Source organism: Salvia splendens, chromosome 12, assembly GCF_004379255.2.
Source record: "Salvia splendens isolate huo1 chromosome 12, SspV2, whole genome shotgun sequence".
In the NCBI taxonomy this organism is placed as follows: Eukaryota; Viridiplantae; Streptophyta; class Magnoliopsida; order Lamiales; family Lamiaceae; genus Salvia; species Salvia splendens.
The window spans coordinates 22,635,312-22,701,327 of NC_056043.1; the positions used below are offsets into that span (position 1 = coordinate 22,635,312).

General features: G+C 40.1%; 4 protein-coding genes across 10 annotated transcripts; 2 read left to right on the plus strand and 2 right to left on the minus strand.

The window, feature by feature from the left end:
* Positions 1 to 29,340: 29,340 nt before the first annotated feature.
* Positions 29,341 to 36,594, plus strand: LOC121758161 (DNA repair protein UVH3). 3 transcript variants are annotated; one of them, XM_042153595.1, is made up of 15 exons: positions 29,341 to 29,479; positions 29,551 to 29,801; positions 29,911 to 30,083; positions 30,156 to 30,276; positions 30,364 to 30,441; positions 30,536 to 30,589; positions 30,838 to 31,022; positions 31,141 to 32,911; positions 33,415 to 33,609; positions 33,879 to 33,964; positions 34,444 to 34,648; positions 34,727 to 34,863; positions 34,949 to 35,033; positions 35,236 to 35,724; positions 35,800 to 36,594. In XM_042153595.1, exons 1-15 carry the CDS (start codon positions 29,392 to 29,394, stop codon positions 36,379 to 36,381), a joined length of 4,500 nt encoding a protein of 1,499 aa, XP_042009529.1. In that variant the 5' UTR covers positions 29,341 to 29,391; the 3' UTR covers positions 36,382 to 36,594. The 3 variants fall into 3 exon arrangements, with proteins under 3 accessions (XP_042009529.1, XP_042009530.1, XP_042009531.1); XM_042153596.1 differs by having other exon boundaries at positions 29,377 to 29,479; positions 29,574 to 29,801; XM_042153597.1 differs by lacking the exons at positions 29,341 to 29,479; positions 29,551 to 29,801 and having other exon boundaries at positions 29,942 to 30,083; positions 30,179 to 30,276.
* An 8,476-nt stretch (positions 36,595 to 45,070) lies between these two features.
* Positions 45,071 to 46,759, plus strand: LOC121758178 (ubinuclein-2-like). 4 transcript variants are annotated; one of them, XR_006041365.1, is made up of 5 exons: positions 45,071 to 45,284; positions 45,529 to 45,714; positions 45,868 to 45,937; positions 46,017 to 46,106; positions 46,308 to 46,759. XR_006041365.1 is itself a non-coding variant. In XM_042153608.1 (3 exons), the coding sequence occupies exons 1-3, from the start codon at positions 45,544 to 45,546 to the stop codon at positions 46,320 to 46,322; spliced, it is 276 nt and encodes a 91-aa protein (XP_042009542.1). In that variant the 5' UTR covers positions 45,071 to 45,543; the 3' UTR covers positions 46,323 to 46,759. The 4 variants fall into 4 exon arrangements, 1 of the variants encoding a protein (XP_042009542.1); XR_006041364.1 differs by having other exon boundaries at positions 45,071 to 45,714; XR_006041366.1 differs by having other exon boundaries at positions 45,071 to 45,714; positions 46,411 to 46,759.
* Positions 46,760 to 47,727: 968 nt separating this feature from the next.
* On the minus strand, positions 47,728 to 53,517 carry LOC121759516 (SWI/SNF complex subunit SWI3C-like). 2 transcript variants are annotated; one of them, XM_042155127.1, is made up of 8 exons: positions 53,277 to 53,517; positions 52,161 to 52,736; positions 50,759 to 51,294; positions 50,057 to 50,351; positions 49,856 to 49,929; positions 49,176 to 49,281; positions 48,942 to 49,105; positions 47,728 to 48,629 (listed from the first exon to the last, which is right to left on the minus strand). In XM_042155127.1, the coding sequence occupies exons 1-8, from the start codon at positions 53,293 to 53,295 to the stop codon at positions 48,120 to 48,122; spliced, it is 2,280 nt and encodes a 759-aa protein (XP_042011061.1). In that variant the 5' UTR covers positions 53,296 to 53,517; the 3' UTR covers positions 47,728 to 48,119. The 2 variants fall into 2 exon arrangements, with proteins under 2 accessions (XP_042011061.1, XP_042011060.1); XM_042155126.1 differs by having other exon boundaries at positions 50,009 to 50,351.
* A 4,412-nt stretch (positions 53,518 to 57,929) lies between these two features.
* On the minus strand, positions 57,930 to 60,655 carry LOC121757725. The gene is made up of 4 exons (XM_042153224.1): positions 59,891 to 60,655; positions 59,604 to 59,741; positions 59,127 to 59,507; positions 57,930 to 59,018 (listed from the first exon to the last, which is right to left on the minus strand). Exons 1-4 carry the CDS (start codon positions 60,653 to 60,655, stop codon positions 57,930 to 57,932), a joined length of 2,373 nt encoding a protein of 790 aa, XP_042009158.1.
* Positions 60,656 to 66,016: the final 5,361 nt, after the last annotated feature.

Consider the following 66,016-nt stretch of genomic DNA (forward strand, 5'->3'; position numbering starts at 1 on the left):
AGAGTCTGTATATGAATCTCTAGCTAACGGGCTGTGTATGAAGCAGAGGCTGTACTCGTATAGGTTCTTGGAAGAAAGAGGAATCGGGGAGCAGCTAGAGGAGTTTAACAAAGCTGTGGATGATCTTGAGAACATTGATGTACATATCAATGATGAAGACAAGGCCATTATGCTATTAAACGCTCTGCTGAAAAATTATGATCACCTAAGAGATGCAATGGTGTAGGGAAGGGAAAAGACCATCACTCTCACTGAGGTTCAATAAGCTCTACGGCCAAAAGAGCTACAAAAGGGATCTGCAAAACCTCAAGAAGCAGTCCCTGAAAGTCTTCATGTCAAGAAATTTAAGAAGGGGAAATTCAAGAAAAAAGGCTGATGAGGGAAAGACTTCCAAATCAGATCAGAGGGGGACCAGGTCGTGTCATTGGTGTAAAAAGTTTGGGCATATCAAGAAAGACTGCTATGCATGGAAGAGGAATCAGGCTGAAGGTAATTTTCATCCCACCTCTGATTGTGTTGAAGAATGTGATACACCAGAAATATTGAATATGATGGAGAGTGTTTGAAAGGTGTGTGGATTATGGATTATGGTTGTAGTTTTCATATGTGCCCCAGTAAATCTTGGTTTCATGACATGAAAGATGCCACTGATTCAGTTTTGTTAGGCAATAATCATGTATGCAATGTGAAGGGGATTGGTACTGTGAAGCTTAAAATACATTATGGATCTATTAAGTTGTTGAGTGAAGTCAGGTATAGTCCAGAGATTAAAAGAAATCTGATTTCACTAGGGTTATTGGAGGTAAAAGGCTTTACATTCATCTCTGCTAGGGGAAAATAGAGGTCAAGAAAGGACATCATACTGTGATGGTTGCTGAAAGGAAGAACAACATGTACTACCTGCTAGCAGAAGCAATCACTGGTGATTCTAACTCTGCTATGATTGATGATTTGAAGCTATGCCAAGATAGGCTTGGGCATCCCGCAGAAGGTAGTATCAAAGAACTTGTGAAGTCAGGCTTAATCCCAGGAGATGTTGCCTCAAAGCTTGATCCATGTGAATAATGTGTACTTGGAAAAGCTAAGACAACTCCATTCCCTACAGGTACTCACTTCTCTGATTCTCCTCTAGAATATGCACACTCAGACTTATGGGGCCAGCACCTGTAAACACTCTTGGTGGGGGAAGGTACTACATGACTATTATTGATGATTATAGTAGGAAGGTCTGGGTTTAAGGAAAAATCAGAAGCTTTTCAGATGTTCAAATATTGGTGTAAGGAAGTTGAGTCAGAAAAGGGTTCTAAACTAAGGTGCTTAAGAACTGATATTGGGCTAGAGTACTTGTCCAAGGTGTTTGATGTGTTCTGCAAGGAAAATGGGATAAGAAGGCATAGAACAGTCCCAGGCACTCCACAACAAAATGGAGTTGCAGAGCGCATGAATAGAACAATCATGGAAGGAGTAAGGTGTATGCTGTTTGCTTCTGGTTTAAGCAAGAAATTCTGGGGAGAGACAGTTTTTACAACAGCATATTTGATAAATAAATGCCCCTCTACAAGCTTGAAAGGTGATACTCCTGACTTTAGGTGGTATGAAGGTCATGGTGACTATTCTAAAGTCAGAACTTTTGGGTGCAAATGCTTTGCACATGTCAAGCAAGGTAAGCTAGAAGCTCGGACTCTTAAATCTGTTATGTTGAGATATCAGAAATGAGTCAAGGGATATAGGCTTTAGTGTGTTGAAGAGGGAAAGTAGAAAGTTGTTATCAGCAGGGATGTAACATTTGTTGAGCATCTTATGCCATACTTAGAAAAATCTGAATGGGGTAAGAAGGCAGATTTGACTCAGATTGAGGTGGAGCATCATGATCAGTTTCTTGAGCATGTGATAAGTGTTGAAGATCAGTCTAAAAAACCTATAGATATCATCTCTGACACAGATGAAGAAGGTTCATCAAACACCGATGATTTGAGGAATTATCAGCTAGCAAGAGATAGAACTCGAAGAGAGAATATAAGGCCTCCAACAAGATATGCAGAAGCTGATATTATTTCTTGTGCCATGTGTACAGCTGAAAAGTTGGACTGCTCTGAACCTGCTACATATAGTGAAGCAGTGGCTAGTAGTTAGAGCAAGAGATGGATCAAAGCAATGATTGATGAAATTGATTCGTTGATCAGGAACAAAACTTGGATTTTGGTGGAGAAAACTGAGTTATGAAGATGGTCAGTTGTAAGTGGCTGTTCAAAAAGAAGGTGGAGTCTACAGGAACTGTGAGATATAAAGCTTGTTTAGTTTCCAGAGGTTTCATTCAAGAAGAGGGTGTTGATTACAATGAAGTATTTGCTCCTGTAGTCAAACATGCTTCAATAAGGATTCCGCTAGCTGTTGTGAATCAGAGAAACTGGAAAATGCAGCAACTTGATGTAAAAACTGCATTTTTGCATGGAGATCTTGAGGAGTCTATTTACATATTCCAGCCTGAAGGATATGTGAAGAAGGGAGATGAGAATAAGGTCTGCCTACTCAAGAAGAGTGTCTATCGACTCAAGCAAAGCCCACGACAATGGAATAGAAAATTTGATGAGCATATGTCAAACAATGGCTTTGTCAGATCCAGATATGATGATTGTGTCTACATCAAAAGGAAAGATGGGGTTCCTGTAGCCTACTTGTTGATCTATGTGGATGACATCCTGATAGCTGGTCTCTCTAAGCATGAAGTACAATAGGTTGAATAAAAGCTTTGAAATGAAAGATCTAGGAAAAGCAAGGAGGATCCTAGGTATGGACATCATTAGAAACAGAAAGGAAAGGACTCTGTGGCTATCTCAGGCAGATTATGTGGGCAAGGTGTTAAAGAGGTATCACCTTCTTCCCTGTAAATGGTTTTATAATATCACCACACATTTCTGCATATAGACTTGCACAAATACGTGCTATTAAAATAAAATAAAGCATCCGGTATAATCCACCACGTGTCGCATGGAATAGCTCTTCTGAGGCAAACAAAATACAGAATCCTACTCACTTTGAGCGATTCCTCATTAAATGGTATCACAATGACGTAAATAAAATAAACTACCATATATTTTTTCACATATATATACCGGCTCACTAATATCATTGATATCGATATCACTTGCACATATACATGTAATCTAAAGATAATAAAAAATACAGTGAGTCCATCACGTGTGACATGGAATAGACTTTCCAATGTGAAAAAGATGTGAACATGCTTAGAATTCTAGCCATGATCGCTACAACTCACTTTTACAATCTTTTATAAAAGAAACGCCGCTGCCCACATGAGAACGTGTTTTAATTGTAACATTTCTTAGATACAAAAACTGTAGAAACCGCGACGATAAACCTACGAACTTAGGCATCTTAGAAACTTATAATCAGAGTGAGCAACTAATTTATTGTTATGCTCTAGGTAAGTACATATATTAAAGAGTGCACTTGCAACTTACTTCCCTAACCATACATGGATATATATACCTCCTAAGTAGTTTCCATTATAGCATTCCTTTTCGAACATTCTACCATTGTACTGATGCTCGGCATCATTCTATTACTCAACATGAGATTCATGATTTATTAACATATATTTACAAAATTATGTATAAATGTTTTAACAGCAAAGGAAACAAAATGAGAGCCACTCAACTATGTGACAGTAGCATGGATGTATAAAGAAAAACATTAATTAGATTTCAATTGATGGTTCTGATCAGGATACTTGACTCGTTTAAATTCCCCAAACTTTTGTAAAAGAGAAAGAATTTCAGACTATAGAAAATAAAATTTCGCAAAACTTCATCAGACTGATCTTTCGAAATTGCTTAAATAAAGTGTTCAACCCGCAAATATAGACATATGATTTTAGATAGACCATCCAGCCAGTAAGTATTCCAGGTCATCTAACAGTAAAGGCTGTTGGAATCGTGTTTGGTCAAATGACTTTGACTAATAATAAATGTTATAAGACATTTAATTTTGTGAAATTAAATGCAATAGCGTCGATCTACGTTCTGAATAGATGACCGTAGTATATTCATTTTCTCAAATCCAATTCCCGGTGAGTGAGAAATAATATATTAAAATTGGTCACAATAAAGCTAGAAATGACCTATGAGAAAAAATAAGGGATTAATTAACTAAGTGTTCATTATCCCACATCGGGGATGATAAACTTCTTTGATGAAGTATTTAATCAGATGAATTGTCATGTGTAATGATTATCGTGGAATAAGACGGGTGACAGAGCCCACACGCGCACATCGCCGCTGTCCGCCCGTGAGTCTCGATCCGCGCACCGGGTGGCTTGTGCCTTGTACCTTGTGCAATTGGTCTTTGGGCTGTTATTTGGAACTGGTCGTTGAGCGTGGTTCGAGCCCGGCTTGTTCTTTTTAGACCACCCCAAACTCCACGCTATCCCCGACGGGTCGTGGTCCACGTCATGGTCCCGCCGGACCACGACGCATGACGGGAGACAAAAGGTCCCCGCTGGACCCCGACGTACAACGAGAGTCAAAAGGTCCCCGCTGGACCCCGACGCATAAAGGGAGACAAAAGGTTCCCGATTGACCCCGACGGTCCATGGTGTATCCCGTCGTGTAGCATGTCCATGTGCGTCGTGTCTCTTCAGCTCCCAACGGCTAGTGCACCAGTCAGTAACCCCCGACGGTTACTGTCAATGGCCTTGATGACAGACATCATGTCTGTTGACTCCAGCAACCCCCTGCGGGTAGACTTGGCCTATAAATAGGCAGTCACTCCATGCATTGCATACAATGTTTTTGAACACACAACACAAGCATGTCATTTGCATAGCTCTCTCACTCTCTCTGCATTGTCTTCCTATCGAAGCTCGGCCCTTGCCATCATCTAGTTCGTCGGAGCTTGTTCCGTCTACGGTGCTGTAACGAACAAGACGAAGCCGTTTTATCCTTGGGGAAGACATGCCAAACCGAGAGCACTACCGGGGCGTATCTCGTCTTGCGGACAGAGGACTCCTCGACTCGGCTTACATCTTTACAGTTTATTGTTTCGAATTCTTCTTTGTAATTTCAATTCAATTTATTTTCCGTTTAATTTCCCTATTCTTCATTGGGTTGTACTACGCCCGGTTAATGTATCTTTGTATCGCAGTTAATCATTTTCAACCAACAATCGCAAGACGAGATATACTTGTCGTTGAAGAAGGAGATTAGACTTTAAAAATTGAATTTAAAAATTTCGAAACTAATACCTTAGCATGGAGATGGATCCCGTTGCTACGTTCGCCGTTGCCGCTTTCCCCGACTCCAACACCGACGTGCCCACTGTTCCCCGTCGGGTCCTCGCCATGACCATGACTCCCGTCGAGTTCACATCACTACTCTTAATTACCCAAGCGCCTTGAGCGTTCACTAACCCATTTGGGTCGACTGGTGCATCCACCTTGAGTGGCACCGATGGTTCCACATTAAGTGGTTCCATGGGATCCTTGATAGGATCGAGTGTTGGAACTTTCGAGGTCAACACGGGTGTTGGGGCCTTCGGGATCAACACGAAGAAAGACGGTTCCACTTTTTGTGGTTCCGCGAGATCCTCCAATGGATCGTGTGTTGAGTCCTTTGGGATCAACACGAGTGTTGGGGCCTTCGGGGCCAACACGCAAACTGACGGTTCCACTATTAGTGATTCCTTTAGATCCTCTAATGGATCAAGTGTTGAGGCCTTCGGGATCAACACGTGTGTTGAGGCTTTAGGGTCCAACATGAGAACTAGTGGTTCCACGTTAAGTGGCTCCATAGAATCCTCTAATAGATTGAGTGTTGGGACCGCCGGGTCCAACACGAGAGTTGATTCCTTTGGGATCAACACGACTGACTCCAATGTGGGGGAGAGACCTCGTGAATGTGAATGGTCGGGAAGTCCTACGGGACGTCTCTCGTCGTTCCCATGGATAGGGTCGTTGGGCGTGTCCCATTGGACTCAAGGGACGTCTCCCGTTCGTCGGGAGACATGGGAGACGTTTTGCCCCCGTCTGTGCCTTAGAAAATATCCGAAGACATTTGGCACACATTGGTCCCAAGGGACGTCTCCCGTTCGTTGGGAGATATGACGGACATTCGACTCCCGTCCGTGGCATGGGAAGTGTCGGGAGACATTTCTCACCCGTCCGTGCCTTCAAAACGTCGGGAGACATGGAGAGACATTTCGCTCCCGTTAGTGCCTTAGAATATGTCGGGAGACATATGGCACACATCTATGCCATGGGAAATGTCGGGAGCAAATTTTGCACCCACCGTTATCCTGTTCATCGGGAGACATGGGCTCCCATCCGTGCCTAGGAAATGTCAGTAGATGTTTTGCACCCTTACATCCCGTGTGAGATGTCGGGAGAAATTTTGCACACGTCCGTCTCTTAGGAGATGTCGAGAGCAAATTTTGCACTCGTCGGTCTCCCATTCGTTGGGAGACATGGGGAGACATTTGGCTCCCGTTCGTGCCTTAGCAAATATCGGGAGACAGTTGGCACACGCGATCCCTTAGAAAATATCGGGAGACATTTGACACCCGTCCAGATGTCAGGAGAAAGACGAAGCCACCAACCAAGAAGCTTGGTGGAGCCAAATTTATCAAACATGCCAAAGGCAACATAGCCGCCGTGGTAACTGAAGAAGTTAACCACGTTGAGAACAAAGGAGGTTGGTATATCGACACAGGCGTCACTGCCCACGTGTGAGCCGATAGAAGTAAGTTTTACACTTACAAGACCGTTGAGGGAGGAAGCTCAACATGGGGAACCAAGCCTTGCCCAAATGTGTCGACGTTGGAGATGTGGTCCTCAAGATGACGTCCGACGTGACAATCACTCTAAGAAAGTGCTACATGTCCCGGACATACGCAAGAACATAGTGTCTGGATCAATACTCCTAAATAGGGGTTTTTTAACTTGTATTTGAGTCCGATAAGTTGTTTGTGTATAAGTTTGGAAAATCCATGGGAAAATGTTATGTAACCAAGGGTCTTTTTTAAACTAAGTGTATCGGTTATTCGCCGTGTTTGAAAAGCCATTGGCTAATAATGAAAATGCTAATACTCCCTCCTATCTGTGGAATTATTGATTAGGACATGTGAATCCTAATGCTATCAAATGGTTAGTAAATTTGGATTTACTAAAGACAAATGAAGTCAATACCCAAACAAATGTGAGATTTGTCTTGAGGAGAAAATGACTGAGTTACAGTTTCATTCTGTTGAACGGAACATGAAACCCCTTGAATTAATTCACACTAATGTATGTGATTTAAAATTTGTGCAAACTAGAAGTTGTATAAAATACTTTATCATGTTCATAGATGATTGCACAAGATGTTGCTATCTTTATTTTTTAAGAAGTAAAGATGAAGCAATTGAAGTGTTCATAAATTATAAGAACGAAGTTGGGAATCAACTTGGATTGTAAATAAAAAATGATTCAAAGTGATAGAGGAGGCGAATACGTAGCCCCGTTTGAGGAATTAGGCAACACAAGTGGTATAATTCTTCAAACGGTTGCACCATATTCACCACATTATATTGGTGCTACATAACGCAAGAAACTGAACTCTTAAAGAGATGATAAATGAATTACTGATTAATTCAGAGATGCCCCAGAACATGTGGGGGAAGCTGTTTTGACAACCAACTACATCCTAAATAAAATCCCACACAAAGGTAAGGACGTTACTCCTTATGAGTTATGGAAGAGAAGGAAGCCATCCTACAAATACCTCAAAGTGTGGGGATGTTTGGCAAAAGTGATGGTTCCTCCGCCCTAAGAAGTTACAATCGGTCCTAAAACGGTTGACTGCATCTTTATTGGATATGCACTTAATAGTAGTGCATATCGATTTGTTGTCCACAAGTCTAAAATACCGACTGTGACCGTGGGAACAACAATCGAGTCAAGAAATGTTGTATTTCTTGAAAATATATTTCCTCGCAAAGACAAGGAAAATAGTGCACCCAATTCTGAGACGAGAATTGAGGATGAAGCCACTAGTTCTGAATCAGCGGATGAAGAGCCAGAATCGCACAGGCAAACAAGGCCCGATCCGAACGATACAATACTAAGACGTGGTAGTAGGGTCAGTACACCAAAGACAGTTGGTCCTGACTATATTGCTTTTATGTTGGATGAAGAACTAACATCGATAAAAGTAGCCTTTGCTGGCCTAGACGGGCTGCATTGAAGAGAAACTGTTCAAAGCGAAATTGATTCAATTTTGCTAAACCACACTTGGGTGTTGGTTGATCTACCTAAAGGTGCTAAAACTTTAGGATGCAAATAAGTCCTTAAAAGGAAGTTTAAGGCCGTTGGAACAGTTGATAGGTATAAATGGTGATTTAAGATGAAATCTATATGGAATAACCTAAAAGTTTTGTAGTACCTGGACAAGATAGAAAGGTTTAGAAACTGGTTAAGTCCCTCTATGGATTGAAACAAGCGTCGTTGCAATGTCACTTGAAATTTGATAATGTGATGTTATCAAGTGGATTTAAAATCAACAAATGGGACAAATATGTCTACATTAAGAACAATGATAATGGATACGTTATAGTGTGTCTCTACGTTGATGATATGTTAATCATGGGTAGTAACACCTAAGTGATTAACTATACAAAATCCTTGTTAAAGAGAAACTTTGACAGGAAGGATATGAGTCTAGCCGATGTGATTTTTGGAATGAAAAATTCTAATTCAAAGGAATCATCTTGACACAATCTCATTATATTGAGAAAGTACTAAAGAGATTCAACGCCTATGATGGCATCTTAAGACGCCAAAAGAGCTCAATGTTCACTTGAGCAAGAACAAGGGCGAGCCCACTGCATAAGAAGATTATGCACGGGGCATTGAGTGCATTATGCATTTGACTAATTGCACTAGACTTGACATTGCTTGCATTGTGAACAAGTTGAGTCGTTACACGAGCAATCCAAGCAAGGAGCATTGGAAAGCTCTTGTAAGAGTTTTGAGGTACTTGAAATATACTCAAAATCATGGGCTATAAATCTCGATATACCCCACGGTACTTGAAGGGTACTGCGATGTAAACTGGATATCCGATAATAAAGACTCACTTTCAACAAATGGATATGTCTTTACTATTGGGGGTGGTGCTGTCACGTGGAAATCCATGAAACAGACATGTATAGCCCGATCCACCATGGAATCTGAATTCATAGATTAAGATAAAGTTGTGGAAGAAGCCGAATGGCTTAAAAACATTCTTGAAGATATTCCATGTTGGTCAAAGCCCATGCCTCCAGTATTAATTCACTATGATAGCCAAACCGCTATTGGGAGGGCAAACAGTGGCTTGTACAATGGTAAGTCTCGACACATTCATCGACTACACAATACCATGAGACATTTGATTACAACAGAGGTGATTACATTTGACTATGTGAAGTCATTGGGTAATCTAGCGGATCCGCTAACCATATGGTTAAATCGTGATCAAATGAATAAATTGTTAGAGGGAATGGATTTAAAATCCACAAACTAAAGAATAGTCATAGTGGTAACCCAACCATGATGACTGGAGATCCCAAGAACATGGTTCAATGGGAAAACTAAACTATGAGAGTTCGTGTGAAACATTCATCTATATATATTCCCTAGAGAGCAATAGAGTGTTGAAAAACTTGCCTAGTGGTGAGGTTAAGTCTATGACTTTTAATGATCCCTAAAGGATCTCGTTGGGATGAAGTTCTCAAGGAGACCAAGTATGTCAAGATACTTAACGAGGAATCACCTATGTAAGTGTGAAGTGGGGCCGCTTCAAACAATACACTTATGAATCCAAAGTGGTGTCCAAGGCCTGAAATGGACACAAAACGTGAGAATGGATGAGGTTGATGTGTTTAAGTGTTAACATCATTGTCTCGGTGCACGTCGTGGAGGAATAGTTCAAAGCATCGCGCTACTAGTCCTCCTGTGTATCCGATGGTGTTGACTACGGATGGTTCAAAGCCAAAAACTACCTATCATTATGCTTACATACCTCTTGAGGGTTGAGCTTGTGTCTGCATACATATGCATTTAGCAATTTCCACTCATGTGGGGATTGTTGGAATCGTGTTTGGTCAAATGACTTTGACTAATAATAAATGTTATAAGACATTTAATTTTATGAAATTAAATGCAATAGCGTCGATCTACGTTCTGAGTAGATGACCGTAGTATATTCATTTTCTCAAATTCGATTCCCGGTGAGTGAGAAATAATATATTAAAGTTGGTCACAATAAAGCTAGAAATGACCTATGAGAAAAACTAAGGGATTAATTAACTAAGTGTTAACTATCCCCATTGGGGATGATAAACTTCTTTGATGAAGTATTTAATCAGATGAATTATCATGTGTAATAATTATCGTGGAATAAGACGTGTGACAGAGTCCGCGCGCGCGCCGCTGCTGCCCGCGAGCTGCGAGCCGCGCACCGTGCACCGTGCACCGTGACCCGTGCCTTGTGCCTTGTTCCTTGGTCTTTGGGCTGTTCTTTGGAGCTGGTCGTTGAGCGTGGTTCGAGCCCCGCTTGTTCTTTTTAGACCACCCCAAACTCCACGCTATCCCCGACGGGTCCTGGTCCACGTCATGGTCCCGCTGGACCCCGACGCATGACGGGAGACAAAATGTCCCCGCTGGACCCCAACGCACAACGGGAGTGAAAAGGTCACTGATGGACCCCGACGGTCCATGGTGTATCCCGTCGTGTAGTATGTACAGGTGTGTCGTGTCTCTTCAGCTCCCAACGGCTAGTGCACCAGTCAGTAACCCCCGACGGTTACAGTCAATGGCCTTGATGACAGATATCATGTCTGTTGACTCCAGCAACCCCCTGTGGGTGGAGTTGGCCTATAAATAGGCAGTCACTCCATGCATTGCATACAATGTTTTTGAACACACAACACAAGCATGTCATTTGCATAGCTCTCTCCTTCTCTCTGCATTGTCTTCCCGTCGAAGCTCTGCCCTCGCCATCATCTAGGTCGCCGGAAAGACGAAGCTGTTTTTATCTTTGGGGACGACACACCAAACCGAGAGCACTACCGGGGCGTATCTCGTCTTGCGGAAAGAGGACTTCTCGACTCGGCTTACATCTTTACGGTTTATTGTTTCGAATTCTTCTTTGTAATTTCAATTCAACTTATTTTCCGTTTAATTTCTCTATTCTTCATTGGGTTGTACTACGCCCGGTTAGTGTATCTTTTTATCACAGTTAATCATTTGCAACCAACAAAGGCAACCAACAGAAAAATGATACACAATTTCATGTGAAAGCCAAATAGCAAATAGACCAAAACAAAGTAATCTTAAAAGAAAAAAAATCTTGGTCTTAACGTGGAAATATACCTCAGTGTAGTAATATTCATCAAGTGGCCCAAAATGCTCATTAGATGGTCTATCTCTTCTTTCGGAATCCATCTATAGCAGGAGCCCTGCAGGAACAATAAAGCACATGGTTTTGACTTAAACTAAAAGACTGGCCAGTTAAAGCACATACATAAATGATAGTATTAGTTAGCTCTATAACAAAGATGAAATGCACAGACATAATTGATCGTAATAGTTAGCTCTATAACAAAGAGGAAATAATTTAGTTGCTTTTGAATACCGCTATTTTAGCAACTTTTGCAAGCTCAAGCTTTATTTCTGGAGGCAATCCCTTTTTGCGCAAGTGAGATTGATTAGCATGATTTTGAGGATGTGGAGAAGGTGGTCTAACAGTTTATGCACAAACACAAAACAATAAATATTGCATGAATCACACTAAAATAATAGAACTAAACTAGGATGCGATACTAATAGGGAGATACATTGTGCAAGTATCTTCTCCAACTCTCCAAAGGCATTCTCAAGATTTGTAATATTTAGAGATTCCTCTTGTAAAAAAGGTGGTAATACGTTTGATTTAGGTTGATAAAATCAAACTATGTGCACACCAACTCATTATCATCAATGAAATAATCATCGGTGTCGTAATTATCATCATCATCATCATCGCTGCTGCCCTGCAAGTTCGATATACACAAAAAAAATCCGCCTCAGTCAAAAATCAAATCTCGGATACGAATTCACAAATTTTTTCCAAATCTGAGTGTTAAATGAAAGCTTGGCCAACAATATACCTTCAAAATTGTTATTGAAGCTAATAACCGAGAGCCATGGGGTTTGTAGAGTAATTCATAGTTTGGGAGAAGATAATGTATTGTACTTCAGTATGTGTATGTCTCGGTTCTACCTCCTTATGTAGGAGTGAATTACAATGTATTTTAGGTAAGAGATCAACCTATTCTAGAACAATGTAATACACATTAATTCTATATCAATTACATATCTTTCTCTTCTAATTGTGTCCTTCAATTTTGGTATGTTTGACACTCCCCCTCAAGTTGAGCAATGGAATCTCCAATGCTTAACTTGGCCAATGTTTCCTTGAAGACTTTTGGCAGAACTGCTTTGGTGAGTATGTCCGCGAGTTGTTCTTCAGAACGGACAAACGGAAACTCGATAACACCGCCGTCTAGTTTTTCTTTGATGAAGTGTCGATCCACTTCCACGTGCTTTGTTCTATCGTGTTGCACTGGGTTTTCTGAGATGCTTATGTTGGCCTTGTTGTCACAAAACAACTGACTCTTTCGAGTAGGTGGGAACCCAATTTCTGTGAGCAACCTCCTTAGCCAGAGGATTTCCATGAGTCCACTCTTCATTCCACGGAACTCAGCTTCAGCACTAGACAATGCTACAACCTTTTGTTTCTTATGTCTCCATGTCACCAAGTTTCCCCCTATGAAGGTAAAGTAGCCTCCCGTATATTTTCTATCCACCGGGTTGCTTGCCCAGTCGGCATCGGTGTATCCATCAATCTCCAAGTCTTCTCTCTTTGCTAGGAAATCTCCATATCTTATAGTTCCTTTTAAATAACGCACGATTCTCAATGTAGCTTCCATGTGATTAGCTTGAGGTAGGTGCATGAACTGACTTACAATACCCACGGCGTAAGCAATGTCGGGTCTAGTGTGTGAGAGATAGATGAGTTTTCCGACAAGCCGTTGGTACCTTTCTCTGTCTACAAGCTCTGCGCCTTCCTCTATCTTCAAACCATGGTTAGGAACCATTGGAGTGTCTGCGGGCTTACATTCAAGGAGACCTGTTTCAGCCAGTAGATCTAGAACATACTTTTTCTGCCTTAGGAATATTCCGTGTTCGGATCGCAACACTTCTATCCCCAGGAAGTATTTCAGTTCTCCTAGATCTTTCATCGCGATTCTTTGAACAGATTCTCCTTCAACCTCTAGATCTCCTCTACATCATCTCCCGTGATAATCATATCATCAACGTAGATAAGCAGGCAAGTTACCTTGTTGTCTCTTCTTTTTGTGAAGAGTGTGTGATCGGACTGGCTTTGTTGAAATCCGTGCTTGAGCATGGCTTGGCAGAACCTGCCGAACCAGACCCGTGGAACTGCTTCAACCCATACAAGGTCTTCCGCAGCCGACATACTTCTCCATCTCCAAATTCTCCAGAAAAAACTGGTGGGACCTCCATGTATACTTCCTTGTTCTCTTCCAGTTCTCCGTGGAGGAAGGCGTTAGTCACATCGAACTGGTGTAGATTCTAGTCTTTGCATGCCGCAACAGATAGCAGTGTTCGCACAGTCTCCATTTTAGCCACTGGAGAGAATGTCTCTTCATAATCTACCCCATAGACTTGGGTGTAACCTTTCACCACGAGTCTCGCCTTATATCTCTCGATTGATCCATCTGCTCTTCTTTTTATGGTGAATATCCACCGACATACAACTGGTTTTTTCCTTTTGGCAATGTACATTTTTCCCATGTGCCATTCTTGACTAGGGCATCTATCTCTTTCTTCATGGCTTCTCTCCAGTGCTTATGTTTGTTTGCCTCCTGAAATGTCTTTTTTCTCATATAGAGCAGTTTCGAAGGCCCGAGACATTTCTGATAGGTGGCTTTGCGCAATATTGGATACTGCGTACTTTGCATTTCTACCCTTCCAGTCTGGTGAGTATCGTCGAGGAGGTACTCCTCTTGTTATCCTTGGGGGCAACTCGTATGGGTCTCCACTTCTTCCAGTAGTTCCACATTCCCCATTATTATCCCTATCAATGTTAGTATCATCCGATGGTACATTATCACATGGAACTGAATTAGTTACCTCAGGGATCGAAGATGGGTTTGACGGCTGGTTCGTTTCACCTTGCTCGACATTCTGTATTACCGGATTTTGACGGCCCGGCGGTGCCGCTAACTTCCTCAGGTGGACCAACGTCTGTGACAGGACTTGGCTGTGGCTCTCCCCCTGTCTGTGGTTCCCCTGTTGGCTCTCCCCCTAAGTTGTGGAGTTGGATATCTGGTAACCAATCTAGAAGGTCATTGTTTGGACTACTGTCTAAAGGTTGTGTCTCCCCCTGACCGCTAGATTGGGCATAGAAGTATTCCCCTTCCACAAAATCGCAATTCATGGTCGTGTGTATTTTACGACTTTTCGGGTCATAGCATCGGTATCATTTTTTATTTTTCCATAGCCAAGAAAGACACATTTAAGGGCGCAGGGATCAAACTTGGAACGTTCGTGTTTAGGGACATGGACGAAGACCGAGCAGCCGAAAACTTTGGGTTCTAGGGATAGAGATGATGGGATGTCGAAGTGTCCTGTGGGTAGGCGATTTAGGAGATAGACGGCTATGGCTATAGCTTCTGGATTCAATCAAGAGGGCTCGGGTAATTTCGAGGATGTACCGGTTTTTTCATTCGGCTACCCCATTTTGTTCCGGATTGTAAGCACACGAGATTTGGTGGACTAGGCCTTTTATCCTAAAAAACTCTTGCATTTTATTATTGACAAATTCCCCCAATTGTCGGATCTAAGGGTCTGGACAGTGTGTTTGTATTGGGTTTGAATAAGGTTGTAAAAATCTACGAACTTATCAAACACTTCATTTTTATGTTTCAAAAAATAGATCCAAGTCATGCGGGAATAGTCATCAATAAAAAGTACAAAATACCGAAAGCCTTGCCCCCAGTGATAGGAGCAGGACCCCAAACATCAGAGTGCACTAAAGCAAAAGGAGATTTCACTCTCGTATTGTTCAACTTAAAAGAATGTCTATGGTTTTTAGCCAACACACAAGTATAACAATGAAAAGAGTTCAATGATTTAACTAGGTTCGGAAAAAGAAGATGAAAATATCCCAAGGATGGATGCCCTAACCGACGATGCCAAAGCCAAGCCTGTCTGTCTGTCGGTCCTGGAGTCAGCATCATCGCAGTACTCTGTTGGGCTATCTCGTCCACATAGTACAGTCCGCCTCGCTCAGTGCCATGCCCAACTATCGTCCCCGTCTTGATATCCTATAACATGCAAAATCGAGGCTGCATTAATAACTTGCAGTTCAGTTCTTTAGTCACATGACTAATGGATAATAATTTATGAGATAACGACGGAACAAAAAGACAATTAGAGAGGCAGAGAGTCGGTCAAATATTTATGGTGCCTGCTCCCACAACTTTGGCTAGGTCCCCACTGGCGGTTTGGACATAGAACTTTTTGGGTGTGGCAATGGATACAAAGTCTGAGGCTTCGAATGAGATTGTATCGGTTGCCCCACAGTCGAAAATCCAGTGAGGGTTTTTTGGGCCAGAGGTGGATGTAGAGGAACATGCGGAGGCTAGGGCGTCGAAGGAGTTTTGACAGGGTATTGTTGGCTGATAGTCGATGGTCTCGGAAGGCGAGGGTGTAATCTGGAAAGTTTTTACTATTTGGGGGTCATTTTTGTAAAGGTTGAGAGTGTGGGGTGGGTTTTTGGAATTTCTTATTCGGTGGGGGTCGATTTGCAGAATTGCGGGAATTTGAGGGTTAATCTGAGAAGACTTTGTGGAGCAGGGGTTGATTTGGGATTTTGAAGAATTTTGAGGTGGAAATTGGGAATATATTCTGGGAGGGGGTTGTATTTCGGGTTTTTGGTAGTGTGTGGAGGGAATGTGGGAATTTGGATTTTGGGGCATATTTGAGGGTTTTCGGTGGAACCCTAGCCGCCTCCCCTTCGTTTGTGGGAACCCTAGCCGCAGTTTCGTTTCCTTTTTCACCTCTTTCGCCGGCGAGGTCTCCAATTGGAGACTTAGTACCTTCTGACCATGTTCTTGCTATGGAGACGGAGGCGGTTGGAGGCTTGTCCTCGGTTCTGTCGGTTCTGATTTCTCCGGTGTTCGTGGTGATGCCGTTGCCGCCGCTGCCACCCGTCAGGTTTTCGGCGTAGGAGGCGCGGTCGTGGACGATGGCCGCTGAGGCTCTTCTGCCTCCTCTGCCGCCGCCGATTCGGCCGGTGTTCTTGGCCTGCCTTTCCTTCTTCATCTGTTCCCACCATTCCGGGAACCCGTGGATGTGGAAGCATGTTTCTCTGGTGTGTTTCTTTCCTCTACAATGGCGGCATACTAACTTGCTCTTGTCATCCTCCTTCTGGTAATTAGGGTTTCTGGATGGGTGGGGGTGATGTTGTGGTGTGGGTGCTCGATTTCGATCATGAAGTGCGAGACCCACTCCGACTCCAGATTTCTTTATTGCTGGGTTGAGTAGTTGTTCATTTACCGACTCCCTTCTGACTAATCCGTATGCCTTCCTTGCGGTTGGAATAGGATCCATGTTTAAGATCTCTCTCTTGATCTTGCTATATCGGTGGTCATCTAGTGCCCACATGAACTGGTATAATCTGTGCCTTTGTGTGTGTTGATTATAGTTGTCTATGCTCGACGGAGTATCCATCGGGTTCAGGTCCCTGGTATCGATTGATATCCAGAGATCTTGGAGTTTCTGCCATAGTTGTTCCAGGGTCAGATCCCCTTGTTTGATACTGTATGCTTGTCTGTGCAGGTCTAAAATCTGGAATTGATCGGGGCCGCTTCCGTACGTTGTGGCCAGACTGTCCCATAAGTCGTAGGCCGTTTCGTATTGAGAAACCTCGTTTATGAGGCTGGCGTCGATATTGTTTATTATCCAATTGAAGCAACAGTCATCCCTCTGCTGCCAACGACTATGGCTCGGATCTGTCAGAGGGGGAGGGTCTGGAACTCCAGTGATGTGAGATGCCAGACCTTTCCCTCGTATCCCCCGACTCATCAGTTTTGCCCATAGTGGATAGTTATCCCCATTGAGCTTTTCGGCCAGGCGTACTTCGCCTAGTGATTCAGTGGATAAAGGCTGTAGGTTTTGGCTTTTCTGAGACAGACTCAGTCTCATGAACTCAGCGAATTGTTCGGCTGATAACGTAATCGGTGGGTCATTTTTTGAGGGTTTATCAGAATCTGACATGGTTGTTTGTTGTTTGTTGCAGGGTTTACAGGGTCGGGAAAGGTACTTGAGACAATGATGATATTGTTCTGAGTCTCAAGCCCGAATAGTCCCGCTCTGGTACCACATTGAAGCTAATAACCGAGAGCCATGGGGTTTGTAGAGTAATTCATAGTTTGGGAGAAGATAATGTATTGTATTTCAGTATGTGTATGTCTCGGTTCTACCTCCTTATGTAGGAGTGAATTACAATGTATTTTAGGTAAGAGATCAACCTATTCTAGGACAATGTAATACACATTAATTCTATATCAATCACATATCTTTCTCCTCTAATTGTGTCCTTCAATTTTGGTATGTTTGACTGTGGGTCATATTTAACTGACCCAGCAGTATATCAGAGCGGGTCGCCGACTGTGGGTCATATTTAACTGACCCAGCAGTATATCTGGGCTGAAACCGAAAAAAATGACTGACCCAACAATATAACTGGACTGAAAATTTGGGCCAGTGGTCCAACCGATCGAAAAAAAGATTGGGCCGATTGTCCAATCGATCATAAAAAAGTCCAACCCCTCCAAGATTCACCTTGAAGGGTGAGGGAGGGTGTTGGCAATTGAAACATAAAAATGAATATAATAATATCTCACATCGGTGTACACAAAGAGATTAATCCACTATATAAGTCTCATGGGCCTCTACTCCTATCACCAATTGGTTTTAGGATGGAACCCATAGATTTCTAACAATTGGGAGATCAATAGTAAAAATATAATATAGAAAGAAAAACAATGAATTATTTAAGATATGATCCAATCCAAAATAACTCTAACATAACTACACCAGCAAATTCAACAAAATTAACAAACATGCAACACTTTTTTTCCATAAAATCATTAATAACAACGATGCATGCTAGAATCATTATAAAAAGGAGCACATGGTTGCTCACAGGAGGAGTTGGCGGCTCAGCAAAGGCGCCGTCACAGGCTTCAAAAGACTTGCCCGGAGCCGAAGGACTGGGCCCATCGGTCTCACTTAATTTTGCCTTTTCCAAAAGCTTTTTCCACGAAAACCGAACTCGGCCGCCGCCGACCTCCACTGACGCTCCGTGTTTCGATTCAGGCCAATTTTCGGGCCGGCTAGATTCAACTCCTTTCACCATCACCGTGTGTTCTGTCAATGAATGAAGAGGAGTAGGATTGTAAAGAAATCGGGTTAAATTTTGAATTATTAAGCCTGCGTTTGAGTTGATGAGATAGTGAGCGGGAGAGAGGGAAAGATAATTTTCATTTTCTCATACTTGTAACGGTTACAACTAGGACTGATGCCATGATTTAATGAAGACCTTGTCTGAAGCCCAGCAATTCCCTGATTTTAAGATTTCACCCCAACTTCTTTTTACAAATTCATTTTCGAGCAATGTTTCATCTATTCTACAAAATAAAAAAAATGATTTAAACAATCAAAATAACAATATCAAAAAATTTTATATAAAAAATTATTTAACAATTTTTTCTATAAAATATACTCCATCTGTCTCTGAAAAGTATGAACATTTGGTTCGTCATGGATTTTAATGTATAATTGATAAAGTAAGAAAGAGATGAAGAGAAAAAAGTAATTAAAATATTGTTAGTAGATAATGAGTCTCACCTCTTTAGAGAGAAAAATTTCCTAAATTAAAAAGTTCATACTTTTCAGAGACGGACTAAAAAGGAAATTGTTCAAACTTTTCAGGGACGAAGTGAGTATAAGAGCATCAGCAATGGTGCGGCTGTCCCGGCGGACATCCAAAAAACACCCCCTGCCACGTCATACGAACATCCCACTGCGGATGTCACGTCATACGGACATCCCACTGCATAGTTGCGGACATCCCCAAGGACATCCCGACGAACTTCCCACAATAAAAAAAAATCACAAATTCACCAATTTAACAATTTACAGAATTAAATAATTTACGGAAATAAAATTTCGACACAAATACGGAGAAAATGACACCACTTTATTTTTTTAAAAAAACATACTTAATTAAAAAAAAATACATAATTATAAAAATAATTATACTGTTTAAAAAATTCCGCCTTCTCACTCCTCGGATTCCCCGCCGCCAGCCCCTCCGTCGTCACTCTCTGACATGTCTCCGAACCCCAAATCGCGCCGCATGCTATTGATAATATCCTTAAGCGACCGCTTGTAATGACGGTCGTCCGATTGGCGCCATTCAACTATCGCACGTAACAAGGTTTCATGTGCCGCGATGCGGGCGAAGGAGGGGTTCTCGGGATCGTTTTGGGTGGGTGCTGCCGATTGGGCCTCGGCAGATCCGCTGGCGCTTCCCCTTGCAGTCCGCGCTGCGGCCTTTTACCCAATCGGGCGACGACGGCGGTTCGACGATGTGGGTGTCGGGAACTCTGCCTCGACGGGGGGGAGTTCGTGGGAACCAACACTGCTACTGTACTCCCCGGAGGCACTGATCTTCGTCCGCTTCGGCCAGCCAGATTCAACACCCGCAGTGAACTTGGCCGAAGTCTGCACCACAAGATAGACCTCCCAATATTTGAATTCCCCGAACCCCTTTTCACTGTCGGGGAACTGTTGGTGCGCCAGAAGCTTTATATCCTCGGAAGACATGCCGCTGGTTGCCGAGCAGAGGTTGTTTGTGTAAATGTCGGCAAATCGGCTGAGCTGCCTCTACAGCCGCTCCCACTATTTCCTGCATTGCTCTCCGTTGTGAGGCTTCCCCCCTGGCGGTTTGAACTGGAGGTAGCTTGGGCTAATGCGCCACCACATCCTGTCGATGTGCTGGTTCACCCCGATGTATGGATCCTCCACTACACTGATCCACGCCTTCGCCAGCGCAATGCACTCCTCCATGCTCCAGACGGTCCTCTTGTTCCCGCTGGACCCCTCCCCCACCTCAGCGGCCCCCGCCCCACTATCGTACACCGCCGCAGGCGATGTAGTGCCCCGTCCCCTGCCCCTCCCCCTTCTCCCTGTCGGCGTCAGTGGGAGAATCCCGGATCGGAGACAGCCCCAACTCCTCGATGCTAGTGAACTGAGTCTTGAGATGAGTACTCGTCGGGTTGTTCGGCGACAGTTAATCCATATAGGGCCGGTAGATGTTGTCCACCGATGATTTGGGGACCCCCTGCCTACTCCCCCCCGCAGCGACCGGCGACCCCTGCATCATCATACCGGGCATCATCCCCGGTATTTTCGGGCATCATCCCCGGCATTTTCGTGCATCATCCCCGGCATTTGGGGCATTCCGAAACTCGCCCCGGGCATCTGGGACATTTGGCCCATCATCCCATACCACTGCAGGTACATGTTGTAGTACCCGGACATCACCCCCGCCGCCATTTGAGATTGGGGCATCATCCCCGGCATTTGGGGCAGCGCGGCGGACATCGGCGTACTCTCACCAACGGGAAAATAAGGCGACTGTGACTGGCTCGTGGCTGGGGTATCGCTATCGTGGTGCTCCATTGTTCTTCGAAAGAAGTGTTTTAGAGAGAGAGAGAGATACTCGTTAATACAAGTGGTGCGAATGAAATGAAGTTCAACGAGACGTATTTATAGAATTTTTTTAAAAAAAATTAATGCAACGGGCAGTAATCGGGAATTCTACCCGGACGTCCGTGGGAGTCAACGTAATGGCGGACGTCCGCACGGACGTAGAGACGGAATTCCGCGGAACGCCGCGCAACTCCGGTGTTCGCAGCGGACGTCTGTATCCGTGCCTCCCTTGTACAATGGCGGACGTCCCGCACGGACGTCCGGCAAGCCGGTAGGAATTCCGCCGGTACGTCTGCCATTGTTGATGCTCCAAGGATAAGTTGACTTAGAAAAAATCCAAGCGGGCAACCTAGAAATTATGGCTTGACAAATATGATGACGGTTGTCACAATAAATAAAAGTAGTTATAGAATATACGTTTGAATTTACAATTAAATAAAAAGGAATATACAAAGTAATGCTTGTATGACTATATTTATACAATCAATTTGGACATGGTCATTTCTTTTAGTTTCTCTAATAGTCCATTTAGTATTAATACCTATGCTTTAATAGATACTATTTATCCTAGCTTTACTTGTTATTTGGTATACATGTTTAATTACTCCCTCTGTTAAAAAACGGTCCTATATATTGTGGATGGTATTGCGAAACTGCTAAATTAAATGAGAAAAAAAGAAAAAATTGATTAAGAAAAAGAGATAGGGAGAAAATTAGATAAAATATGAGAAAAGTAGGTAAAATATGAGAAAGAAACTTTCTATTTTTGAAAATGAAATTATTTTTGTGAGACATCTTTTATGAGACGGAGGTAGTAGTATTTATCCTAGATTTACTTGCTATGTGGTATATAAGTTTAATTAGGGCATCTCCAGTGGCTTTCGCCCAGCAATAGCCCAGCCACAAACTCCTCATGCCACATCATCAACACTAAAAATCCTCCTGCCACATCATCAGGACAAGCAAATAGCCCAGCAATAACCCAGCAATAGCCTAGCCACATCACCCCTAATTATATAAAACAAATAATTGACAAATCACACAAAATACGAAATTAAATGTACGATACGAGAAAATTAAATAATATTATTTAAATTAAAAAAGTACAATAAAAAATACATTAATTTAAAAAAATTTACATTAAAAAAATACATTAATTTAAAAAAAATTACATTATTTAAAAAAAACACGACCTCCGCCTTACTCCTCGTCTCCGCCGCCCCCCTCACCACCGTCGCCGCCGCCGCCTCCGTATCCGCCAGAACCCACCGATGCCCCCCCGGTCTTCAAATCGTCACGCATGCTCACGAGCATTGCATGAAGAAAACTCTTCTCCTCAGGGTCCGTCGCCGTCCGTCATTCGGCTAACGTCTTGGCCATCTGAGCGCGCGTTTGTTGACGCGCGAAGAATTTGAGATCCTCTGTCAACTGGCCAAGGGGGGATGCTGACTGTACCTCCTGGGACCCCCCCCCCCCCTCCGCCTCCCGTTGCGCCCGCCTTTGACCAACCGGGCGAGTTCGGCGAGCGAACGATGGCGGGGACGGGAGCTCCTCTGCATCCTCGGGGAGGTCGTGGGAACTACCGCTGTAATCACTGGTATAGTTCAGTCGTTGCTTCTTCGGCCAGCCAGCGTCGACACCTGCCCGGAACTTCTCGGAGTCATTCAGCACCTCGTAGCAGTTCCAGTAGGTGACCTGGAAGTCATCCTCCTGCAGTCATCCTCCGTTTGGCCACTGCTCTGCATGCGTAGGGCGTTGGCGTACAAGCCCGAAAATCGGGAGACCCCAGCCCTGATTCGGTCCCACCCCTTCAGGCACTCCTCCCCGGTGCGCGGCCTCCTCTCCGGGCAAAATCTCATGTAGGCTGCAGCAATTTTGTCCCACATGTTGACGATCCTTTGATTGTTCGAAGTCAGAGGATCATCACAGACACTCACCCACGCCTTGGAAAGCGTGATGTTCTCCGCGTCCGTCCACTTCCTCCGCACCGAGGGGTTGTCCTCAACCAGCTGCGACGACTGGCCGACCCTCTTGTCCTTCCCCTTGCCCTTCTTCTTTGAGGGGCCCCGACCCCGCCCTACTTCCCCCGGTTTGAACGGGAGTTTCCGGAACACCGAGAAGATCAAACCCCAACTCCTCTAAGGAGAAAGTCACATATTGCGTGAACTGCGCCTACGTTGGGGTCGATGTGTGCGAAGAATCAGTCGAAAAATCAAAACTGGGGCGATAGACGTTTCCCCCCCCCCGGCGTCCCCTGCGTCGCCGGTACCCCTCCCGGCATCATCTGTGGGAAAATTCTTTTTTTGGTAATGCATGTTAATGGAATTCCATTTTAATGAAGAGCTTTAGTTGTATTCCGACTCAGGGAGTGACGCACAACCGTTATGCGTCGTTCTAGGAGAGACGCATAACCATCATGCGTCGTTGTTTAGTGACGCATAACCATCACGCGTCGTTGTTTAGTGACGCATAACCATTATGCGTTTGTTGTTTAGTGCCGCATAAGCATTATGCGTCGTTAAATATTGACCCATAAGCATTATGCGTCTTTCCTTAGCGACGCATAACACTTATGCGTCTTTGGGTAGTGATGCATAAAGCTTATGCGCCTTCCGACGGGTTTTAAAACAGGCAGAGAAGGCAGAACACTTCGCATCACAGACAGAAAGCCGCGACCCAAGTGACGATTCCCAGCAAATTCCGATGATTCAACAGCTTGTTGTGCTTCCACTCAACAATTGTGCCCAGATTCTGTGACTGGAGTTCAAACATGTAGCTTGGCAACTGCCTAAATGATTACTCTCATCCACCGTATACAAACTCTATAGCCTTTCTCTTGGCATACCATGCCTTCTTATAACTGATTAACACACCAAATCTGTCTTGAACATCAGTTATTATTGAGAAGACCTTGAAATCGGCACATTGTCGCACATGATGTCGAATCAACAGAACAATCATTGCTGATGAAAAGTTAGCATGATCTCTATTAGCACGATGGCCTACACAAGTATGTCGATCCTTCCACTTCCTAACTTCCCACATATCGTCATGCGACCTTTGTGTAACTGAAACCTCCCACTTACATTCCCTCGCCTTTTCAGCGTCGGTGGTGCTGATGATGCCTGCCCCTGTTACTGTCGTTCCTGCTGGAAATTTGCATACGGCATGCCACCTTCTTAATTTGCTCTCGACGACCTTAAATTGTTTTTCATTCCACAAACTCCACATAGTTATAGCAGTCTTCACATGTAGCTTGGAATCAAATTTTGTTCCCAACACAATCCGATGCGGCGCATTCTCATCCCAATACAAAAGGCTATGTTCATTACAACCAACATCATCAGATACTCCAGACGGACGACTTGGTAATTCACGAAAGAATCTAAACCCCCTAGGATTGTACTCCGGAAGTGGTTGTTCATCTTGCATAACAGGTTTACATGGTACTATCTCATCATCAGAAATACCATCAACATCATCAGCACTATCACCATCACTGAGATCGGGGTCTGGCTCTGTCTCAGATAGTGACCTTGGCTCACCAAGATCATCTGCAACATCTACCTCATCGTTCAATCCAATACCAACATCAGCAACATCTACAACATCTCTATGCTCATTCATACTACGATCAAAGCTCATATGCTCCACCCTCGCAGATGATCCAATACCACAATCAAAGCTCATTTGTTCAACCCTAGCAGATGATCCAATACCATAATCAACAACTGGTGGGATTTCTGAACTCCTCACAGTTGAATACTCAACAAATAATTCAATACACCCACTTGAATTTTGAGCATTGTTGAACATATACATCACACTTCATCATTGCAAATCACAGAACATGTATAACTCATACCGGAAGCAAAGACTATACATTGTATACCGGAAGCAAAGACTATACATTGTCTCCATAATAATTCAATTGTGTGTTGGTTCATATCTATTCTCAGCGCATCACATATCATTGCTACCAATTCATAATAGGAAACACATGAATTTAATATGATGGAACTCCTCGCACGAGGTGGTTCATAACCAATACCCATATGTGGTAGTTACTCTACCACCCCAATACAAACTCACAAATACTTGCATGATTTATGCATCAAAAACATTTAAAACAACAACAATTATGAACATTTTTCCTACAAGCCCTAATTATATAAATTTGGTAAAACTAACAAATGAAAGCAAAATAAACATGAATAATGATGAATGTAGCTAAATTGATGAACAAATTACCGGATCTTATGGAGATAACGTTGGAAATCGCCGGAAATTGCCGGAAACCCGAGAGAGGAAATGAAATTATATTATGTGCACTGCTTCTGCCTTCTGGGCGTTAAAAGCTGACTGAAAGACGCACAACCCTTATGCGTCTTTCGTTAATGACGCATAAGAATTATGCGTCTTTGAACTACGCATAACCCTTGTGCGTCATTAACAAAAGACGCATAAGGGTTGTGCGTTTCATTAATAACGACGCATAACTCTTATGCGTCACTCCTCCCTTCGGAATAAATCTAATCTTCTTCATTAAAATGGAATTCCATTAGTAGGCTATAACAAAAAAAAGAAAGAACTCCATCATCTGCATCCCGGAACCCCACCCCGACATCATCTGTATCCCGGGTGTCCACCCCGGCACGGAAAACCCCCAGGCATACTCCCCCCGGGTGCCATACCGGGCATCATCTGCTGCCACGGGTACATGTTGTAGTACCCGGGCATCGGACCCCTTCCACCTCCCACGGGTACTGGGGGAGTTTGAGACCCGCTCGTCACTGGAGTACCTTCGTTGTTGTTCTCCATTTCGCGTTATTGATCTTGTACAGAAATTAAGATAGAGAGAGTACTCATTAAAACAAGTGGTGTGAATGAAAATGACGTGCAAATCGCGTATATATAGTGTTTCGAAAATTAAAAAAAAATTAAATTCGTTCGCCGAACGCTCGCCGGTCCTGAGACTTCAATGGCGGTGAGCGGACCGGCGAGCGCTAGCCGATTTTTTTGCCGAAATGGCGCTCGCCGGTTCCAATGGTTCGGCGAGCGGACAGGCGAGCGCCGGAAATCGGCTAGCCAGCCCGCTCGCCGGCATTGGAGATGCTCTTACTCCCAATCCACAAAAATAATCTTATTATGGACTGCACGTGCTTTAATGAGAAATATGTAAAGTAAAAGAGAGACGAAGAAAATGAAGGTAAAGTAAGAGAAATAAGAAGAAAAAATGGATAAACTATGAGATAGAGGAGAAAAAATAGGTAAAATATGAGAGAATATATTTTTTTCAGAAATGAGAATATTTTTTTGACATCCCAAAATAGCAAAATGAGACTATTTTTTATGGGCGAAGGAGTATTTTATAGTATGTGTTATCTTTTGGGTCTCTAATATTATTTTATCTTTTGATGTGTTCCAAAACTTCTCTTCTATATATGATATAACTCCAAGAATTACAACCCATTATAATTCTTATGACGAAACATATTAAATAAAATCAGCTTTGATATAACATATTGCACTGTATATGTTTCATCGGTTGATGAGATAAGATGGTCCAAGTTTTTCCTACTAACAATAAAACCACAAGCATCGATCGTTCTTCATATTCCCAAAAAGACACAGAAAGTATAGATACAAATAATGGGAAAGTAGTACTCCCTCCCCTCCGTCCATCTGCAGTAGAGGCGTTTCATTTTCAGTACTTGTTTTGAAAAAATAATTATAAATAGTTAAAGTATAGAAAAAGTAACGTAAGAGATAGAATAATATAGAGAAGACTCTTATCTATATTATTCTATCTCTTATTTTACTCTCTCTACACTGTAACTATTTATTATCATTTTTTCAAAATAAGTGCTCAAAATGAAACACCTCTACTACATAGGGACGGAGGGAGTAGTAAATTGTATCTGCAGCATTGCCGGAGTAACTAGAGAGGAAGGGCTCCCAAGCAGTTTTTTTTAAATGTGTTAGTACTACTTATTAGTTTAATTTTGGATTGTTAGTGGCCATCACCAATTCACCACATTATCAATCAAAATCAGCACCATCCAAGCATGTATCATAAAGGATCATTCCTATACGGTACCACTTGTATTATAGCCTAAATCACACATTCCCCACTACAATTAATACTTTCATAGAGTCGGATAGAAGTACTAAGTATAGTTAATTTTTGAAATTAATTATACGGTATAAAACAATCCCAAGAGTAAGAAAATGATATAGAATTAAGGGTTGATTGTGTCTAAATACATGAGCTAAAAATTACTACTCCTGCTATACTATGTTTCAAAATGTCATCATGACTAGCTAGCTAAAGTGAATATGACGCTTAGTTGAAATCAAAGTTTTAAAAACTGGACCTATAAGCGAACCGTCGTCGTTACTGGTTCACTGGTCGAACCATTGGTTGAACCGGAATACTGTTTATATATATATATATATTTATTTATTTAATAGTAAATAATAAAATTTAATTAAATACTTTATCAATAAATATTATAGTATTATACATTTAATAGTATTATTATAGAAAACAAGCCTTGTACTAGTATATTAGAATATTTAATGACGTTAAGTTTAAATACAATAATATATTATAATACACAATATTAAAAACTAGTATTAAACTCTATGTATAATTATAAACTCCTATATTGTAAAATATTAGTGATTGTAAAAGTATAATTAAAAAACAAGAAATATATTATAATTAACAATTTCTTAAAAGAATATAAAATTAAAATGAATTATTAGTTTCGGTGGAAAAAGAATTTCGGATTTAATGTATAAGGATAATTAATGTTCATAATATTTCAAAATGACCATGTGGTAGAGTGGTAAATGAGTAGGTATTTAGAGATGAGGTCATGTGTACAAGTCCTAGCAACAATAAATTTTTAAAAAAATATTTTGAAAAAGTGAAAAATCGGTTTCCTGTTCACGGTCGGACCGGCCGGTTCCACCGGTTCACGGCAATTCAATGTGCTAGTGGTTTTTAGGGGTGAACCAGACCGGACTGCCTGCCGGTTCGCGGTTGAACCGGTCGAACTGGCCGGTCCGATTTTTAAAACACTGGTTGAAATTCTATTCTTTATGTTCGATATCTCGGTACTGACCTTTAGCTATACTATTGTTGCCTTGTTAACCTTCCTCTTGATCAATCCACCCACCACCCATAATCGAAAACGCATCCACTTTCTCAAAAACCCCAAATTTCCCATCTCCTAGCACCAGAGGCAAAGCGGCAGTAGCCACTGGACTCCGATTACCGGCGAGGCGCCACGACGATGACGGACTCACAGCTGGAACGCGACTAGCCATAGAACCACGATGGTGCTGAGCGTCGGAGAGATGAGAGAAGAAGAGAGAGAAAGTCATATTTTCGAATTCTCTTTTTAATATTTTATTTTGTTTTTATTAATTATGCATTAGTATACTAATTAGGTCAAAAATTCACTAATCGGGTGTTGACCGTAGTTTATGATGTGACTGTAAAAAAGGACCACTTCGATGACGATTTCGTTTGTTTAGGAGTCCGTTTTCAAAAAGTGAATGTTTTGGACCAATTTTGTATTTTTAGCCATATGTTTAGGAACAAAAAGAGACTTTAGTCTTTACAATTATTTCAAAAGCATTTATAGTACTTCCTCTGTCCCACTTTAGCAGTCCCAGTTGAGTTGTGCACAATTTGAAGAAATGTAAAGAAAAGTTAGTGTAAAAAGATAGTTGAACGTGAGTCTCATTTTTATATAATAGTTTTATAACAAATATGAGTGAGATAGAATTATTAGAATGTGGGTCTATTACTATTTATGGAAGATTCTAACTGGAAATCAAAATGTTGGATGGACTTAAGTGGAAAACTGTAATTGCTAAAGTGGGACAGATGTAGTATTATTTTTTTTAATATTGGCATGTAAAACCATAAACTTTTAGAAAAATTTTGTATTTCCTACAACTTTAAAATTAGCCTCTAGTACCACTAACTTTCTCCCATTATGGTTTTTTTCCCAGCTCGACCCGAATTAAAAAAAAATTCGACTGAACTCTATCCATACTGGCAGACGTCGAATCTACATGGGCTACCGAAAAATATTAAAGGAAATGATGTTGTTTATAACTCTAGTTTCAAATTAATCCTAATAAAAAAATATTAAAGGAAATGATGTTGTTTATAACTCTAGTTTCAAATTAATCCTAATACTGAAATTAAAAAAATAGAAGAGCTTCGAGTTATTGTAATAAAATGGGGACAGTGGGGGAGCAAATATTACACTCCGAACATAATGATTTAAGAAGAATTTCGACCAATTTTTATTTTTAATTTTAGTATTAGGGTTAATTTGAAATTAGAATTGGAAACGACATCGTTTCCTTTGAAAATTTTTAATTCTGGTCTGGCACAGAAAAAAACCTACATAAATAGTCCCGGAGAAATGAAAATCAACAATAACGGCAAAGAGTTGTTGTGAATAGTAACCAATTTAATGGGAGTTCACGGCCTCTGGGAACTCCTCGCCCCCGTCGGCCGCCGTGTCTCCGTCGAAACCCTCGCCGGCAAGAGGCTCGCGATCGGTAACTCCTAATCCAAGCTTTAATTTTATGATCGAAATAATTTATTACCCCCTCTCTCTCTCACACTCCAGATGCGAGCATATGGATGATACAGTTTCTGAAGGCAATGCGGGACGAAAAAGGGGAAATCGTCAGGAACGCCCACATATTGGGCTTCTTTCGTCGAATTTGCAAGCTTCTCTATCTTCGAACTAAGCCGGTTTTCGTGTTCGACGGTGGCACGCCTGCTCTCAAGCGCCGCACTGTCATCGCTCGCCGCCGCCAGCGTGAGAATGCCCAGGTTAAGATCAGGAAGACTGCGGAGAAGTTGTTACTCAATCATGTGAGTTCCTTGTGTTACTTTAGAATTCCCCCTTTATCTTAACTTAGGGCTATTTCCTTCAACTCATAATCAATCAGGAAAATCAATTATGTAAATATTTTGTTCATAGCTTAAGACAATGAGATTGCAAGAGTTGGCGGCAGATCTTAAAAAACAGAGACAGGAAAATGATATCAAAGGGAAAATGGCCGTCGAACTAGAATCTGTTAATGAGCCGGGAAACAAGTTGCAAGGTGATGATAACGTGGCTTCAAGTTTCCGTCAAGTAGAGTTAGACGAGATGTGAGTTATGCTAAATTCTCTGTTACTTATTGTTGTAATTATAGCATGACTTTTGTAAACCATTTGATTTAGGTTGGCAGCTTCTATTGCTGCAGAAGAGAATGAGGGTTTTGGCATTGGTGCATCAACCTCAGGTGCTCAAGATGATCAACTTCTTGACGACGACGATGATGGAGATGAGGAAATGATACTAGTAAGTGTGATTCATAAATTAACTAGCATGGCTTACTTTCTCAAAATGTTTTTTCATGGTGCTTCCTTTTGTCACATTTTCTTACAGCCCGAGATGCATGATAAAGTTGATCATGCTGTTTTGGCTTATTTGCCTCCGTCAATGCAACTTGATCTTCTTGTTCAGGTGGTTTCCATCTCCTTATTGTTGAGTTCTGTCTATAAATTCTAGTTTATGAATCTTGAGTGTTTTACCTTATTTGTCAATCTCCTGCTTACAGATGAGAGAGAGACTCATGGCTGAGAATAGGCAGAAGTATCAGAAGGTCAAAAAGGTATAAACAGCTCCCATAAAGCCCTCAAATATGCCCTTGCCTATACATCGTATATTCCTATTTGTATTGGCAGATTTTCTGGAGTTGTTTCTTTTATGAACATCCTAATTTTCCTGATGGCATATATATTTTGCATTATATTTATTGCTAATCTTTTTGTAGTATGTATGTTAAGATCTCACATTTACCACGTACGTGGAGCCTTAAGAGTTTTTTCTACTTTCCTTTCAAGTGTATTATGTGTGTAGGCCCCAGAAAGATTTTCGGAGTTACAAATAGAAGCTTATCTCAAAACAGTTGCATTCCGCCGTGAGATAGATTGGGTTCAGAAGTCTGCTGCAGGGAGGGGCATAGATGGTGTGCAGACATCGCGAATTGCATCTGAACCCAACAGGGAATTTATTTTTTCCTCATCATTCACCGGGGATAAAGAGTGCGTATTTTAGTCTCTTATTCTTTGCACCTCTGTACAACAGTTTAGTCAATTTTGTATTGTTTTTAAAACAAACACAGTAATGCTTTGTAAGTGATTTTTTTCTTGATTTTACCAGATCCCTAACATCTGTTGGACAAGAGAGAAATGGGGTTGATCGTCGGCCCCCACCAGTAGTGTCTTCTGCTCATGCTGTCAATATAGATCAGCGGATGAAAAAATCTGATGTGGCAGCTGAACCAACTGTGTCTGAATCTGAAAAGGCATATCATGATGATGTTGAGAGTTATTTGGATGTAAGAGACACTGGGATCAGTATGACACGAGATCTGCAGAGGAATGTAGATTTGAGGACCCTAATGAATCAGGAGATCACGGAAAAAAATGAAAAGGGTAATAATGGATCTCCCACTACTAGGAATTCTCCAGGTGTTCCAGATGATTCACATCACATAAACCTGCAGCTGGAAGCTACTGGTGTGAATAATGGTGACAAAATAGGGGAGCCTGAAGTGTTAACTGGTGCTTCTTTTGAGATTTCTTTTGAAGCTGCAATAGAGCCTGATGCGTATAGCATTATTGATGATAATTTATTTGCTCGTCTGGTGGCTGGTGACCCAATTACAGACTTTTCTGTTGATAATTCCATGATATCTCAACAACCTTTGCATACTACTTCAGATAATGATTGGGAGGACGGAGCCATTGAAGGCAAAAGTACAGAATATCAGAATGTAGAAGAGGGCATGAATGACGAGGAAGAAGTTGAGTGGGAGGAAGGAGAAGAAAGCCAGAAACTTTTTCCAAAGGGAGGTCTTGAAGGAGCATCTGCTCTTCAGGAGGTAAATAGAAAAAGAAAAGCAGACATAAAGGGTTATAGATCGATGTATGACTTCCAAGAAAATCATGCATCAGAAGGAAATAAAAGTACAGAGTGTCTGAAAGTAGGGGACATGAGTGATGAGGGAGAAATCGAATGTGAGGAACCGTCTGAAGACATTCAATCATTTTCTTGTCTAGGTGAAAGCAATATAAATCTTACAAAGGGTGCCTTGGAAGAAGAAGCAGCTTTGCAGGAAGCAATTAGAAGAAGTTCAGAGAATATATCAGTTTGCAGAGACGTGATGGATTTTCAGGAAATTTTCTCGTCAGAAAGGGCTGGGGTAATGACTGATGAGAGTACCGATTGCATATTTGCCGATCCAGGGGAAGAGGGGCCTGAAATTTTCACCTCAGCCGACAATTTACATCAACCATATGGCTCAATGAATGATCTTGATAAAATTAATATAGAAACTACAACTTCGTCATTCATAGTACCGAGTCCTGAAACAACCAATTTAGACTCAAAGTTTTGGAATCCTAGTGAAAAGGGATCTTTAGCTGGAGAGGTACTTTTGGGTACAGACACACTCCCAGTAGCAGATTCTAAAAAGCAGCCATTACACGCTTGTAGTGAAGATAATGATGGGTATGTTATCAAGAAGCCAGTGAATTTTTGTACTGAAAAGGTTGTGCATAATATGAGTAGCTCTGTGATCACTGGTTCATCACATGACATAATGCCTAATTCTGGTTCTGCTTATGTAAAGAACATGTCTCAGGCAAAGCTAGATGTTCATTTGATTAGTACTGGGAATCCTGGCAAACCTGCTGCTGATGATTCAGGAATTGGTGTAGATAATTTAGACAAGGATGAAATGGATGGCGACTTTTTAATGGAAACAGAAATTAAAAGTAATGATTATCAGGATCCGAGGATTCTTGAGGATCGCTTGGAGGGAGAAATTGCATTTCTAGGTAAAGAACGTGAAGAACTAGGAAGTGAGCAGCGGAGGCTGGAGAGGGATGCAGGATCAGTCAACAATGAGATGTTTACTGAATGTCAGGTCTGTTTGGTGGGCATGCCTATGTTTTCTCACACTCTTATAGCTTTTGAACATCCGCAATAACACAAAACTTGGGCTTCTCAGCATATTCAAAATTCTCTTTAAATTGATTAAAATATATGCTTGAAGATTCCGATCTTGCATACAATTAATTACCTGGTGCATAAGATTCAGGGGCACAATCTTTCCATCTTAAAAAAGTTGTGGTGCATTTGTCATAAGCCAGTTAGTTGGCTATGTGTCCAACTTCATTGTGAGCTTTGACATGTGGCAAATATAATGTCAGTGTATGTGAATATGATTCACTTGAAAGTGGAGATAAAATGATTTTCAGTGCTAGAAATGGTGGGGTAGCAGTTACAAGATGATGGATGGTAGTGGAGGAGTGTGTTAATGCAGTCATTTAATTTATTATTATTATTATTATTGTTGTTGTTGTTGTTGTTATTATTATTTTGCAATTCCATGTGGGAGAATCTTGCAAACATTTCTTTATTATGTAGGAGTTGCTTCAAATGTTTGGATTACCATACATCATTGCACCAATGGAAGCTGAAGCTCAATGTGCTTTCATGGAGTTATCAAATCTTGTTGACGGTGTGGTAACAGATGACTCTGATGCATTCTTATTTGGCTCTCAGTGTGTGTACAAAAACATCTTTGATGATCGCAAATATGTGGAGACATATTTGATGAAGGTGATCTTGTAACTTATTTACTATAACAGTTGTTTTGTAGGTATTAATATTGTCCATAAATTTCTCAATTGAGCTTGTGATTAACTTTTTGTCAATGAGCTGTGGTTTCCTGTTGCATATCATGTTGCTTCAATATTTCCATGGCATGTTAAAGTTGTTTGGTTAGATAGAACTCATAGAAGTACCACACCGACCTTTTGTGTAGCAAATTTTATCTGTTTTACGCTTAAGCATTGATTTTAAGTGTTCTGACACTTGTTGGTTTCTAGGATATTGAGAATGAGCTTGGCTTGGATCAAGAAAAGCTAATCCATATGGCATTGCTTCTTGGAAGTGATTACACTGAAGGCATTAGGTAAAGTTTTCATCTTCTGTCATTAATATTTTCATTACTTGTTGTGTCAATCCTGAATACAGTTGCTGATAGAGTGAAGGTGAAACCAACGAAAGAACAGAAATAGAAACTAACTCTCTACTCCGAAGAGCTATTTCTCCAAAGAGGACACAACGTATTTGTCAATGATGAAACATAGGAAACAATAGCCCTTTAAGTGAGAAACTGACTAAACCCTAATGAAATCGTAGGCCATATGTTTACATGTTGGACTCAGTGATAATATAACCCAAGAACTTAATTAAGAAAACCAACATACTAATCAAAGACTCAGGCTAATAAAACACGACTCGGCATGTATTGAAGAGATATCTAGGTAATAAAAGTAATAATTACTGCTGTACAGATATCAGTAGCGTCACAACATCTTCCGCAGGAATTCTGGTGGTCAGCCTCTTAGTTTCACTGGCATTGCATATTAATCTCTTGTAATATTGCAGCGGTGTCGGCATTGTTAATGCGATTGAGGTTGTTAATGCTTTTCATGGGAAAGACGGTCTTCGTGAGTTTCGAGAGTGGATTGAATCACCGGATCCTAGTATCCTTGGGAAAATAGATGTAGAAGCAGGAGGTGACTCAAGAAAGGAAGGACCAAAAGGCACCGACGATGCTGAAAGGAAAAAACGGATTTTCAAGGATAAGCATGTAAACTGACTTGCTTCACATTTTCATCCAAATGTTTGTCTGTTTATGTTCATGATTTTCATTTTCTTGGCATATCAGAGAAATGTGAGCAAAAATTGGCATGTCAGTTCTTCTTTTCCAAGTGATGCTGTGATTTCTGCTTATGTTTCCCCACAAGTGGATAAATCAACCGAACCATTTGCATGGGGAAAACCAGATCTTTTTGTTCTTCGCAAGTGAGTCTTGATCTATCACCTCTGTATTCAAGGCTGAAGCGTAATGAAATGACAAAAATTTACCATTCATTGAATTGGCACCTAGATTGTGTCTGGAGAAATTTGGCTGGGGCGCCTCTAAAGCTGATGAGTTGCTGCTACCAGTGCTGAATGAGTACAGCAAGCATGAGGTGATCACTACTCCTTTTGATTCCAGCCTTGTTAACTCAGTACAGCAGTAGAAACAACCAAGGCACTTATGGTATAATCGTGTGTGCATAAAAATGGAGTGCTGTTAACAAAGTTTTCCTTTTCACTCCATTTTCACATCGTAACTGTCATTTCTAAAGATGAGACACCTTTGTACTTGTTTATGTGGGTCTGTTGATACAGACGCAACTGAGATTGGAAGCGTTTTACACATTCAATGAAAGATTTGCCAAAATTCGGAGTAAGAGAATAGAGAAGGCTGTCAAAGGAATAGCGGGGTCTAAATCTTCTGCTGTGATGGGTGAAACACCTCAACAATCATCCAGGAAGGGCATGAAAAGCAAAGTGGTGCGCTGTGAAGATGAAGGAAACCAATTAGATTTAAATACAGCAGGAGGGGATGGTGCTGTTACCACAACAAAACCATCCATTGAGCCACTGAAAAAAGGACAGATGAGGAAAAGGAATTATCGTAGAGTGTTGGAAGAATCTATTGGTGTAGATGATGAATCACGTGGTCGGCGAAGACAACGAGGATGTGGCAAAGGAAAGAGAAGTGGAAGAGTAAAGAAGAAAACTGATATTGGAACCAGCTATGACGATGCCAGCAATAGTGGATATGGTGAAGTATTGCAATCCCACACATCTGATGAACCTCCTCAATTACGAAGGGTATGCAAGTGTGTATGTGTGTGTGTGTGTATCAACTTAGTCATTTTTTAATGAAATCTCATTGCTCCACTCCAGTCAGGACGACCTCGGAAGTATGTGAATTACAACGTGGATGCGCCTTTCATGGAAGAAGTAATGTTGAAGGGGGATAAAGAAATCGGTGGTGCAGTAAAGATCATCGATGATTCTCTAAAGGAGAGCGGTGACATTACATTGCATGAGACAGATCTGTCACACGGAATAAATGAGATTGATATACAAACAAAAAACGGTGACAATGCGTTGGAGGAGACAGATCTGACACATGGAATGGGTGAGATTGATATTCGAACAAGAGAAGATCCTTCTGGCCGTGGGCAAGAATCGAATGATTATCTTCAGTTTGGAGGCGGGTTCTGCATGAATGAAGATGATGAAGATGGCCATGCAACGAGAGAAACCATGCTCGATTATCTCACCGGTGCTGATCTCATGCTGAAAGAAGATCGGGAAAGCAATACATCAAGACCTTCAGATGAGGGCACAGGTATGCCTGATAACGAGTTAGACAGGAACAACGACACATCAAGAAGTGACACCGAGGGTGAATTCAAGAGATTCAACATGGTATCCCTTCGTGCAATGCCAAACTTGAGGAAGAAAAGGCGAAAAAAGTGAGGCTGTGTGTTCCTTTGTACTTTTCTTTTGCAAAATCTGAAGCAGTAGCTTACTTTTTCCGGTCAGCTGATGTAATAGAGAAAGGACTGTATGGATGGCATATGATAGGAAGAAACCCGAGCTCTCGTCTTGTCCTTGTATACTCCCTTCCTATGTATAATCCTTGTATGCTCCCTTCTTATGTAGTAGTATAAATCAAGTTTTTACTATCCATATTTCAGAGGCAAACTCATAACTAATCCCCAATATTCAGGATTTGTATATTCACTAAGGGGTGAACATTTGGGTTTTGGTTTGGTTTTTTACTCAAATTGAATCAAATCCGAAAAACCTAATTTAGTTCTAAACCCAACCCGAAACAAACCCAAAAAACCTAAACCGAAGTTCAAATATCAAACTAAACTGAAAAAAACTGAAATTATAGTATGAAGTTTCAAAAAACCAAAAAACCTAAAACTGAAAAACCGAAAAAAAAACATACATAGTATATTAAGGTAAAATTGTGGATTATATATTTTTTCACCTCTCTCTCTTTCTCTCCTCTTTTACTTTGGTCAGATTACCTACAATCTTTGATATCTTGTGGTTTAGATTATTCTTTTATGTTTATGATGAGCTCAAAATATTATGATTATGTGGTACGAACTCATGTCCACCGTTCCTTCCTCCAACGACTGCTTTCTCTTCTCCTCAGCCAATTAACCTACATCACAATCTAGCTACATTTCCAGCTATATTCACAACCATGAATCATTATGTTTGATTAGGTTAGCTTCAAACAATGTGAGAAACTGCCAAAACTAGTGTATGATCAAATTAAGTAGAAATTTCCAGAACCACTAACTGATTTACTAGACAAACAAATAGACATTTCTCAAAATAAAATATGGCATGACACAACATTCGTATCCTCATTTCCTCATAAAACGAGCTTGAAACAAAACTCATATTTAATGGCCACCGTCGATACTTGACACTTTCTTAATTTGAATTAACTCATTAGGCCCAAACTTAAAGAAACAATCCAATATAAAAAGGTCATCCAAGTCTTTTAATTCTTGGCCCAAAATCAATTAGGTTCGTATTGGTCTCCCTTTCCCCAACTTCAGTTTTCAAAAATGGAAATCCCCAAATCGGAGAAGCCCCAATTCGACCACCTCTCTCATTCCGGCTGTGCGTGCGGCAGCTCCACTGTCACACTCCCTCCCTCTCTGTGTCGTGATTTTGCCACCACTGCGGTCGCCGAAACTGCCATGGATCAGCACTGCCACCGTCGCCCGACTGGACGGGTACAACCTTCGGGCTTTACCTGTTGCCACCGAAATTATTGTCCTTCAATTTTTTGCCATTCTTTTCTATAAGAATAATGATGTCAAATAGTATAAGGGCATCATTAACCCCGTCCACATTTCCGGCCCCAAGTCCCCTCCACGTCATCATTCCTCTACAGTTGCGGCCCAGGCCCAAACTGCTATAACCCTGCAGGTTGCGGCCCGGGCCGCAACTAATAAATGACACTATTCACAACTCCAACCTATTTAACTCGTAAAATAAAAAACGCTGGAAATTTATAACACGGAAAATTTAATTTCATCGAATACTGCAAAATTACAACATATAAATTTTAAAACTGAAAATAAAATACATAAAAACATAACGTCAATTCTGGAAAACATTGGTGCGAGTCCAAATTTCTTCGATTAGATCGGCTTGGAGGCGAGTGTGTTGTTCCTCTTGGCGCATCGCAGCTGAACGGGCCATGACATTGCGGATGTCGTGAGGAAGGCCCTGCACGGGCGGCTCGGTGACAACGTAGTTGCTCCCGGTGCTGGCGAGCGGATCGTCGCTCCACAAAGTGACGTTATCTTGCTCGTCCTCAACGATCATGTTATGCATTATGATACATGCATACATTGTGTCGACGATGTTTGACCGCTGCCAACCACGGGCCGCTCCCTTCACGATAGCCCACCGCGCTTGGAGGACTCCGAATGCACGCTCGACATCTTTCCGAGCCGCCTCTTGTCTTTGGGCAAACATTGCCCTCCGATCGGTTGTCGGAGCTGTGATAGTCTTCACGAACACTGGCCATCGAGGGTAGATCACGTCTGCCCGATAGTACCCCATACTATACCGACGGTGGTTGGCCGTGAACTCTACGTTCGGTGCTCGCCCAGCACTTAAGTCGTTGAACAATGGAGACTCGTTCAACACATTGAGGTCGTTGTTGGACCCCGCGACACCAAAGTAGGCATGCCAGATCCACAATCGGCAACGGCCTCCAACACAATCGTGGGATGTGTGCCCGCCAGTGTATTGTCCTCTCCAAGCCGTTGGACAATTCTTCCACTGCCAGTGCATACAGTCGATGCTTCCAAGCATCCCCGGGAAGCCGTGGGCCCGCTCGTGCATGTCGACCAACTTCCTAACGTCGTCGGTCGTTGGCTTTCGCAAGTACGTATCCTTGAATGCTTCGACGACTGCCAGACAGAATCTAGCGAGGGACTCCCGGCCAGTAGGCTCGCTTACATGGAGATACTCATCGAACATATCTGATGTAGTTCCGTAAGCGAGTTGACGAATGGCAGACGTGCATTTCTGCAACGTCGATATACTTTCTCGGCCCACTGCATCGGTAGTTTGGCAGAAATACGGGTCACGAGCTACAACTGCGTTGACAATGCGTAGGAACAACAGCCTCCGCATCCGGAACCGGCGACGGAACATCTGATCACTCCATCGCGGATCTCTAGAGAAATAATCCGTGAAAAGCCGCAAGGCAGCTTGTTCACGGTCTCAGTGAATATACATCCGGGTACGTGGTACCCGGGTTTGTTGTTCGTTCCAAGCTTGAATAACAGCTTGGTAGCGTTCAACTTCGTTGTTGATTTCTTCTTGGATTGCCGGTAGCGCCTCTGCTAACTACCGGGACATTTGATCTTCGAATATTCTTTGACGTGGAGGCATTTTTTCGAATTCTAGGAAGAGATTTGAAGTTGAATATGAAGTTGAATGTGTATGAAAATGGAGTAGTATTTATAGAAAAAAAATTTGAATTTAAAAAAAAAAATTGGTTGCGGCCCTGCCCGAGGAGCGTGTAACGCTGGGCCGGGACTCTACAGTTGCGGCCCGTCACCGTGCAACGCCGTCCCAGGCCGGGACGCGGGACGCGCGACAGGCCGGGAACGCGGCCCCGGGACGGGCCTGGGCCGTGACTCTCCTCCGTGCAACGCTCGGGACGGGCCGGGACTCGCGAGATGTGGCCCGGCCCCTTGCGTTATAGATGCTCTAATGGTCATCACGTGCTATAGGTAAGGCTTTTTATTTTGAGCATTCATTTCAGAAAAAGTAATAGTAATAAATAATTAAAGTGATGATAGAGTAAAGTAAGATGGATAATAAAGGGAGACTTTGATTTACATGATTCTCCTTTTTGAAAGCTTTGAAAAATCTATATAAAGTTAGGTAATTGAATGGGTATTCCTCATTTTCATAAAAACTAGTATAGCTCTTGCGCGTTGTGCAACTGACAACATTTATAATTAATAGATGTACATTTAATCATATACTTCGTGCAAGATATATCTGAAGAGTTTATTTTAGGTATAATATTTAAGAATAAATATTTATTCAGTTAGATAGAGAAAATTGATAATACAGAAAAGAGGAAAAAATAAGAGAAATAAACAGTGAACCGGAAAGTCCTTAAAAGTTAGTGAAATATGGATCTCACTTATATATATTAATTTTAAATGAAATGTGAGACCGAATATGGAACCCACTTGTATATATTAGTTTTAAATGAAATGTGAGACCCTATTACCATTTATAGTAAAAGTGAACCGAGACTCCTATTAAAGGACAAACTAAAATAAAAAACAGGACTCCTTTTCGCGGACGGAGGAAGTATTAAGTTATTAAAACCTTGGGAGCAGACATCTATTTTAGAATTTTCTATGAGGTTTAGGATCGCGATAACAGTGGGAAACCCGACGCTGGTTGTTGTCTTGTAGGGCTCAGAATCGTACCACAAATATCATTATTTTTTATAATTAATTTTATTTTTTAAATTTATACTCCGTTAAATAAAATTTTAAAAAATACTATCATTTCAAAATAATCCATACTTTAGTTTAAGCTATGCTTTAATAATTTTGCAAAAATATAAATTTTAATACACCCTATTTCAGTCATTCATATTTGGTCCGTCCACTTAAATTAATTGTATCACATATTCGTAACTCACACGTTTCATATTCTAAAATTCTAAAGCTATAAAATTAATGCGTTTTATTTTCTTTCTAAAATAATAGTGTTCTCAACTTAATTCATCGTAACATGTTAACACATTAAAATTTTGATATAATAACACATTAAAATTCACGGAGTTCACAATTTTGATTTTAAGAGTTCTATAATTTTAATTATTTATCTTTACAAAATTTTTTTCCATTAATTCTTAATTTTTTAAGCACTACAGTAAACTTTAAAAAAATAACTTGTTCTTAACTCATCTATTTAATATTTTAAGGCTATATACTTAATATTTTTGTCATTTAATTTATAAAAGTTTATTATTCTTAGCTCAATCCAATATATTATACAATATATGACATATTAATACTACTTGAGTTTACGATTTTGAATTTAAGAATTTTTGTAATTTTGATTTTGCTTCTTTAATTTTCAAAATTTTAATTTCTTTAATTTCTTTTATATTTGGAACGTTACAGTCGAATCTCGTTAATAATCTTGTATTCTTAAATCATCTATTTCACATTTTAAAGCTATATAATTGATATTTTCTATGTTTCTTTATAAAATACACTTAGCAACAAATCAATTATTTATACTAAATATATCATATAAATATTAATTTAGTTTCTTGTTGTGATTTTAAAATTTTCATAATTTTTATGTATATATTTTTGTAAGCTCTCCAATCAAACATCGATAAAAAATCAAATGTTGCAATATTTAATAAAGTGATTTGAATTTCATAAATTTTAATTTTTGGAACATTACGATCAAACATCGCTAAAAAATCACATGTTCTTAACTCATTTATTAATATTTTAAATCTATATAGCTAATATTGTATAATTTATATAGAATATTGCATAGAAAAAAGTACATTACACAGTGTTGTTAAATTGTAAACTATGTTGCTAAGTGGTTACTACAACCTAGCCTTATGGATTACTAAACTCTTTGGGGATAGATTTAACTTCGATCACTTAGTGAACACTATGTTATTGAGTCAGTACTACACCCTATACTAATAGACTACTAAACCCTTAGAGTGTTGTGCCCAATACACATAGAATTGTTCATCAAACGACATTCATATGATTAGTGAATTTGTACTTCAGCCCCGGCGCGATGCGCATATGATGATATTTATAGTAATCAAATAAGTATGTAATCATATATTATTAATACATGTGAACTTTAGTACTATTATATAGTATCAAATTGCTATACATGTGAACATTTTGCTTTGCACATTGAAACTTTCGTAAATTCACACTGCAGTAAAAAAGTCTTTTATTACTTATATACTTTAACTTTATTGTGCATAATTACAAAAGGCATAAAACCTTTTTCATAGCAACATTTGGTACACTTATTACATTCTTTATAATCAAAAGGTTAAAATTAAATCATAGTTTCCACTTTCAACTTACAGTAAAATTGTTACGGATTGTATAACCAAAAATTAAATACTAAAACATCACACACATTTTTCTGTTTTTTCATAATATTATAACATACATCGTTGATACATATAAACTTTGTATATTTATTAAATTATAAGTTTTGTATATAAATTTAATTTATTACTAAATAAAAAATGTTTACTAATTTATTAGTAGAACATTAAATGCGATACATAATTAAGTAAATTGACTTAATCATGGAATATGCGTATAATTATGTGTACAGTTATGGCCTTATGGGTATTATGTGGATTATGTGTGTAGTTCAATATTAAAAACAAAGTTTACGAACTTATTAATAAAAAATTAAATGCAATACATAATTAATCAAGTAAATTGACTTCATTATGGAATGTGTATAATATGAAATATAGAGATATGGAATAATTATGTTGATTACAAAAAATAAAAGAATATGGAATGCGTATGATGTGGCTGATATAATTTGGAATTTCGTATAATGTAAATTAGGACTGATTTAATGTAAAATATGGAAGGCGTATAATGTAAATCATGACTTATTTAATTTGCAATGAATCAATATAATACAAAAGGTGAAAAACTCAACTAAATATTGGAAACCATTTCCTATTTATATTTGGAAAGTTAAAATAAACAGAGAATGCTAGTAATGTTAATTAGTGGCAAATTTGTAATTTACTATATACTGCATAAAACTATGGAATAATATACTCCATATACACTATTTTCTCAATTTTGAAATGAAAGATTACATAGTAAATTGTAAGGTTGACAACGTTTTGTAAGGATAAATTTTAGGAATTTTTTTTTATATTTATTTAATTATATATATTATTTCATCACATAATATGCTAATTAATTTTATAGTACTGCTTAATTACTAATACTATTAAGTAACACAAAATGATCAGTTTATTAAAAATAAGCATTAATATTGTAGAGAGATAAAAATAAACTATAAAAGAAACTGTAAAAGATAAATATTAGAGTTCTTAGCTCTAGAGTTCTTAGCTCTATTCTCTTTATCAGTATTATACTCCCTCCGTCCCAAGGAAGATGACCCCTTCCTTGGGCAGCACGGAATTTTATACATCTTTATTTTGTGTGTTAAGTGGAGAGAGGAAAGTAATAGAGTGAGAATAAAGAAGAGATAAATGTGTTTCTAATTTTAATAATGAGTCAATCATTTATCTAATTTTAATAATGAGTCATTTTGATTGAGATAAAAAAAAAGGAAAATGAGACAGCGGGAGTACTTTTTCTTTTGTCTGACACTTGTCACTAAATTTGTTATTGTCTCTGTGGCTACATGAAGTGCTATATTGTTGCAAAAAATACAAAAAACAGTATTCTAGGATGATTATAAAAAACAATTATTATAGGTTACATGCTCGATCGTGTTTTAGATTACCAATTTTTACTTATATACCACTTCATTCCCACAACCACAATAAGAATCACATTTTACCATTTTGGTATTTCCCAAGAGTCACATTTTATTTTACCATAAATGATAAGTAGAATACACATTCTACTAACTCACTTCACTCATATTTTATTATAAATTCAATATAACTAAATGAGTCGCATATTCCACTAACTTTTCCAACTCATTATTGTTTACATTTCTTAAAACTCGTGCTCATACTAAATGTGACACCTATTCAAACATGTGTTTTGATCCTTTTTATGTACCAATGGTTTATTTCTCTCTCACATGTTAAATATCTACAAAGGTTGGTTCAATGTATACAATTGTCTTTTATTTAGGTTTTGCGGAAAGCTTATCAAAGAATCTATATAATTGATGTAACTTTTGGAATCTTTTATTATCTTTGATTGATTGCAAATCAGTCAATCAATCAAGCTTTTGTTTTGTACAATGGACAATTTACTTTTTGCATGATATATGTATAGGAGAACCCAAAAGAATGAATTATAATATTTTAAGATAAGCTCAATATTCATCCAACTTAACTATACCTTTTTTAATTATTTATTAGTGACTATCCAACTTAGCCATTATATATTTATTTTTATTATTTTTATAATAATATTATTACATGAAATATTTATTATTGCATCATAAAAATTGACAAAAAGGCACAATAAATGATAAACTAAAAATTTAAAATAAACAAATAAACAACATAAATTACAATAATTGAAATACGCAATTGAAAATGCATAATTGGTGCTGTTAAAACATTTATACATAATTTAGTAAATATATGTTAATACAATCAAGAATCTCATGTTGAGTAATAGGAAAAACATCAGTAATAGGAATCGCTCAAAGTGAGTAGGATTCTACATTTTCTTTGCCTCTGAAGCACTATCCGGTGCGACATGAGGTGGACAATACCGGGTGCTTTATTTGCTTCGAAGTAACGCGTATTTTGTGCAAGTCTATTTGCAAATATGTGTGGTGATATACCTTGCATCTTCAAGACCATCATCTGAACGATTACATAAAATCATTTACGGGAAAGAAGGTGATACCTTGATGAGGGTACTTTAGTATAAGCCTGGTTATTTAGGGGCATATGTTTCCAATATCTTTATTTTTGTCATTATTCTTGCTGCCTTTCCTCGTCAAATTAATTTCTCGTCACTTGTTTCCGTCGAAATACAAATTTTCCAATACTCCATCCTCAAAAATAAAGTTATATTTTATGCTTTGCTTTGTTTTGCTTCATTGTGCCATTCTTTATCTCTTTTACTCCGTAATTTTTATGATGTTTGTTTTACTTTTTTCTAATATCGTTTTATTACTTTCTTTGATATGTTAGGGAGTAACAGTTACAACCTGCTTTTTAGTAAATACTTTCAACCATTTTTGTGCTTCTTGATTATGTTACATTTATTATTATTTATAAAATCATTTACAAGTTTATTTACTTTAAAGATGCCAGACCATCATCTGAACGATAATATAAAATCATTTATAGGGAAGAAGGTGATACCTTGACGAAGGTACTTAAGTAGAAGCCTGGTTATTTAGGGGCATATATTTCCAATGTCTTTATTGTTATCGTTATTCTTGTTGTCTTTCCTCGTCAAACCAAACCTCTTAATGGTTATTTGTCGTCATTTGTTTCCTTCCAAATACAAATTTCCGACACTCCATCCTCAAAAATAAAGATATATTTATGTTTTGCTTTGTTTTGCTTCATTGTCTTTCTTTATCTCTTTTACTCCGTACGTTTTATGATATTTTTTTATTTTTTTTCTCAATATCATTTTATTACCTTCTTTGGTATGTTAGGGAGTAACAGTTACAACCTGCTTTTTAGTAAATACTTTGAACCATTTTTGTGCTTCTTGATTATGTTACATTTATTGTTATTTTTATTATTGTTTGGCGCTATTAGCCACGAATATAATGTGTTCTCAAGTGTGATTACCTCGTTAATTACTGATTCATTAAGCATATTGTTGGCAGAGAAATCTTGGAGCTATGGCTAATGCGGGATTATCCGCTAAACAAGAGAAGTATGATAAAATACAGAGGATGAAACAAGAAGTTGCTGAAATGGTGAAATCGCAGGCTGTGGGCAAGAAACACAAACACAGCTTCAACAATGTGTTGGAAAATAAAATTTGTAAATTATATGATCTTTATGTTGAGGTATGCATCTAATTTTGTAGCTTGTTGATCTCCCCACCCAAAAGTAAATGAAACTGGGAAAATAAACAACAAATTGATCCTCTAAAAGATATAAATAATATATTTTGTTTTTTTAGGTTTTCAATCCTAATTGTTATTTGGTTTTCATCTCAGACACTAGAAGAAGATTTAATTGTGTCTGTAGAAGATATTAAGAAAAGTTAATAGTACTTCATGTCCGTCAGTAAGTTTTGCTGTGCCTACGTTGATGAAATAGAATTGCACGATCGCCATTATATTTGATACAATTCTTTGCGATGCAGCTGGCTTTGTTGTGGCCCGGTGGCTTCATGAGTACTAATAGGATTAAACGCGGAGCTAAAGAAAGGAAAGGCATTCGCAGTTTCCGGGAGGTATGCATTTTTAATTTCTTTCAACTACAATATAATGTGCTTCTTGATCCTCCGAAACCATATCATATGGTTTTTTGACGATGGTTTGCGTCTAAGCCTCATCCTACTCATGTCCGATGAAATATGAATGCTCTTGTATAATCACATGTTAGTTTTTCGTTGTTCTGCTCACAGTCATCTTCGTTTCATTTGTTGGCATAGGATCAAGAGAATTAAAGAAGCAAAATGTTTTAGCACAGGGAACAAAATTCTTATGAGAAATTGTTGTCTTGTGATCGTGGTTCTAAGTTGGTGAGCTGTGCAGCTCGCGGTGCTGTCCCTTCAAACGGCCTCAATTCAGGCAACCCGAAGTAGGAAAAATTAAAGAAGTTTATCTTCAGCAGCAACCTAGACCATACGGATACAAAGCCGTTTGTTACCAAAAGGAAAGCAAAACGGATGCCCAATGCCGAGGAGGCTGATCTTCTCCTTGAGAAGCTGGTAATTTCATAGAGCGGAGAAAGGGCACAAACTTGATAAGCATTTGTGCGAAAGAATTGAACTTGCAAATATATTGAGTTGTTAGGTTTTGTTTCGGTTTATAAGAGAGATAGAAAGAAAAAGTGATTGAAGTGTTATTAATGGAGAATTGATTTCATCTAATTAAAGAGGAAAAAAATTCTTAACTTAAAAAGTGCATTTTTAGGAAATACTCAAAAGGGAAACTGTTCTTATTTTTAAGAGAGGAGTAATATATATTGCAACTGAACTACATTTAATAAAGGAAATTGAAGAGAATGAACTTTGGATTTGCCATGCTAACGTACAAGTACATAATTAAATAGAAACTCTCATGTAGTATGACAAATTTAATTTGGACTGTTAATCTTTGTACGATACTACATGATAAGGGATAATAGTACCTAAAATTATGAAATTTAGTTAAATTTTAGCCATCTCAAAAAATATTTGACATCAAAATATTAAATTATAAAATTTTAGTGGATGTCCATGTCCACAGTGGATGTCCAAGGAGAGACCGCACCTTGGCAAGCGACGCCCCGCATCAGGCACGCCAGTCCTTCACCTGCCACGCGTCGCGGCACCTCCCCATTCCCGGTTGTAAATGTCCTTCACCTGCCACGCGTCGCGGCACCTCCCCATTCCCGGTTGTAAATGCTCTGAGGGGATCCAAACCCAAGCCTTACTACTATACTAATTTAGACTATTTAGCAGTATCTGTTCCTCCAGAAAAAAAAGAGACAATACTTCAATTGTAAACAAATGGTACACGTGCAGTGCAGATATTCCCTCTTATACCTTGAACATGGAAATAGGATGAACTGCTACAGGATCTGAACAGTGCCAATTTAGCAAATGTGTCATGCCACCATCAAGGATAAAAGAGTACTCCTCTATCCCATTAAAGATGCCTCATTTCGTTTTGAACACTTGTTTTGTAAAAATCATAATAAATAGTTAAAGTTGATGAAAAGTAAAGTAGCTGAGAGATTAATGTAGAAAAGAGTCTCTTTCATATTATTCTCTCTTAATTTACTTTCCTTCCACTTTAACTATTTATTATAATTTTTACAAAACACATGCGAAAAACTAAATTTTCATATAAGGAGCCATACCATACTGAAAATTTAAAACCCATCACATGCAATTTCATTGATTCATTCAATTTTCATAATCTGTACAGCTGAATAGTAGTACATTCCTAATATCCCACTTGCCTTTCCTCATCTAATTAGTAATATGGTCACAATCAATTAGTTGTTCAAATCTCAAATCTTAATCTTTCATATCCAAGCAGTTGATCCAATCTCCGTAGAGAAAGTCAGGTTTGCACATCCAAGCTGCACCAGGGGATACAGGTTAGTCCCCACTCCATTCCATGCAAGTCTACACAAAACCAAAGGTTCAAGAAAATGTCCTTTCTCCATTTTCAACTCTTTCAGTATGGTACACCTAAGCTCAAGAAACGATCCAACTCCAGGCGCGTATCTATATGTAGTTATCATGCTCCACCTAGCCTAAACCAGATTTAGTCCCAGATAGTGGTCTGAGCATTGGATAGCCGAGAGATGGCTGAGAATTTGATGTCGGGTTAAACATGGTATTAGGTGCGGAAGAAGATGGATGTATAGCTGAAAGGGGCAGCCTAGGACCCAGGCCATACATTCCCTGTTGTTGTTGTTGTTGTTGTTGCTGCTGCTGCTGCTGTTGCTGCTGCTGCTGTTGCATCAGGGACATGTGGGGATGTATGGGTTGGTTGTTTCCGTATCCAGGAACGAAAGGATGCTGGGAGCCTTGAACGTGCTGTCTATTTCCTGCATAATTGTTCATAGCAGAATTACAATTACTGACACCTGGCAGCCCCATTGGCCGTTGCACCCCAGCAGAACCAAACTGCCCCGACATCACGAAGGCCCGTTCAGCAGCAATCCTCTGCCTTGTCCTTTCCATCTGCTCACATTCTCTCATTAGCAATGTTTCAATTTCTGCAAACTGCTTCAGCTTTAGCTCCAATCTCTTTAACTGAAAGATCAATCGATGCAGTACCACATGTCAACATACATTGCATCATGAGACTTCACCCATGATAGAAGTGCCAATTTCGGAATGAAGAAAACAAATTGGCCTAAATATAAGGAATATTGTGGCAGGAATAGAAGTTGAGCCGAAGCAAGACAAAGAAGTAGTTTTAATTTCTTAAGCAATGGAAGATGGCATTGCAATCAATATGAGCTGAGTAGAGCATATAAAGCTTTCAACATAGCGTAAGTGCATAACCAAAGCTTTCAGCAAAACCAACCACAAGATTCTACATAATCATTGCAAGGATAGTACCTGATGGTTAACAATATTAGCAGATAACCGCTGGATTTCACGCTCTTCGTGATCAGCAAAAAGCTTTGCCTTCATGGCTGCTGCAGCAAGGCCATCTTCAGCCGCAGAGATTACTTTTTCAGCAGATAGTGTAGCACCTTCAGCATCATTTTGGCTCAAAGAACCTTCACGGTATGAATTTCAGCAGTATTAATAGGAGAAATTAAAGGCCAACAAAAGATTAGCTACACATACGTCTAGGACTCCCTTCTTTGCTACTCTCCTTAGACAATGAACCCAAAGATGCATGGGCACAGGCTGCAGCCACTCTTGGCCCCAATGCAGAAGCAAGAAACGCCACCTATAAAAACATCAGGTTGATTAGAAGGACATGCTTAAACAAATTAGTATGCAGCCGAAATTCCGAGCTTCTAACGACATTGGACGCATATACATGAGTACAAGGATGAAGATGGAGCTTCAGATTATACAGTGCATAGCTGTGATATTTCCGGAAACAAGTTAAGGTGAATCTTAGAAGCTTCCATAACCATCGCATGAAAATCTCCAGATAATTTTCAGTTCTGACCCATCAAAATGTTTTCAGTTGTGCCACAGCAAGATGGGCAGGAAGAAACGAAATAGATAGAACAGATCTAGTGTTTCAGTTTTAAGTCCCTAAGAGAAAATGGTAATTTCAACAATCAGAAATCCAAGATGTGCAAGGAACAGGCATGATAAGATTCATTTGTGAGAACAAAAGAGACGCATAATAAAGGAATCATGTCATTAGATTATTCCCAGGAAGTAGACACTAAAACGATTACGGATGGGGCAGAAAACAAAAACCCACACATGGAGTAAAAAAGTAAGTGGTGCCAAGGTGAGAAAAGACAATTAATATAAACAAACAAACATGACTTCATGAACAATACCAGATACATCACTGGGTTTCCAGAGCTTGAGAAAGGAAATTTGCTTTCAGTGTCTTCCCCTTCCAAGCAGATGCCTGTGTCAAGAGTTAATGCCAAACTTAATTTATAGAACTCCATATTATGCAGAAAATATAACTTAGACATTGCCCCAACCATTTGAAACTGGCTCTAATTTTTCATGATTGCTCAAATTCGACGAACCAGATGTGCTTGGAACATCAATATTTTCCAGTGGAGCGCCATCTAGAGGAAGACGGACAAAATGGAGAATGCACTGTGCTTTAGATTTGGAGCCAACATGCTCTGCAATTTTATTCCAGTTCTCATTATAAAGCTGCATTCCCTCAAGAAGCAGCAACGTTTCCTGGTCAGACCAACTATCCCCATCCAGGTCTCCATAATCTTTCGCGGAATTCTCTTTCATAAAATCAAGGCTAGAGTGACCAGCAATGAATCCCACCTCATGATAGCAATCCAAACAGAGTCTCGCATCAACCTATCAAGATCAAGGGTCAGCCACACACAAGACTGATCACCTTCCTGCTCTCTACAAACTATGCAATATGCATCTTTTTGTTCAATATTGTTGAGTGCAATTTTTAATAACACGTGTTAAACTACTTTAATACACAAATTATCCTTACTAGAAAATTAATACTATCACAGTTTTACTCTTTCCAGAGTAGAAGGGAAGATTGCTTGGTGCAAACTCATCTATACATCGTGAATAAAAAGACACCTTTATTTGTGGCTTTGGGCAACTAAACTATGGACAGCATACAAACAGTACCATGTCCATACTGCTGTAAAGAAAGGAAGGACACAAAAATAAGGAAAAGAGCACAGCATTTAGCACTTATGCATAGTGTATGATATGCCAATTGCAAAAGATATCACATTTACCTCCTTCTGCGACTGGTAGTACACTGCAGGAATAGGTCGTGAACAACAGTTGCATTGATGCTCGGATAACTTTTCTCTAATAGCACTGTCAATGTCAGAATCCTCTTCCTGCTGAAATGCAAGTTCTGGATAAACATCAGTTGCCTTCAGCCTACATTTTGGCTTGTCAAACTTGATTAAGTTATCTATAGATTTCAAAGCAGACAAAGGGACGTGAAGTTCGTTATTTGAATCCTCACACAAGTAAGTTCCACCCTTTGGGGCCTCATGCCTAGGAGGAGTTGCACAATAGTTGATAATCCCCCAGTGATCCAGAAACCTCACAATTCGAGTTAAGTCCTCATTATCAATACCAGCTTCTAGACCCTGGCAGTTAGCCACAGCTAGGTGCTTTTCAGGGTTTTCCATATACATAGCAACAATGAAATTCCGACATTCCATATACTTTTCAGGTGTATGTTCTGTGGATTTTCCAGAAAAAAAATGTGGAACCACTTGTCTCTCCAATCTATGGACTGAATTTGGTGAAAACCATTCTGTTTAAAATAATGGCATTAGAACCAAGAATCAGAAATGGAATAGTCTATTTTTAGGAAACATAGATTACGGTAAGATGAATAATGACTTGGACAGCTACATAAGCTATTCCAGAAAAGCATATAGGCGAAGGGTAGGCAGGCATATATGCTTCAAGTTCAGAGTAATTTAAATCACACTGACTGAACTACACCATAGGAATTTTAATAAACATAAAACTAGTTAGTTATTAACTTCCACAAAAAGCAGAATAGCCTAGTCACTAATAAGGTGACCAGAAAGAACGTATAAGATAGATGCTCAAATCATGCTACACAACAGTAAAACTTCCAAAAAAAGGCAAATGTTGGAGATTTATTTATATATTTTGAATATGAAGAGTCACTACAATCACATCGGAAGATGTCCATGTCCCATATTGAGTTAACCAAGCCAAACTATCTTTAACCATGTAAACTAAAAGAGATGACTCGTGAATCCTTGTTAAAACTTGAAATTATGTTCAGTTCATAAAGCCGACTACTTCACTAAGACCTTAAACCAAATTAAGTTATTAAATACTCAAATCAAAATTGAATGCTACAACATTTTTTTGTGTCCAGTTCATTAAAGTTAACAATCCAATTATTCAGTATAATTCAGAACAATTTCGGAATAATGAGTTAACTTGGGAATATAAATTGCATGCGTTATGCGTAAGAAGAAAACCTACTTGTTTACAAGCCAATTGTAAATTAATCTAAACTATACTCGTTTAGAATCAAATTTGAATAACATTCCTAGTTGCCAAGCATGATAAACGAATGGAATCAACTCAAGTTAATACGATGAATATACAAACACTGGTGAAGGAAATTGAACCGACCTGAATGTACTGGGACAACATGAACACGACCTGCGCTCCCGAGCCTTTTAGTAACACCACTGCCAGAAACTATCCTAGGTGGCGTGATCACATATGAACCACCCCCAATAGCACTTGCAGTCTCCTCTGAGGGAACCCCTAAAAGAGCTGGATTGTCTCGGGGCACTGCAGAAAGTGCCTGCAGCTGCCCATAAGAAATATTCTCCAACACCGGCACCCCACTCTGCCCTAGGCCTATGCTATCCCCATATCTTGCAGCCCTCTCAAATTCCACAATTCGGAAGACAGATGAGTGGGGCCTATTTATCTCCCTCTTAATAGCAACTGGAAACTCACATAACTTCAGTCCACCAGCAACCAACTTTTCATCCCCTTTCTCTCCTGTTATCTGGGTTGTCCTATCAGAGGTACGTATTTGAGGATCATCTTCACTTTCGAGATGGTTCTGTGGGGGGTCCAGATCCGGGTCATCATCGTCATCATTATCATCAAGTATGTCATCATCATGCTCTTTCAGTTTAGACTTACGCGCCACTGAGTTATCCCTTTTCCGCTTTCTCCACCTTGCTCTAGCTTCTTAAGAAGGGGATCAACCATAAAAGGGGAGAAAAATAAGCAAATTGAATGGCATCAAGTTTTCGTAGGTTTCACAAGTAAAGCAATGGTTAAATATAAAACCTTTTTCAAAACCTAGCAACTTGGTTTTATAATTGATTTTTGATCATGATTGAAATATCGCATTTCACATTCCTAACATGAATCATGCATGGGCTTTCAATATTTTCATGAGCAACGTCTACTTTCAAGTAAAGAAAAGGAGAAAACCTAAAGATTGTAGCAAACACAATAAAAATAGCAAATTGCATTTCAATTTGAACCAATAATTCGATGCTACCCGCATTTTAAAATGAAGAAGCTAAACTTCACTGTTTAGAAACAGGTCACGGGCATAGAAAATGTGAATGGGGATTTGCAAGATTTCACAAACACGCATACCAATCAACGCTAATAACGTAAAAGAGTCATCAATTTCAAGTCCTCCACAACAAATCAGAAGCGCGCACACGCAAATTGAGGCAGTAAGAAAGTTGAATTTCGGGGTTTATAAAGAGCTACCTGAGGAGGAAGCTGGCATTGCTCAAGGAAAAAATTGGGGGAGAGATTTATGGAGGGTTTGAACTTTGAAGTTTGAGGTTTAAGGGGAGAGCGAGAGATCGGTGGGGTCTCCGTGATTGGTGAGGTGGAGAGCTGAGATTGTGGTGTGCGAAGAGTGTGTGTGTGGTGCGTGAGAGAGAAAGAGAGGAGGGAAGAATGGGGATGAAATTGTTGTGTTTTTTTCCCTCTCTAAAAAATTGTAGTGTGCTTTGCTTTGGGGTGGGAGTGCAGCCTCTATTATTATTTTATTTCATTTCATTTTATTACTCCTCGGTTCTATAAAAATATGCAATCTTTTATTTTTAGTCCGTCCCATAAGAATATTTATTTTCTAATTTTGGAAAGTTTTTTCTCTTTAATGAGGTGGGACTCATTCTCCACTAACAATACTTTAATATTTTTTCTCTCTACTTCTTTCTTATTTTATAAATTTTACATTGAAACTCGTGTCAAACTCAAAGTGCATATTCTTTGGGATGGAGAGAGTATATTTTAACAAGGCGTGTTGGAAAAGGGGGAATTTCTATTTTGGTCCCTGGATTTTTCATTTTGATCCATTTAAATTTATGTTCAATAGAAGAGGCGATCAAAGTATCACTAATCTTAAAGCATAACTAGATAACACAAATTTAATTTATTATAGGAGTGTTCAATTTGCAAGATTGTATCTCGTAATTAAATATGTATTGTAATTGGTTCATGAGATTCAATACCACAACTCAATCTTAAATGGATAATCATAGAATAATTAATCATATCCAACCCCTCAAACTAAAATAATCTCACAACTCAATCCTAGATTATAAGAACTATTTTAGTTCACTATAAAATCAATTTAGTTCAGTATAATTTATAGTGAAGTATTTACTCCGTAAAATATTTAGTTTCACTATAACAACATCCACTGGGTTGAGGACATGGAGTCGATGTGACGCCCCGGAATTTCGGTCTTTTCTTTCAAGATAAATCAAATGTATTAGCGTAATTTAATTTCTTTTGGAAGACGTGTAATCGTAGAATCCTCGTTGTATTTTCGACTTTGGAATAATCTAAGTATTTTCGTTGGAAAATAAAGTGTAAGGAATTATTACTTCAAGAATAAAAGTAAAAGAGATACTTTTATTAGAAAATGGGATTTCACTTTGAGGAATAAAAAAATACAAGAATGATGGAGATACAAATAGTACATGCTTACATATGTGAAATAGACAACACACACCTATACTACACTTCTACTTTAGGGGCTCCAATGCCTAGTATTAAATGAAAATGGGAGTACAACTTTGTCTACCTCTAACCTAGAAGAAGGGATTAGCCAAAGAGGAAGGTAAGACATATGAGCAAATCTTCTTCTCTTCTCTTCTCCATCTTTTGGAAAGATTCCTCTTCATAAGACTCTAAAATTTGGACAGCCTTGGACACCAAGGAAATCTGCAATGTTGCACAAAAAGGTTAGAATGGAATCTCATAAGTAAAAGGGGAATGGGAAGCAAGCCCAACCAAGAGAGCTAAGGAAGTAGGTGAAATAGAGCAGCCAAGGGGCAGCAGTTTAGAGCTGCAAGATCAACCACATTCTGTCTCACTTCAACTTTCATCATCTGAGAATCAAAACCAAACTGCCACGAGTAGGAAGGCTCAACCACAAGCCCAAAATAGAAGAGCAGAGTTCCATTTTATCGAGGCTCAACAATTGGACTAACACATAGTAGAGATAAGCTGGCAGCCCCAAAATAGGAGGCTTTGCCCCCAAGTTTTCAGACACAAGAGGCCAAGGTTGATGCCTATATAAGCTGCCTCCCCACCCCTTTTTCCTCCACCACTTAGGAGCACCCAAAATTTCACATAGTAAGAGTGCAGCAAGAGGAAGGGAGAGGAACAAGGAGGGCAGCCACGAACCGAGAGGATTCACCGAGTAAGGTAATCCCCAACACACCCTATTGCATCATGTAGACCAACCACAACACTTAGCCAAGAACTTAGAGCTCAATAAGATTTTACAACAATAGCTTGAGCAAGTATTACATAGGGTTAGCCTCAACATCCATTCTGCCCCGAACCACAACAGGGATACGGCTGCCATGATAGCCGAAAACATGGAGTTATGAAAACATGACCCCCTAAGAGAACCGTAGAGCTAATCAAGAATCATGAAATGTAGCAAGAATAAAGAGGAGTATGGTTTAAATTTCACATCATAACAAGCTCATTCCAGTAAGCTCTCAAAGAATTAGAACATAGGATTTAAAATCCTTCAGCAAGATCAGACGAAATACTCAACAATAACCAAGCTGCTGCTTAACTCAAATAAATTGAGTTGAAGGGGGAATAGGGGAAAAGACTTAGCTTTAGGCTGAGAGGAAGTCGACGAGGCAAGCCGGAACACGGAGGCGGCGATGGCTGGCGCCGAGCGACGCAGCAGGCGGCAGCCCTGCTCGTCGAGCAGCCGAGGACTCCACCGAACTCGACGGAGGGAGAGAACACGATGGAGGAGGGAGTACTGTTACGATCATCCTCCGCGATTGACCTATCTTAGCTCAACTCCATCGAAGCTCCGCGATAAAACGCAAACTCAACACTTGAATGATCAATGGAATGGATTGTATTAACAATGATAATGTTCTACAACCAAGAATATAAGCAAAGAGGATCTCACGATCCACGATCGGAGCTTAACAAACATTCAACTAACAATATCAACGACATTTTAAAGAAAGAGCAATCACTACTATTTATACTCTGTTTCCTTAGCTCATCTTAGCTCGCCTCTCTTCCGCCTGAGTTGTCATCCACGTGCGTCTCTCTCATTGGCTAGCAACACGTCACTACCTCCTTCTCATTGGCTCATGCATTTCTTAACTAACGCCACGTCACCAACTAACACAATATAGCATGCATGGCTCGTGCTTACGTTGCATGCATGTGTATTATAGTAATGTATGCAACAATACCCCCCTCTTAAGGTTCCTTGTCCCCAAGGAACCACGGAAATCGAGCTTGAATCATATCTGCGAACTCCCATGAAGCATCGGCCGGGGACTCCCCTTCCCAATGTATGAGCCATTTTGCCATTGCATGATTCTGCCTTTTCACCATTTTCCTATCCAGAATTGCTTGAGGAATGGCATCATTTACATAGGATACATCAGGTAATTCAGTGATAGGGCCAGATGGTGGAGAAGCCGACTTCAATAAAGAAACATGGAACACATTGTGGATTGCGGCCGAAGATGGTAGATTTAGCTTATACGCAACTGCACCAATTCTATCCAATATCTGATAAGGTCCAAAGTATTTAGGCTCGAATTTATGATGCTTACCTCTAATAGAGTTCTGTCTATACTCCCTCAACTTCAGCCAAACCCAATCTCCAATCTCAAACTCTTTATCAGTTCGATGTTGATCAACTTGTCTCTTCATTCGGTCAGCTGCTTTCTGTACATTCCTCTTGAGTATAGCAAGCATATCTTCTCTATCTCTCAGAGCCAAATCCACTGCCTCAATATTCGAGTCACCAGGCAGATAAGGTGTGTGTAGAGGAGGTTCAAATCCATACAATGCTTCGAAATGAGTCATTTGAATACTAGAATGATAGGCGGTGTTGTACCAATATTCGGCTAATCCCAACCATTGCAACCAAGTATGTGGCTTTTCACCCATATCACACCTCAGATAACATTGCAAACTTCTATTTACTATCTCTGTTTGGCCATCAGTTTCTGGATGGTAGGCCGTGGAATAAAGCAACTCAGCACCTAATAAACTCATAAACTCCTTCCAGAAATTCCCCACAAAAATAGCTCCTCTATCACTCACAATCTTCATTGGCATTCCATGGAGTTTAAAAACTGAATCCAGGAATACCTCGGCCACTTTTTTTGCTGTGAAGGGATGAGATAAGGCCATAAAGTGCGCATATTTACTCAACCTATCCACTACCACAAATATAGTATCATAACCTTGAGATTTTGGTAAGGCTTCAATAAAATCCATTGAGATATCTGTGAAGATAGCAGCAGGTATTGGAAGAGGCTGTAATAACCCAGCTTGAGAGGTGTTGCTCGGCTTATATCTCTGACAAGTTACACACATTCTGATAAACTCCTTAACATCTTTCCTTAATTTTGGCCAGTATAGTAGAGCAGCTATCCTCTTAAAAGTTCCCAATACTCCAGAATGGCCAGCCAAAGCAGATCCATGAAAGATGGACAAAATCTGAGCTTTTAAAACCAAGTCATTTCCCACCACTAACTTCCCTTTCCTCCTTAACTCTTCGTTGATCCAGGTGAACTTTGGATGGAGGTTCACATTCTGTTGTTTCTCTGTTATCAGCTTCTTTATCAGAGGATCCTTCTTCCATGAATCCTTGATTTTTGCAATTAACTCCAGAGGAATTACAAGAGAAGTCAGTGCATAAACCATCACTTCAGGTACTCTGGATAAGGCATCAGCTACAGAATTTTCACTGCCTTTCCTATATCTGATCTCATAATCAAATTGCATGAGCTTAGTCATCCAAGCTTGTTGAGTAGGAGTAGTCAATTTTTGTTCTATCAAGTACTTAAGACTCTGATGATCAGTCAAGATAATGAACTTCCTGATCTGTAAATAGTGACACTACTTCTTGATGGCCATCAGAATAGCTAGCAATTCTTTTTCACATACTGATAAATTCTGATATTTAGGTGATAGAGACTTACTAATGAAGGCTATAGGATGCTTATCCTGCATCAACACAGCTTCTATCCCACTTCCCGATGCATTAGTCTCTACTATAAACTCTTTAGAAAAATCATGCAAGTCTAGCACAGGAGCAGTAATCATGGCCAATTTGAGTTTCTCAAAGGCTTCTTGTGCTTCTGTTGTCGACCTGAATATGTTTTCCTTGATCACCTCAATCAATGGTCTAGATATTACTCCATAGTTATGCACAAACCTTCTGTAATATCCAGTTAAACCCAAGAAGCTTCTCACTTGCTTGACATTTTTAGGTTGAGGCCACTGTTTAACTGCTTCAATCTTTCCTTCATCAGTGGCAACTCCCTTATCAGATATAACATGACCTAGATATTCCACTTTTCTACACCCAAAAGTGCATTTACTTCTTTTAGCTAGCAAGCTATTTTTCCTCATCACCTCCATAACCAACCTGAGATGATGCTCATGAGCTTCTTGACTGTCACTGTAAATGAGGATATCATCAAAGAAAATCAATATAAATCTTCTCAAGTAACTTCTAAAGATGGTATTCATCAGGTTTTGAAAAGTGGCTGGAGCATTTGTCAAGCCAAATGGCATGACTAAAAACTCATAATGCCCTGAATGAGTCTTGAAGGTTGTCTTATATATATCCTCAGGCTTCATTCTGACTTGCCAATAGCCGGATCTTAGATCAATTTTAGAAAACCAAGCTGCTCTTCCCAACTCATCTAGTAACTCTTCTATCACAGGTATAGGATATTTGTCTTTAACCGTTATAGCATTCAAGGCTCTATAATCTACACACATCCTCCAAGTGGAATCTTTCTTCTTAACTAATACAATAGAGCTTGCAAAAGAACTCTCATTGTGCCTTATAACTCCAGCCTTTAACATATCCTCAACCATGGTTTCAATCACATCCTTTTGGTGTGCAGCATATCTGTAAGGCCACATGTTCACTGCCTCAGCACCATCTTTCAACACTATCTTGTGATCATGCTCTCTCTGAGGAGGCAATTTTTTTGGTTCCTCAAATATCTCAGTATACTCATCAAGAATTAGTTGTAAGTTCGGCTAAATCTCCTCCACACTAATCTCATAGCAGCAACTTACATCAATCTCAGCCTCGGGTATCCACTGATTCAGTTTCCTTCCATTCACATCTTCCTCCTCTGGATTCAGTATGTGTAAGAAATTTAATTGTTCAGCTTTTGGTGACCATCTTTCCCCTTGCAGCTTCACTTCCTCACCCTTAATTTTGAAAACCATACTGAGATTATTGAAATTCCACTTAATCTCACCCAAAGTAGACAACCATTCACCCCCTAATATGAGATCATAAGTTTCTTGAGTTATGAGATAAACTTCAGCTTGAAACTTAGACCCCTGCATCTCCCACTCCAATCTGCTACACTTCTGATTACATTGTAGGATCTGTCCATTTGCCACTTCCACAGCTTTTGAAGTAACAGGAAGCAGCTTACAACTAAGTTTCTGAGCCACTTTAGCACTTAAAAAATTATGAGTACTACCAGTGTCTATCAAGATCCTTAAGATTTTCTTCTGACATCTACCTTTAATCCTCATTACCTGGGGTCCATTCTTTCCCCAAACCGCATGTAATGAAAGCTGCAACTCAGACTTCTCCTCTATCTCTTCTTCATCAGTTTCCTCTTCTTCCTCTCCCACTTCAAGTAACTGCACCACATATGATTTCTTTTTGCTGCACTGATGGTTTGGAGTAAACTTCTCAGTGCACCAGAAGCATTCCTTTCTTGCTCTCTTTTCATCAATTTCCTTAGGAGTCAAGTTTGTGCTAGCTCCCCAAACTTAGTAGCATCCTTATTACTTCCACTCCAATTACTCAAGGTTCCCACCTTATTAGTAGCAGTCACAGCCATAGGTTTGCTACTTGAATAATAGCTACTGTGAGATTGCACACTGCTCTGATTCACTTTAGTTTTCACATCTAGAGCTCTAACAGTCAGCTCTTGCAATTTAGCTAAAGAATAAGCTTCAGCTAGTGCTTTAGGTCTAAACATACGCACTGGCATTTGCAACTCATCAATTAATCCAGATAAAAAGAAGCTCAAGGCTTGATCTTCTCTAATTCCAGCTCTAGGATATAATTCATCAAAAGTATCCATATAGTCTTGGAGCGTACCTTTTTGTTTGAGGTTTCTGAGATCAGCCAATTGATCCTCATATGCGTGCGCACCAAATCGAGCAGCTAGAGATGAGCTATAGCACGGCCAGTCCGCATATGCCATATCTCCATGCAAACTCTCAAAACCTCGATGCCACTGTAATGCCTTCCCTTCCAAGTGAATCGCGGCCACTCTAACCTTCTCTTCCTCTGGTACTTTAGCTACTTGAAAAAAATATTCGGCTCGCGTCATCCATCCTTCAAAACCGTCACCATCAAATTTAGGAAATTCATATCGCGTTGATCTTCCCCAATCGTTTCCATTTTCGTACTGATTTCCTCTATTACTACCCTCACCAGTCTCCGTTTTCTTATTCCTTTGATTTTGCAAGTTAATTGCAGCAATTGATTGTGTCAGCTCCATAATTTCGATCTTATGCTCTTCTCGCATCTCCTGCATTTTCTGCTCCATCATCTCCATCATTTTCTTCTCCATTTCTGCGCCTCGAGTCACCGTTCCGACGTCCGGAGATCGATTGCTCTTATACCAATTGTTACGATCTTCCTCCGCGATCGACCTATCTTAGCTCAACTCCATTGAAGCTCCGCGATAAAACGCAAACTCAACACTTGAATGATCAATGGAATGGATTGCATTAACAATGATAATGTTCTACAACCAAGAATATAAGCAAAGAGGAGCTCACGATCCACGATCGGAGCTTAACAAACATTCAACTAACAATATCAACGACATTTTAAAGAAAGAGCAATTACTACTATTTATACTCTGTTTCCTTAGCTCATCTTAGCTCGCCTCTCTTCCCCCTGAGTTGTCATCCACGTGCGTCTCTCTCATTGGCTAGCAACACGTCACTACCTCCTTCTCATTGGCTCATGCATTTCTTAACTAACGCCACGTCACCAACTAACACAATATAGCATGCATGGCTCGTGCTTACGTTGCATGCATGTGTATTATAGTAATGTAATAGCCGAGACCTAGATTTCCGAGAACTCTTGTGAAATAAATACCAGCTTTTATTTATTAATGTGAATGAAAGAGTATTTGTTTATTCCTTGAGTAAAAGAAATGCAGTTACATAGAATTTCAAGGCTATTGTCTTAGCTTACAAGAATGATAATAAGTAAACAAAGAAAACTAGTCTTTTACATGGCAGAGAAAGGAAATTTCAAAGAGATCTATGCCTTTACAAACAAGAAATGGTAGAAGACTTCATTGGTCTCTTCCGCAAGCGGTCTCGGCCAGAAATGTAGGAAGCCCGAGAGGGCGAGATCACGAGGAAGACAGCCCCGGTAGCTGGTTCAGACACCGCCAACGCCGAGCAAATTGGTCGAGACCGAACCAGGATGAGGGGTTGTGCCTCCATCACTCCTCAAGCTGATTAAAGGCTGCAGTAAAGCAGCTGCACAGCTCCTCCAAACGGCCACAACAGAGTATTCAGGGGAAGTTTGCTGCCATTCCTTGTGCACCTGCCACAAAGCAACAGAAGCAATAATTAAACCTAGTACTACTTCTCATATGGAGACAAATACAGTTAAGAAGTACAGCAAGGAAATGCAAGGATTTAAGCACATATCCAGCTGTGAAATCAGAGCACGACCAGGAGCCATAAGCTCATCAATTTCACGAGTACACAGCCTGCAAGCTGCAGGGATGGCAGCCAACATAGGGCAGCCTTAAGGCTCCTTCTCTCCAGTCAAGCAACAAACTCTTGCAGCTTTCAGTTACACCCCACCTATAAATGTAAATAGCCCTCAACCTCTTTCTCCCTTTCCCATCTCCACAAATCAATTGTAATACAGTGAGGCTTAGAGTGGGAGGGACCGAAGTAGCAAGAGGGAGTAGAGGGGATCAAAGCCGGGAGAAAGGGACAACAAGATACGCAACAGCGAAGGTAAAACCTCCTTCGAACTCTTCTTAAACCCATGTCATCATGTAAGCATGTGCAGCATATTAGACCAAGAACATGCCTCAAATCAGAACCCTAGTGCAACTAGATCCACTGCAAACCCCAATAGAATGAAATGGATAATAAAAAGTAGAAGACTTAGCTTCGGCTAGAAGGAAGCGGTAGACGGAGTCCGTAGGCTGCCGTAAGGCAAGCTGAGCGTGCGACGGCTCGGCTGAGGGAGTCGTGCGGCGAAGCCGTGCCTTTCGAACCAGCAGCGACTCAGCGACGTCGGCGGAAGCCTCGCGAGGCGACGGCGAACACCGCCGACTCCGGCAGCGGCTGTTCTAGCGCCGGAGAACGACGAGGCTGCCTCGCGGAGGGGGGCAGCGACGAGAGGAGCCGTGCGACGAGATCACCAGGACAGCAGCGACGGCCGCGGTGCCGTGCTGACTCCACCAGGCCATCGACGGCGCCTGCTAGGCTGTTTCGACCTACTGGAGTCGTCGGTGGTGGCGGTGGCTCGCTGCTTGCCGGGATTTGACCAGGAAGGCGGTGGTGATGGACTGTGATGTCGACGAAGAACGAGGAAGGGGTGGAGGCTAGGGTTTCCCGTCGAAACTCCTTCAATTTTGGGGGAAAAGTTTCGAAAATGAAAGAGAGAGATGGAGGGGGGTCGACAGCTTTGGGGTATGGAGTTGGGCCTCCCCAATATTTTTAAAACACTTGGGCCTGGAATTAATTAAGTTGGGCCAGATTCAACAGAAATTAAAATGGGCCACTGCCCCTCTTTAATTAGTTTGGACCACAAAGCTTAATTTTGGTTGGAACCATTATCTTAGATTAATTCCAAGAGTTAATGGAATTAATTCCTTAAGCCACGGAAGAAAAGAACTTATAAGCCGTGAGTGAAATAAAAGCCAATAAATAATTAAGCGGACTTTAATAGTCACAAAAAGTATTTTAAAATACTTAAGAATAATCCGGGAATATATATTATACCCAAACAGATCAGTCGGTTTCGGAACAAATTAAATCGCCGATTTAATTAAAGATTTTAGATCTCTAATATTTAGAAAGAAAGAGATAAAATAAAAGAGCACGCTTAGGCATGCATTCATGCAAGATGAATAGTTACTTAAAGCCTAATTTAAGTACATTATTTTTGAAAAGGGACGTCGTCGCTCGACGAGTAAATCTCAAGTCAGACAGTACCCGTTTGAAAGAGTTAAGCAAACGAGGTGGGCTTTTCTATCCTACATTATTTGTGGGCTCTTTATATGAAAAAGCATGAATATTTTCAGTGAGTTGTCATGCCATGTTTTATTTTGTGATTGCCTATCTGTTAAATCGAATTCGGGTCCAGTAGGTCAGTAAATCCTACTCGGACTAGTGTACACGTACGGACCGTGAGCTAGCGCCAGGTTGGCCGGTCTAGGGGTCGTGAGCTAGCGCCAGGTTGGCCGGCCCAGTGGTCGTGGAATGTGGCCACATTCCCGATTCACACAGCTGATATGGCATATCATCAGAAGTTTAAAAGACTGCAGTCTATTTCAGAAAGAAATAAAAGATTTTAGTGACCGGGACTTGTTTTCAGAAAAACCCCGCGTTCACTCAGCTTGGCTGACAATTAAAAGAAAACAGTTTTCGGCATAAGCCACTGAGTATATCAAGTACTCAGCCCTGCATATTGTTTTCCTTAATGTGCAGGTTGATCGATCGAGGCAGAGGAGGTGTTGGGACAGAAGGCTAAATAAGTAGAAGGATAGCTGGTGTAGTATGTCTTCATACATATTATACTTGTCTTGGAACTCTTCCGTTGCGCAGACTTAGACTTGTTTTAGTAAAGACAATGTCCCAGAATTCACTCTGATTCAGCATTTTGTTATCTTTATAACATTCAGACAATGTTTTTCTTGAATTAAGTAACTTTTATGATGAGTTAAGACAGTTCAGTATGTTTAGTCGCGAAATAGCTACACTTTCTTTGACTAGGGAGATGTGGTCGTGACAAGTAATGCATGCAACAAGTACCCGCCGACGCGACTCCGAAAATCCGTCGAGGTAGCGGCGATTTCGCTGGTGAGAAGGGAAGAGCCACTGCTTCTCCTCAAAAAAAATGTGGATGCCTTCTTGTCTTTTAATGGGCCACTTTATTTATTTTAGTTGGGCTATAATAATTAATTGGAGTGGTGGCTGATTTAATTAGTTGGATGGACTCAATGGAATTAGTGAGGAAGTGGGCCGAAATGTTTTAAAGGAGAGTGAAGTATGGACCGATTTTTAATTGGCAGTTGGGACAGACTATAGAATTGGGCCGAGAATTATTTATGATGGATTGGAATTAATTTAAGGGTTGAGTTGGAGCTCATTTAATTAATTCCCGAATAAATTACTAAGTTTCCAAAGATGGAAAATATTGAGTCGGAGCTCAATTTATTAACTCTCCGAATAAAACCAAGTTTCCAATATTTAGAAATATTAAAATTTGAGACGCGAGGGGCCGACCGGCGTCGCCCAGCGACGCCATGGGCGGCCTTAAGAAAAATCCGAAGAAAATGATTTAAGAAAGGAATTTTCCAAGAATCCATATTTTATTAAATAAGTGCTCAAATAATTATTTTATAGAAAATAGAATTTCTCCAAGGTTAGTAAGGTGAATAAATAAAATATGCAGAGTAGTGATGCCCGAGATAGGATTAAGAAAATCCTATAAGACGAGACTAAGATATATGTGCTATCCAATAGGATGCATGCATTCTTTTCTCAAGAGAAATAGTTCAAGTACTAATTAGTGTGCTGCGCTATTTATTTTCAAATGATAAATTGCTCCAGAGCAAGTGAGGCCAAAACGAGTAATTGAGTGGAGAAATAAGCATATCAGGTGGGCTTTCTTTTAATATCCAGCACATTAGTATGGATATAAATCAAATACTTTGCGAAAGTATGAAGTATCATCTTTTCTCAAAATGAAGCTGTGATTATTTTCAAGTTGTTGTCATGTCATAAAATGTTTGTTTTTTAGGCCTATCTGTTGGGGCTATATGCCGAGGGTTTGGCGATGCCAAACTATTAGAACGAATTCGGTTCCCAATAGGACCGCAAACTCTATTTGGAATTTTGTGCACAAGGGCGGTGAGCCATCCCAGGGGATTGGCCGGCTATGGTGTCCGTGCAAGGTGGCCACCTTCACGGTTCACAACTCACAGATATGGTATGAATTTGAAGAACTTAGTCTCTAGATGAACTTTAAGCTCGCAAAGAATTTAGTAAGCTTGGGCCTTTTAAGTAAAACCACCGGGTGTTACTGTGATGGATGACAACTATATAATGTATGTTTTTATTTTCACCACGTGTCCACTGAGTACTCCTGTACTCAGCCCTGCATGTATTTCTAAATGTGCAGGTTGAACGTCGAAGAGAAGGGGTGATGATCGGAGTCGATGTTTATTAAATAACCAAGTGGATCTTCCAACGAATCGTGTCTTCACACATGATGTCGTTCAGTAGGGACTATTCCGCTGTAGCTAATTGAGAATTTCAGAATCTCATCATCGAACTCTGATTTAATTGATGAAGTGTTATTTCTATTTCCATGGCATGTAATCAAATACTTGACTTCTTATCTGTGATATCGTTGACTTGGCTCTTGTGAAAATTTTCAAAGTCTATCCCCTTTCTTCCTCTTCTCTTTAATCCCCCTCATTAGTCGCGATTTACCCGCCTTCGCTATCCTTAGCAAAGTGCGGTCGTGACAGTCGAGCTGCGGGCAACCTTCTGCTCCTGAGGCGCCGAGGAGGAAGAAGAGGATTGCGCGCAAGGAAAAAGCGCCAACCATCCCAGTCACCTCCCATCCAACGATCCCAACAAGGAGTATGCCGTGGGGCGTACAGACTACACCATGGAGGAGTACATGAAGGTGGCTGAGTGTTGGGTCGATATAT

What these genes read in the sequence shown, in the direction of transcription:
- LOC121757725 (XM_042153224.1), bottom strand. Translation starts at nt 60,655, where the DNA reads ATGGAGAAGAAAATGATGGAGATGATGGAGCAGAAAATGCAGGAGATG. An exon ending in GGGGAAAGAATGGACCCCAG is followed by an intron (nt 59,508 to 59,603) that starts GTAATGAGGATT and finishes AAAGTGGCTCAG; the next exon opens with AAACTTAGTTGTAAGCTGCT. An exon ending in TACCCGAGGCTGAGATTGAT is followed by an intron (nt 59,019 to 59,126) that starts GTAAGTTGCTGC and finishes TTGCCTCCTCAG; the next exon opens with AGAGAGCATGATCACAAGAT.
- LOC121759516 (XM_042155126.1), bottom strand. An exon ending in ACTACCAGTCGCAGAAGGAG is followed by an intron (nt 50,352 to 50,758) that starts GTAAATGTGATA and finishes TGATCTTGATAG; the next exon opens with GTTGATGCGAGACTCTGTTT. An exon ending in GAAACCCAGTGATGTATCTG is followed by an intron (nt 49,282 to 49,855) that starts GTATTGTTCATG and finishes ATGTTTTTATAG; the next exon opens with GTGGCGTTTCTTGCTTCTGC.
- LOC121758178 (XM_042153608.1), top strand. Translation starts at nt 45,544, where the DNA reads ATGGCTAATGCGGGATTATCCGCTAAACAAGAGAAGTATGATAAAATA. An exon ending in TATATGATCTTTATGTTGAG is followed by an intron (nt 45,715 to 46,016) that starts GTATGCATCTAA and finishes TTTGCGATGCAG; the next exon opens with CTGGCTTTGTTGTGGCCCGG.
- LOC121758161 (XM_042153595.1), top strand. Translation starts at nt 29,392, where the DNA reads ATGGGAGTTCACGGCCTCTGGGAACTCCTCGCCCCCGTCGGCCGCCGT. An exon ending in AACTTGATCTTCTTGTTCAG is followed by an intron (nt 30,442 to 30,535) that starts GTGGTTTCCATC and finishes TCCTGCTTACAG; the next exon opens with ATGAGAGAGAGACTCATGGC. An exon ending in TGGAGACATATTTGATGAAG is followed by an intron (nt 33,610 to 33,878) that starts GTGATCTTGTAA and finishes GTTGGTTTCTAG; the next exon opens with GATATTGAGAATGAGCTTGG.